At 38.3% G+C, this 61,468-nt stretch overlaps 2 protein-coding genes and 1 pseudogene across 2 annotated transcripts; all 3 read left to right on the top strand.

The window, feature by feature from the left end:
- Positions 1 to 25,293: 25,293 nt before the first annotated feature.
- On the top strand, positions 25,294 to 27,095 carry LOC131967755 (uncharacterized). Its single transcript, XM_059328695.1, has 7 exons — positions 25,294 to 25,785; positions 25,879 to 25,941; positions 26,059 to 26,121; positions 26,390 to 26,458; positions 26,692 to 26,787; positions 26,895 to 26,979; positions 27,055 to 27,095. The coding sequence occupies exons 1-7, from the start codon at positions 25,294 to 25,296 to the stop codon at positions 27,093 to 27,095; spliced, it is 909 nt and encodes a 302-aa protein (XP_059184678.1).
- On the top strand, positions 26,424 to 31,964 carry LOC131967766 (uncharacterized). The gene is made up of 9 exons (XM_059328709.1): positions 26,424 to 26,487; positions 26,692 to 26,787; positions 26,895 to 26,979; positions 27,055 to 27,155; positions 27,299 to 27,471; positions 27,562 to 27,810; positions 27,894 to 28,082; positions 28,170 to 28,301; positions 28,742 to 31,964. Exons 5-9 carry the CDS (start codon positions 27,412 to 27,414, stop codon positions 28,802 to 28,804), a joined length of 693 nt encoding a protein of 230 aa, XP_059184692.1. The 5' UTR covers positions 26,424 to 26,487; positions 26,692 to 26,787; positions 26,895 to 26,979; positions 27,055 to 27,155; positions 27,299 to 27,411; the 3' UTR covers positions 28,805 to 31,964.
- A 10,487-nt stretch (positions 31,965 to 42,451) lies between these two features.
- On the top strand, positions 42,452 to 49,129 carry LOC131967754 (G2/mitotic-specific cyclin-B3-like; annotated as a pseudogene).
- The last annotated feature ends 12,339 nt before the right edge of the window (positions 49,130 to 61,468 follow it).

Below are 61,468 nucleotides of genomic sequence, written 5' to 3'. Positions count from 1 at the left end.
AGACGCATCACATGAGGATGACCGTGAGGAATGAAGGCTGGGAACAATAAACCTGCTGCTGTGAAAAAAGTTTAGACGAACGTTACACTGTAACTGTCAACAAGAAGCAGAGGAGGTCTGAAAGAGAGACAGCGCTCCGTGTGAACGCGAGGAGGAGGAGCGTCAGTCGGATCACTCTGATAAAACACCTTAAACAGAGCGAGTGATGGAGAAGAAGAGACATCCCGCAGGTAGAAAGGAATGAAATGTGGTGATGTCGTAACATCACCTCATGTTATCTGTTTTTAATCATGCCATGGTGGCTGGGTCCCTCTCCCCTGGGTTCCTATTTATTTATTTATTCCGTATATTGCCCTAATACGCCGTCGTAGTAGACGATCCTGGTGATAAATTAATTATTTAATATACCAGAACATGATTGTGTCCGCTGAACACCGGCCAATATTTTATTAGGTTAGATGATGAAGGTAAAATGTAAATTATGTCACTCAGTAATGATCAGCCTCGCGTGGGACTGATGAAAATGACAAACAATGTAAAAGTGTTTCTTGCTGACAGACAGACTCTCAGACTCTCTACTGTTTTTTTTTTTTTTTACTTTAATAATATCCATAATAAATCTGTACGGTGGAAAAAACATCACGAAAAGGAAAAAAAGGAAAAAGGAAAAAAAACTTCTAGAGCGATCTTTCTCTTAATTTATTATAAATGTAGAAATATGTTTGTGGTGTTTTTGTTGTTCAGAGTCACAATAAAACAGATTTGAATTACATGGTGAATCATATAAATAAAATATAAAACTTGTGGTGACACACTTTAGTTTAATCTGTGATCTGTCTTCACTCCGGTATCAAACTACAGCGATGTTGATGTATAACATCAGTCCGATCAGCTGCTGCGTCTATTCAACGAGTCAGGGGGCGGGGCCACCGCTAAAAGACTTCCGCATAGGATTCTCTCGTGTATCCTCGCTTGTGCCTCCTCCGATATGCCTCCTCTATCCTCTATCCTCTATCCTCCGATCACAAATAAGGGCTTTGGGACGGTCTTAAAGATGGCGCCCGCGAAAGAACTTCCGGTTCAAGCGAGGATAGAGGATAGAGGAGGCGAAACTTAAGGGCTTTGGGATGCAGCATTCATCTTTAGCTCTGCAAGACAGCTCCAGGAAATCCTCGATCAGATCCAGAGAGATCAGAGACTGACTGAACACCAACACTTTGTCTTCTACTTCCTCTACTGCCATTCGCAGGATCTCAAAGAGTAGCACCATCTTTTCCAGAGTGCTCCAGAGTGCATTGTTGTTTAGTTAAGAGCCTGCTTCGAACGATAAGCACGTCTGAATGTAGGTGTTTTTGTTCAATTAAAAGCCTAATTATGAAAACCTAGCTATCAGTGGGTGCACGTCTGTTTAGATAGTAGGTACATTGTAGTTTGTTTAGTGAACTCTTTGATGTTAGTGGAGGACTTGATGTGTTGGGGGAATTCATTCCATTCTTTTATAGCTATATAGCAGTTTGGTGCAAAAGCGGTTTTTCTTTTAGGGATGATGCAATTTCCCTGGGTTGCTGTTCTGGTTGCTCTTTCTGTACGTTCCGAGGCGGGCTGGGTGAACTGTTTGAGTGGAGGTGGAGCAGCTCCGTGTAGTATTTTAAATATGAGAGTCAGGTTTGATAGCTTTGTTAGATGGTTAATGTCTAGCAGCTCATACTCTTTTAGGAGTGGACAGATATGATATGATTTGGGCTTTTTTGCTAGTATTTTTATTGCTGGATTGTATACTGATTTTAGGGGTTTGATGGATGTTATGTTTGCTTGTGACCAACTCGTTATACAGTATAGGAAGTGGGATAGGATCATGGCATGATAAAATGTTATTGCTGCCTCCCGTGATAGGGAGTTCCTAATATGTTTGAAGGTGTATAGGCTGTATTTGATATTGTCATTTTCTTAATGTGTTTGCGGAAGTTTAGGTTGGAGTCTAGGATAATGCCGAGGTATTTAGTCTCTTCTGTTACATTAATGGGTTCCCCTCGTACTGTGACCACCGGATGGTGGTGTAGCCTGGCTTTTGAGAAGAAAACTGTTACTGTTTTTGCAACGTTTAGTGCTAGGCGAGAGGAGTCTAACCAGTTGGCTATTTTGTCCATCGTCTTCGTTAGGGTCTCTGCCACAATGGCAGCATCTTTGCCGTGTGCATATACCACAGTGTCGTCAGCGTACATCTGTATACTAGTGTTGTTGCAAACTGAGGGTAGGTCATTAATATAGAGACTGAACAGGAGTGGTCCTAGTATCGACCCCTGCGGGACTCCAGTGCAGATTTCTTTTAGTGTAGACTTTGTACACATTGCTTGCGCATGGCTAGATATGATCTGAACAGTCTATGACACTGGGAGCCAGCTTGAATTGTGTTAGTTTGGCTAAGAGAACATCATGGTTAACCATGTCCAAAGCCTTTCTTAGGTCCAGGAAGACCGCACCTACGACTCCTCCCTGATCGAGACTAATTTTTAAGTGTTCAATTAAATGGCAGCAGGCCGTTTCGGTCGAGTGCGCGGGCCGAAAGCCAAATTGTGCGGCATGCAGGAGGTTTTGTGATTCAAGGTGACGGATTAGTTGTTGTGCTACCACTTTTTCAATTGTTTTGGAAAGTGCCAGGAGGATAGTAATAGGTCGATAATTATTAATGTCGAGTGTACACCCACCCTTGTGGAGTGGGGTAACTATGCCTATCTTTAGGTTGTTGGGGACTACCCCTTCGGAGAGTGACGAGTTTATGAGGTGTCTAATAGGGGTCACAAGGCTATGTTGGTTTCGTTTTAGGAGGACGGTATCTAATCCATATATGTTTTTTTGCTTTTGAGTTTGACAGCGATGATAGGATTTTCATAGTGGCAGCATGATTAATCAGATTAAGAGTGAATGGGGGTAATTGGTGCGGCTCTGCGGCATAATTCAGCTCATCCGGGTTGCCGATACCTATGTTTGTGGTTATATTAGTGAAATGGTTGTTGAAAGCTTCTGCCACTTTTAAATTGTCTGTGACAGCCAGTCCTTCAATATTGACGTGAATAGGTGTCGTAGATGTTGCTTTGCCTGTTAGTTTATCAATGTGTCTCCACAATGACTTGCTGTCACCTTTTGTTTCACGTATGAGTTGAAGGAAATAGTTTGCCTTGGTGTGCCTAAAAAGTCTAGTGGTTTTGTTTCGTAATTGGTTGAAAATTAGTCTATCGGTGTTACTTTTGCTTTTTAGGTATTTCTTTAGCGCAGTGTCCCTTTGTTTCATAATTGTTGATAGTGCATCGTTAAACCAAGGTAGCTTTTTTATTTTGCATTTGGGTGCGCTCTTACGCGCGCGACACATCACAAGTTTAGAGATGGTTGTGAGAACGATGTTGCTGGTCTTGTTGCAGTCTCTGTTTTCGATGTCTGTCCAATTTGCCTTTTTTTATATCCTCATCAATTATTGGCAGTGCACTCTTTGGGACAAACATTTTTTTATGGGTTCTCTGCGTGGTATTTTTATATCGTGTTTTGGGCAGTTTTCTGTTCACTAGTGTTAGATTGTGGTCCGATAGACCAGTAATTAGGTTATATGTTTTTATAATTCGGTCGGGTTTGTTGGTGAAAACGAGGTCAATCACTGTCTGTGTTGACTTAGTAATTCTAGTGGGTTTTTCAATCAATTGTGTGAAACTTAGTTTAGTAGAGGCATTTTTTAGTTTACTTCGTTTTGATTTATCAAGCCAGTTCAGATTGAAATCACCTAAGATTATAGTTTCCTTACCATTAACTGTCCCATCTCATTAAGGTAATTGACTGTAAAATGTGTCCTTTTCATTTGGTGGGCGGTAAAGGGTTAGAATATTAATGTTCATTTCATGTGAGAGTTTGACTTGCACTCCTACACATTCAATCGTGCATTGGGGTAGATTAATTGGTGTGCAGGTATGAATAACATCACACCCCCACCTCTGGAGTTGCGATCTCTTCTGAAGATGTTAAAACCAGGAATGGAGACCAGTTCAGATGATATCACTGGCGTTAACCATGTTTCGGTCAGTCCTAAATAGTCTCGGTTAGATTCAGTTAGAAGAGTTTCGATTTGCTCCTTTTTAGGGAGCAGACTTCTGATGTTGAGGTGTCCACCAAATAAACCTTTGGGCTTATTCTTTTGGTTCCAAATAATTTGGGAATGATTCACTGTTTGAAATATGTTGTGTTGCCTTTGTTTTACTATCGCAGTCGTGCTTGTGTAACTTTCCAGCGTGCGATTGGCTGGGATTCCAACAGGGGGTGCTGCACTCCATTAGTTGATGATTGAAGTGTCTGTGAATTCACTGGTTGGTAGCACCGTTCTCCAGTTGGTGTGTGGAGGAGATTTTTTTCTGGTGCTTCCAGTATGTGGGGCACTTGATATGTTGTTGAAAAAAGTGTCTTAGACCTGTGGGGCAACATTACGCGTTATAGTATAACATGTAGGCAGTGGTGCATTAAACCTCGGCTCTGGTGTAATTACTGGATTGTTAAGTTGCCCAGACCCTACATTGCTAGTAGCGCTGGGGCAACTTTGCCGTGTTTCCAGTCATTGATTTAGATACCGGAGTATATTCCTGGTTAGAGCGATTCTTCCACGACTATTTATGCGTGTGCCCTCGTTCGAGAATAGTGCCGGGCGTTGCCAAAATTAATCAAAATTTTGTACATAGCCGTGTCCATTTTCAAGTGCAAATTTCAATAGCCATTGGTCAGTACCGCAGAGCCGGCTGAACCGCTCCGATCCGGCTCTGGGGTGTGGAAAAGTACTGGAGAGTACGCAGTGGTAGTTATTCGTGGTCAATTGTCTCGTCAGAGTTTTCATATCATTAATAAAAATTGAGCTCTGTTTCAATTTGACGTCGTTGTTGCCAGCATGAATAATTACTGTCCGAATTTCTGGGTATTTTTTGAGAATTGACTGGACATTGTTTTTAATTTCTGTGATTGTGGTTCCTTCGTATAAATACATGATTGTGTCTGGTAAACATATTTTACTTACATTCTCATCACCGATCAAAAGTATTTTCGGGGAACCGGGCACGACTGTGATCGTGTCCGGTAGATTATTACTGGCCGTGTTGATGGGCCGCCGCGGTGTGTCAACTGTCGGATTATTGGGGTCTTTGGTTTGCATGTGGATTTTCCGCGATTTCTCTACACTTCCAGGAGCAATCTGTGTGGTGTGTGCTACAGCTAGCTGTAGCCTCTCATTGTGGGTCCCCGAAGTCCGTCTTGAGTTTGCCTTCTTCGGTCTCTTCGTAGGGGTGGTGGGGGCTCGAAGCGGGGGAAATTCCAAGTCACTTGTTAATCTCAGATTCGGAGTGCTGGATAGCCGTTGTCGATTCGGGGGGGCACTGGGTCCGGCTTGTTGTTCCTCATGTGGGTTCCAAGGGATTGTATCCTCGAGCTGTCCTGGTTTAGGCGTCCGTGGTCCGAAAGCCATGATTGTGTCCTGTCCCACTGATGGGTGGTTCGTCGCAGCTTCAGGCGCACAGTGAGCGACGTTGAGCGACGCTTCAACAGCCCGCAAGAATTCCTCTCCCTCATTAATTTTGCGAAGTGTTGATATCCTCTCTTCCAGTGCAGCAACTTTTTGCAGCAGGTCGAAGCAGCCCTGGCAGGTGTGCAGGGAGGTAGTGAGGGGAGGCATGTTGGCTACTTGGCTAACAAGGCCGCAGTGATCAGCCGGTGGTTAGCAGTTAGCTAGCGGGGTTAGCTAGCTGCGGTGGCGGCTATCGGCGATGGGCCCTTGGGCTGGCGGCAGGGTGTTAGCTGCCAGTGGGGCTAGCTAGCTGCGGTGGTGGCTAGCTGCGGGCTGGTGTTAGCTGCTAGTGGGGCTAGCTAGCTGCAGTGGCGGCTAGCTGTGGTGGCAATGGTTAGGCGTTAAGCCCTTTCAACTGGCTGTCAGCCCCGGGGCGGTCGGCAGACCGCTAACTATTTTTTTTTTTAAAAAGACAAAAGCCACCTCAAAACTTTTTGCGTCTTCATCAAAATGTGCAAAGAAATCTGAAGAAACATGCAGAGTGTCAGTCCAAATGGTAATACTCTGCTTTTACTAATCCCTTATACTGATGTGTTGTTGGGGTGTTTTTTTTTTAGCAAAAAACATAAAAATGTTTCAAGATTAAGTTCAGTTTCCACATCATATTGATGTTGTGCTAAGAAAATATTGTCACAAAATCCTTGTTTGAACACTTTTTTAAACTCGAACTCAAACTTGAATTTAGTGAAACTTTGTCAAGCTACAAGCATCATTCTGCATAGTTAAGGTAAACGTCCCTTAAATATAATGGTCACACAGTTTCTAAATAACCTCAAATAAATCTGACAAATATTAGCACAAAGCCATTATTGGTTGAGTTGTTGACTTTCATCAAGATGGCCTTTATTTCTGTCTCATCCTGGACTGAAACTCTCCTTTCTCAGATTTGATTTCAGCCAAAAGTTTGAAAGACAAATATCACTGAGGAGTGAATACTGAGAATATGTTGAGCAGATTTGTCAGTGCATAGTAAAGCCCTCCAAAAAAAGTTTGGAAACATTATTAGGGCCTCGGGGCAATCGCACTGAGCACTGGTCCCTACAGCAATAGCTGTATGGGACCAGTGTTCAATTTCGTCCCGCTACTAGTCCTACAACTTGAAGAGTTGCAGGACAAATTATATATCAAAACGTGCGGTTTTTTGGGCGTTCCCGGTGGCACACCTGGTAGAGCGCATACCACAGAGGCCCAGTCCTCGTAAGCGGGCGGCCCGGGTTCGAATCCGGCTCGGAGCCCTTTCCCGCATGTCTTCTTCTCTGTCTCTCCCTTTCACTCTCAATATCTATCCTGTTAATAAAGCTACAAAATGCCCCAAAAGATATCTTAAAAAAAAAAAAAACGTGCGGTTTTATCGGGATCGATGTGCTATTACTTTTCTCTACAGAATACGAATTTTTCGCAACCTTTTATTTTGATTTATTTTAAAGAACAACTTAATTTAATTTCTCATTATAGATATTTCATATTTTACATTTCACTTACATTATATACACATCACAAAGGCGACAGTATCTTAATGAATAAGTTAATTTAATTTATATCACATAAAGTGTGGATCAGTGATGAGCTCAGTCAGTGCCAGGTGTGTGTCTCTGATTGGCTGATGTGGAGCAGGTGTCAGGTGTCTCTGATTGGCTGATGTGGAGCAGGTGTGGAGGCCTATATAAGGAGCTGCTTCCAGAGCTCTGTGCTGACTCACTGTCTCACCTTCAGAGGCACTGAGGGCATCTCCTCCATGTTCACACATTTACTATTGTTGTCATAGTGTTGGTGTGTGTCTCTAATGTGTTGGTTGGTTTCTTTTAAGTCAGCAGCTTAACACTGGTGGTTTTGTTTCTTTCCTCCTTATCCAGGCCTTTTTATTGAGAGGACCTGGTTATTTCTTTTCATATTACCTTAAGGTATTTCCCCCTCTCCTGTCCAAGCGCTTGTGATTCTTGTGGTTATTCATCAGTGCAGACTAGATGTGTCCTAAAGTGATCACTGTCCTCCATGCCCCACCTTCCAAAGCTGCTGAGCTGTACAGGGGCAGGCTTTCTCTGCACCAGGAGCTCTTTCTCTTTAAGGCTCCCTGCTGACTCACCTGTCTGTCTCTCACCTGGTCATCAGCTGCAGGAGAACCAGGCTCTTCACTCTCTCTTTGACCCGTCCATGAACCAGCTACACTGCTAGTTCAAACCGTCCCTGTTTCTGGCTCTGGACTCTCTTTTTCAATTTTCATTATTCAACTTGGATAATGAAACAAACTGACACTTTCAGTGACGTGCTTTTAGTGTTTTCACTAAGACAATGAGAAAACAAATATGCATTTTCTTTATGTGACAACGAATTGAAAAGACAAATTAACTTCATACATGGAACGATACTGAACAAACAAACAGAAGGATGGTGAAATAATTGGAATGTAACTGATTTTTTTATGTGGAATGTACTACCTCTTTTAGGTATGTTTTTTTTCTGCTTTTTTAAACCTAGAAAAAATAGCTGGTACATTTTTCTTTCTCTTCTCCCCTCTTTTGTTTGCTTAACTAAAGTCCTCATCCCCTCTAATGGTAATAAGTCTTTAGCAGGCCCTCTTGCCCTTCACTCCTGCTTTTACTGCTTCTTTTTCTAAGTGCTAATTTCTCTCTTCTGGCAATCTGTATAGTGTCTTTTCTGCTTTTACCTTCTCCACCGTCCTCCACTCCATCCTCTGCTCAATGTTTCTGCTGTATGTTTTGTTTTAGCAGCCGTCTCGCTGATAATGCTGCGGCTGTCCTCAATTATCTCCCCGTCATGGCTTCTTCTCCTGTCCTTGTCCTCATCTTGTTTTTTTCACTCACTCTCCATCTCCTCTTCATCAGCTGCCTCCTCTCCACCGGGCTGTTCTCCGTCACCATCATTTCTTCCTCGTTCTCCCTCCGATTCGTCATCAATGTCCACTTCTCTTAACTGCACTGCCAGGCATAGTGCCCTTGCTCGTGACACTTTTAGATTAGATTAGATTCAACTTTATTGTCATTGCACATGTCACAAGTACAAAGCAACAAAATGCAGATTGCATCTAATCAGAAGTGCATTAGGCAGTAATAGTGAATCATATTGCAATATATACAGGAATGAATTGTATAAAAATGCAGTGTGTATGTATGTGTGTGTATGTATGTATGTATGTATGTATGTATGTATGTATGTATGTGTATATATATATATATATCACAGCTGTGGGGAAAAAAGCTGTTCCTGAACCTGGTGGTTCTTGTCCGGAGGCTCCTATAGCGCCTCCCAGAGGGCAGGAGGGTAAACAGTCCATGTGCTGGGTGGCAGGAGTCTTTCCTGATGCTCCTGGCTCTCCTGAGACAGCGCTTGTTGTTGATGTGGCTGACAGCAGGAAGTGCTGCTCTGGTGATGCGCTGGGCGGTTTTCACCACCTTCTGTAGTGCCTTCCGGTCTGAGGCCGAGCAGTTCCCGTAGCAGACTGTAATACAGTTGGTTAGGATGCTCTCGATGGTACAGAGGAAGAAGTTGACCGGAATGTTTGAAAAGTGTTTTTTCTTCAGAGTCCTCAGGAAGAAGAGCCGCTGGTGAGCCTTTCTGACCAGCTGGAGCAGCTGGTCGTCCAGGTGAGATCCTGTGAGATGTGGATCAGGAACTTGAAGCTCCACTGCCGCTCCGTTGATGTTGATAGGAGCGTGTGTGTGTCAACTTTCTTCCTGAAGTACACAGAGACTTCTTTGGTCTTCTGGGTGTTGAGCAGCAGGTTCTTGTTGCAGCGTGATGGAAACTGCATCTTCTGTGCTCCCGTTCTTGCGGTATGCAGATTGGTGGGGGTCCAGTGTGGGGGGAGACAGGATTTCAGATGTGCCAGGACCAGTTGCTCGAAGCAATTTATCACCTCCTTCGACTTCGACACACACAGTTAATGCTTTTACATATTTACATCCTCTGGCTCCAAGCGTTTCATCTTGAGCAGACTTTTTGATCCCATCTCCGACATTGTTTGCACAGCTAGCGTTGGCATTATCGCCTCTGCTAGCACTGTCCACTCCTCCACCTCCACCAGCTCCTGCTCGCCTCGGCTCCATGGCTGGCGAGGCAGCCCAGCCGTCCCGGCTGCTCTCCTTCCCACTTCAGTCGGTTTACAGATCAATTCAGAAATAAAACACTCTTATCCGTACAGAAAACACTCTTAGACCGTGGTAGCGCCTCGCGGCAATCTGCACAAGTACACCGCGAGGCAACCACTGTGCTCCTCCCTTTCCGGGGCGTGATCAGGGTGGTATGGCCGTAAGCCATGACTGAGTGCATTAGCTGCCCTTTTAAAGCTGTCGTTGCTGCTGCTGCCGCTGTCGGAGAAGAGGATTGAAAAAGCTTACAGCACCTGGTATTCCCAGGCGAATGCTCCTCCAAGTCCCTATCCGATGCTCAACCGACCAATGGTTGAGCGCAACAATCATTGAGCGAGGTTTGGAAAACGTCATCTAATTTATTCATGACTGATAAATATTCACGACCTCTTCACTGACGGCCACTATCGCTGAATGTCATAGTCGACTTCCCTTCAATCACGCAAGTTTTATTCTCTTCATCCTCCGCTGCTAGTAGACATTTGTTAGGCATGTAGGAAGCTGTGGCGATTTTGTCATAAGTAATAGCCATGTCAGTTTCTGATTTCCAGACAATCTTTTATCTTTTAACTGTTGACATTTGCGGGATTTGGCTTGTTAATGTGCAACTACGGCTTGTCGGTAAGCTAGATGCGGCTAGCTAGCTAAATCGGCTAACGGGACGTTGACAAAGAGTTGAAAGTGTCTGCACCTGTAGACCTGCAAAATGGCTAATGTTACCTAGCAAGAAGCGGACCTTAATGCTGGAATTTCTTTTAAAGTTTTTTTGATGTGGATATGTGTTAATGTGGGTAAATGTGACTGTTTAGACAACAAAAATAGCTCACAAGACTTTAATTTAAAAGCTGATATTAATGTAAGAGTGAAAATGGGATATATTAATAATACTGTGATAGAAACATTATGTTCTTTCCTGGTGTTTACAGTAAGGTTAAAATAGTTATAATGTTATTGACCTGGGGGGCGCTGTTCAACCGGGCAGTAGTGGTTATGTGGAGAAGAGGGGGAGAAGAAGAGAGTTGTATTGAGACGGGCTTGAAATGTACTGTGCGTTGGAAAAAGGCTGACTAAAAAGTTATGAAACAGACCCGGACTGTGTTGTACTGATTTCTTCCTTCATATCTACCCACGTCGCTTACAATAACAAAATCATAATCACGAAAAACCATGGAAGACGGCTTGATATCAGCTCTTAAATTAAACTCTTGTGAGCTATTTTTTGTTATCATTATATTTGTCCAAACAAATGTACCTTTAGTTGTACCAGACATTAAAATGAACAAGAAAGCAAGGAGAAAACAAGGGTGGTCTAATAATTTGTATATATATGTATATGTTATAGGAGTCTGCTTTGGTGATTGAGTCCATCCTTGCTGAGTTCAGGGGACCAGCAGGCCTGGACATTGATGGAATCCACCTGTTCAAATCAACAGAGGCAGTTGATGCTCACTGGGCAACTGCAAGCAAGCATCTGGGTTAATGTCTTTTCACTTATCATGTGAAAAACCACCGCCGGTTTTTCAACCGCCGCCGGAGGCGTGGAGCCGAGGCGTGCTGGCAACGTAAACCTCATGGCAGAAGGAAACGCGAAGAAGACGCAAGAAGGAAACTCGAAGTACGCTAAAACCTTGACGGTCTGTGTGGAGGTTGAAGGAGCAGAAAAGATGAACGCCATGCAGTTGATGAGAGCGACGGCACAAACTGGTGGGAAGGTGACCGGACGCAGGAGGAAAGCTGAAGGAATATTTGAGTTGACTCTTGCAAATAATGAAGCAAAAAGAAAAATAATGGACGGATTTAAAATAGGACAATGGAGAATAATGGGCAGAGATATCCAGAAGTGATACATCAAGGAGAGTGCTAGAGGAATGCATGAGGGTGAATGGTCTGAACGATGTGTGGAGAGAGAGAAAAGAGAAACATAAAGCATCAAGCCATACACACAGGCCCGTAGCAGGATGCCTGTCCTGTAAGGTAACGCCCACTACCTCTCTATCACCATCACCTCAGCTGATCAGCTGATTGAGTGAGGAGAGTTTCTGGCCGGCGGCGTCTCGTTCTTAGAAAGCTTTTCTTTGTGATACCTGCGTTTTGAGAATAAATCTCTGCGATTGCAGACGGTCCTTAGTTACCTTTGTCTTTGCTTTAATTGTTGCCTCCCTATATTCCCCGAGATTAATTTCTGCTCTGTCAGGGTCGTAACAATCCTAATAGAAAGAGCTTCTCGAGACAGCAAATAGTGAACGGAGTAATTAGACAGAGTAGAATTGATATATTGTTGGTTAAAAAAAAACGATAAGGAAAGTGTAAAATCAATAGAATATATCGAAAATAATATAAGTGATCATAAAAGTATTAAAATAATATGGGGAAAGAAGATAAGTATAGAGTTAATTAAAAATTATATATTGTGGAAAATGGAAGAGGAAGAGTATAAAAATACTTATTTTCTTAATTCCTTTTTTTTAATTCTACCATTCTCCTGTATTAAATATAGTATTGAGAGGGCGAGAAATGAAAAAAGAAAATCAATTAAATAAACAGTTAAATATAGAATTAGGAAAAAGAGGATTACAAAGCGATGTACATAAAATATTGATTATTAAAGAGAGCTTGAAGGAGATAGGAGAAAAAGTGTAGAAGGGCACTAGTGAGGAGCAGAGTGAAGTATATAGTAGAAGGTGAGAAGTGTACTAATTATTTTCTAAACTTAAAAAGAACAAACAGAAGAAAACATACTTAAAAGAAGGTAAAGTATTGAATGAAATGAAAGATATAAAAAATAGGGTGTATGATTATTATTATTGTGAATTATTTAAAGAAGAGGATGAGGAAAGGGAGTTTAAGGAAGCAATGAACAGCATTAAAAATACAATAAGCAATGAAGAGAGGGAAATGTGTGATGAAGTGGTGAAATTGAGGATGCAACTGAAAGCTTAAGCAATAATAAAAGTCCTCAAGGACCACTTTCCTGCATGTTGTAGACGTGTCCCTCCTCCAGCACACCTGATTCACATGATCAGCTCGTTATCAAGGTCTGCAGTGGCTGGATAACGAGCTGATCATGTGATTCAACATGCGAAACAAGGATGCAGATTCAATACTGACACACACACACACACACACACACACACACACACACACACACACACAGTGTTGGCAGTAAAATTAAGGAGTGATAAGATTCAGAATGTGTAAGAACATTGCCAACAATTTGTACTAGTAGAGATGTGATGGACTGTGACTGAGTGATGTAATATATATATATATATATAACAGGACTGTGAACAAGGCTGGACGCATACGATGTGCATACGATCATGTCTTGAACCAAGTTAAGTGTGTCAAGTTTTGTTTTCTGAATTGCTTTTCCTCTGAAAATAAAGAAACTAACCAGAAAACTATGAACAAAAAATCACTCTGTTTCAAAGTCTGAGTCATTTTTTGTAGCATTGTTTTCCTCCTTTTGGAGCGTTTTCTGTTTGTAAATTTTGTAACATAGATAAGAGTGGAATATTTCATAGCCTGTGTGCTTTTCCTCTTCGGAGTGATTTTGTTTTGTTTCAAAATGTTCATAGAATATTTCCTATAAGATCAGAGTAGTTATTTTTTCCTCCTTCGGGAACGATTTTTGTTCTGTGTTTGTTTTGTGTTCTTGGTGTGTCTTCGGACTTCCTAGATGTTCATAGGTTTTATTTATCTGAATAGATTTCTCTTAGGCAGCGGTAATGACAGCCTGTTTATTTATCATTCTGTCTATCTGCATCTGAGTCCTCCTTTTTGCCCAAGCCTGACACGAAGGACAGAGAGAGGAGGAAGGAGAAGGACAGAGAGAGGAGGAAGGAGAAGGACAGAGAGAGGAGGAAGGAGAAGGACAGAGAGAGGAGGAAGGAGAAGGACAGAGAGGAGGAAGGAGAAGGACAGAGAGAGGAGGAAGGAGAAGGACAGAGAGGAGGAAGGAGAAGGACAGAGAGGAGGAAGGAGAAGGACAGAGAGGAGGAAGGAGAAGGACAGAGAGGAGGAAGGAGAAGGACAGAGAGGAGGAAGGAGAAGGACAGAGAGGAGGAAGGAGAAGGACAGAGAGGAGGAAGGAGAAGGACAGAGAGAGGAGGAAGGAGAAGGACAGAGAGAGGAGGAAGGAGAAGGACAGAGAGGAGGAAGGAGAAGGACAGAGAGGAGGAAGGAGAAGGACAGAGAGAGGAGGAAGGAGAAGGACAGAGAGAGGAGGAAGGAGAAGGACAGAGAGAGGAGGAAGGAGAAGGACAGAGAGGAGGAAGGAGAAGGACAGAGAGGAGGAAGGAGAAGGACAGAGAGAGGAGGAAGGAGAAGGACAGAGAGAGGAGGAAGGAGAAGGACAGAGAGGAGGAAGGAGAAGGACAGAGAGAGGAGGAAGGAGAACAGTGAGTGGTCTTCTGCAGGATCTCAGGGTGAAGCAACTAATAAATGAAGAGTTGAAAGAGCAGCTCCATATATACTCAGCTAAGATTAAAATACAAATGTGGAGAAAATGTGATCTTTACTGTATAATACTTTCTCTTCTTTGTTAAGACTTCCTGGTGATTTACTCATTTGCCTGTGCTATTGAATTTCAGATCTTCCAATACACGTCCTGTCAAAACAGAGCCATGAATACACTAAAGACCAAATAAAGTGGAAACAGTTCATGGAACAATGAAAACACATCAGGTGGAGTATTTTATATATTCTATTATCATATTCATTCGTTAAATGTGTCTTTATTTACTCTGTGAATGTAGCATATTCAGTAACAGCCAATGGTTTTCATTTTTGAACAGATTTCCACCAACAATCCAGGCCACACCAAGTGGTGAGTACTGAGCTGGTTCTGTTCAGCTCCAGAGGAGTGAAAGAGCTAACAGTGGCTCTTCAGAGAGACGAGCCAACCAGAAGGCAGGAAGGACCAGCCCTGGACCTGCAGCTACCTGGGACGCTTTCAGAGCTCACAGCCTATCAGCTGGTAGGACAGTGGTGGTCCATTCAACATGACCAAGATGTGTCTCCAGGCATCATCCAGGATGGAGATGCAGCAGGTTCTACCCTGGTGAGAACAGGAAGCCTTTCTTTTGGCCTGTGAAGGATGATGTTGTGTGGTATCAGCCACATGACCTGCTTGGTCTGGTCCCAGAGCCCAGCCAGTCCCACAAAGCCACATGACCTGCTTGGTCTGGTCCCAGAGCCCAGCCAGTCCCACAAAGACACATGACCTGCTTGGTCTGGTCCCAGAGCCCAGCCAGTCCCACAAAGCCACATGACCTGCTTGGTCTGGTCCCAGAGCCCAGCCAGTCCCACAAAGCCACATGAGGCTACCAGAGAATGTGTCTAAGGTTCATGTTGGTAGCACACTATAAACTGGCAAAATGGCTTTATTTTTTAGCACTTCTTTTAATTAACAGCATTTAAATATCACTTTGTAAAAACCTAGACACTTTAGTGTGATCTATGTTTTTTAATGACTTAAATACGATTTTTCTTACTATACAGTATTTCTTACTTGTCTTTTTATAATATTGTTCCGATGATGCGGGTCCCTGACTGTTGTTTAATTTGGGTCACGCCATTGTGCATGAATTAAATGCTACATACTTATTTGAGAGTGCTGAAAACTTTATTTTCTATTTGATCATTTTTGGATTGGCAGAAAGGAGCCAGCTGGCCTGAAGAAGACATTATTACACAAGCAATGCTGTGGTAGTTTACCAAGTGATTCATTTTAATGAAGGTTAAGTGTTCAAAAGGTGTTTTGAAAAAAAAGGAGTATTTTCTTTGGTGTTTTTCTGTTGTTTTTTACAACAAACAAAAGATAGTGTCAATTTTTATGTCATTACCAAAACATGGTGTCATTACCGTCACAATACATTTTTTGATAGAAAATGTTGCTTTTTTGTTAACTTGAGATTTACCTCAATCATTGTGGTAATGTTATTTATTTATTTATTTTTATTTTTTATTGGTGAAATGACGTAACAAACAGGTGACATGAGAGACAAATACACTACACCATGTGGACCACAAGTAGAGACGGTAGACATACAGCGCGAACAACAACAAAGAAAAACATGAATGATGAACGATTTGCACAGAGGCATCACAGGTGTATGTGTGCACGCGTGTGTGTGTGTGTGTGTGTGTGTGTGTGTGTGTGTGTGTGTGTGTGCGTGTGTGTATGTGGATGAGGGGCAGATGCTACGACATATAAATGAGCCATGTTATATATTTTTATATATATGTATCACACAATGAAAATAAATAGGCAAACAAAGCAAGAAGCGCTAACGAGAGAAAACAAATAAACAAGAATAAATAAAACAACTAATTAAATAAATAATAAAAAAAAAAAATAGTAATATTAACCCAATATAAACCAACGCGTCATGACAGTGACAACCACAACAACAACATACGTCGCAGTGGGGGGGCGAGGCCAGGCCAGAGCGTCAGGGGGGGCAGGCCGGGGACCCCCAAAACGGCCCCAAGTCACACAGTCAGGCGTCCCAGCGGGAGGCAGGTAAAACAAAACAAGAGTTCCTATTTTTTTTTTTTTTTTTTTTTGATCGATTGTGCCTTGGGTCGCAGCCGGACCCTGAGGCGGCTGCCGGCCCGTTGCCAATCTTGCTGTGGCCCTTCCTGGTGTGGGCAACTTCCAGACCCATGGGAGGAGGTCTGCCCGCTGAGGAGTGGGTTTATTTGGTTTTATTATTGTTATTATTATTTATTTATTTTTGTTATCTTTGTTTGTTTTTGTTTTGTTTGAAAGACTCCTTCTCGCCTGCCTCCATCCGAGGGCCCGCCATGCCCCAAGGGAACCGATCCGGAGCCCCCACCTTCAACCCAGCCAGTCCCCCCCCCCCCCCCCCCCCCCCTCGGCGCTCGTACCCCGTCGCAACGGCGTCATCGTCATGAGTGTTGTTATAAGAGAATATTAATAATCATAATAATAATAATTAGATAAGTACGATAAGAAGCTATAGTTGTGATGATTGTATAATAGGTAAATAGGTAAGTAATAATAACTATTTATGGTGATGATATGATAATTGAATAGGATAAGGAACTTTACTTATGTTGGTGTATGGTAATAATATTAATAGCATCAACGGAGTTAACTATCATAATCATAATATTTAGCCGTAATCTTATTCGTATTGATAAAATCAATAAATACAATTAACAAAATGAGGATAATAATTATTACAATCATAGTTACAGTAGTAACGAAAATAATGATAATATAGTAATTAAGGTAATTGTAATGGTAATGTAGGGACAGCAAAAAATAAATAAATAAAAACAAATAAATTAAATAAACAAATAAAAGATAAAAAGTAAGATACTTAAATCCGAATAACAAGAAACCAAGGAAGAAAGAAAAACGTATCCATATATATACCTATATACACATTTCCACACTCACATAAATAAATAATAACACCAAATAAGTAAATAAACAAAAACTATATATATATTGATTTATTCTTTTTTTTTCTTTCCCCCTCTTTATATAAGAATGTGCGCGTGGTGCACATTTTATGTGGTAATGTTATTTAAATAAATTTGCATTTTCAGAAAAAAAATATACATTGCAATTCAAATATTCTGATTAGTACGCGATATTTCATTGTTGAGACGTATTAAAAATTTAGAGAGAACATGTCGTTAAAATGTATTTCAATTGTACTTACAAATAAAACCAGTTTTTCAGTTGTTTTTTTTAATTATAAAAATATCAAAATTATCATGAAATACAATCAAAGCTATGCTAAGATATTTGTTCCAGACCAATTGATAAACTTTTTGAAGTAGAAAAAACAGAGATTAAAGAACATAATTTTTTCAAAATTTGGGGACAGAAAAACTCCCTTAATTGAAGAATCACCCATATATATAACAAAATAATATTAATAAGGTATATTTTTAAAATAAAATAGTTTTTATTTAATTGTTTCTTAGAAATATACTTTCAGAAGATCCAAGATCAGCCCCCTGTCATTTTTTTGGAGAGTTTAGGTCACGTGTACATAACGGTCACACTGCACGCTTTTATTTTGAAATTCTTGGGAACAGCGGCAAAGAGCAGCAGTCCGGTAGAAGCAGCAGCTGCATTAGACACTGGTGAGTGGCATATCTATCTCTCTATTATTAAAGTTATTGTATTAAACCATGGTGAGTGGCATATCTATCTCTCTATTATTAAAGTTATTGTATTAAACCATGGTGAGTGGCATATCTATCTCTCTATTATTAAAGTTATTGTATTAAACCATCATTACTGTCCAAGTACTGTGAGGTAAGACACTGGGGAAGTTTCAAAAATGCTTGTTTCAACTCAGGCTCAGCTAATGTGGTGAGTGTTTTAGCTAGCTTTAGCTAATGCTAATAGGCCTAATAAACCTAATTAGTCGAAATGCCGTTACTGTTTTTTATATAGCCCCTCTCTGAAACAAAGGCAGTATGTACAATTTAGAATTAAAAAAAAAAAAGCAGCTGAATTAGCTCAACAGGCCCATGTGGCTACTTTTTGTTGCTGTGGCAGCTAGCTCTTGGGCTAGTTACTGAGGGTAGTGGTGAATTTAATCAGCAACTAAAAAATAAAAAATATATTTATCATGGCGGACCTGGAACTACATTCATTGACAGCGTTTGAGAGAGTGTCACCTTGTCGGCTGGCTGTTTAGTGTGTGTGTCCTTACTTAAGTCCAAATTGGGGATTTTCATCCGCTCACACACCAGTTGATTGGGGACACCATTGCCATTGAGGACGAAAACCACGGTTCCCAATTAGATTTCATTGCAGTTGCATTCAGCATGCTCCAATATGGGTTTCTGTCTGAAAATCTCCATAGTCCCCAAAACTTGTTTTTGTCAGATATTTTGTGTGTGTGTGTGGTCCTGACTCCACTCCCCCCACCAATCTGTGTATGACTCTATGTTCCCCCTAGTGGAAGTGTGTGGAACTGCCCACGACCCCAAAAGTAGGTTACACGATAATAAAATCATAGAAGGGAAATATGAACCTGGAAGCCTACATAGTAAATGATAACTTAGCAAACAATAACTTAACAAAAAATAAAGTCTGACTGTGAAATTAATATTCATAAGGATTTATCTAGTTCTATCCATAGCTAGAAATGTAGCTGGCACTGCAGTAGCATGCATATACCAGTGCTACATGCTACATGCTATCTGCTGAAGTGATGTGGATTTGTCTAGGGCTTTTTTAACTTTAAATAAACTTAACTTGCTTAAAGTTAAGTACAATTGTGAGACACTCAGTCAATTTTGTGACACCTAATTCCTTTTTACAAACTTTCAAGTTGCACTAACTTGAAGACCGTGTTGGCATTATTAGCCAAGTCTATGTGCACTCTAATGCATTGCAAGCTCTTGGAAGCACATAGCTACCATTACTGAGCCTACTTCTCCAAACCCTACTGTAGAAGTTGTCTGTTGTCAACATGAGTCAATGATCACACAGAATGTACATAACTGCATCTAATCCGTGTCTTCAGTAACTGGCAAGTGCAATACAGAACCCAAGGGAAAGTTAACTAGACCTCTGTGCATTCTGACTGGATGAGAGTACACAGTACGGTGGCTCATGACAGTCAAACAGTGAGAGTAAAAACAATGCTGAATGTCGTTCTCTGAAGTGTATCAGTTCCTGTGTATCCAGCTGGTTTATCTTGCTTTAAGAGCATTTATATGCATAACAGTAATGCATTCATGTTCAGGAAATTTTGTCCATGCAAATAGAGCTATTCTTGTTATGTTTAACAGTGATATGGATCTACTGCTGTTAAAGTACTAGACATTTATTGTGGTTTTTATTTTTTTATTATTTCAGACTGCTATTATCAGTGTGTAACAATACTGAATATCAAGCTGGCACAATACAGAATTCAGTACACCATCTTCATCCCCCCTTCATTCTGTCCTGGCCGACACACCATCTTGGGTAGGCACTGGTTCGTGATGGAGGGGTAGTGCAACTAAACAAAACCTCCCCAATATTAAAGTTATTCTAAGTCTTGTTACGCGGTTTCTAAGCTAGTCACGTACAACAAACATCTCCTCACGATCCACTGGCTGTCTGTCCTCTGAATATACTGTGAAAAACCTTGGTCTCTGTGAACAGCCCAGGCTCCAAAACATTGTGGTCCAGGCTGCACCAACCAGCCAATCACTGACAAGAAGGATTGGGAGTTTGCATGCATGCACATGAAGGAGGGTTGGGGGAGTAGAGTAGACGAGAAAAGTTAGCTAGAGGACTGTCTTTTTTGATATGGCTGACACAGGACCAAAAAGGAGACATTCAGATGCTCATCTGGCCAAGAACAGGGAAAAGAAGAAGGAACAAGCCAAGTCTGTATTTAAATGTTCTAACCCTTATGCGCATTCATGTCAGGGAGTACGAGAGGGGGAGAGGTGGAGATGGGGAGGGGCAAGCTAGCTCCATTTTGTTCGATACCATTTTTCAACGTCAACAGAAGTGACATCAACCAACCGTGCTTAGAGTACCTTTAAGCTTCTGACTTTTTTGTGACTGATTTAATTTTTTTTTTGGTCATTTGTTATGCTCTGTTGTGTTTGCCTATTCCTGACATGATGATGAATTAAACTTGATCCATAGAGTTCCCTGCCTGCCATTTCCTGCATTGGTTTCAACCTCCTTGCTCTCAGTGTGACATCTTACCTATGTTAATTTCATTATTATGTTGCTGTTAAAAACATAGCATTGGGGTGTCCTGGTGGCTCACACCGGTAGAGCGCTTACCATGTAGGCTGAGTCCTTGCTGCGGCGGAGCTGGGTTCGAATCCGGCCTGAGCTCCCTTTGCTGCGTGTCTTCCCCTCTATCACCCCCCTTTTTATCTCTGTCGGTATGAACCACCAATGGAACAAACCATGTTGATAGCTTGCTATTGCTAGTTAGTCTACATAGATCTTCTTTAGACCCACGTGCCCCCAAACAACCATTTTAAAATAGTTTAAAAAGGCGTATGCAGCCTTTTGTTGATACAAAAATGATTAGAGTTAATTAACTTACTGACGTTCCTGCTTTATCAAAAATAAACATCATTTTAGGTGTGGATTTTGGTCAGTAGTATTTAGTTTGAGGGAACAAAAACAAAGACAAACACTGTATAATGACTGACAACAACAGAGCCTTGAACTCTGAGTATAGAACTAATAATGTATGTCTAAATGTGAAGAACTTGGTAGCTGCAGTATCTGCAGTATCTTAATGTGAAACAGATCACTAAGGTTTGGAATAAATCATAATAACCTTCTTCACAAAACCAATATCAGGATATATTTCCCCATTATTTAGAGTCACATGGATCCAAATGTTCTGGGATAGAGGTATTATGTTTTCATACCATGCATCCTTCATTTTTGTCTTTCCTAAGCAGACTTAATCTATTCTATTCATCTATTATATGTATTAACTCCATTTTCTGAACAGCAGTAAAAGCTTACGGTATGGTGACAAAGTTGATCTTTTGTTGTCTTTTTTGTTATAATGTAATCTTGATTTAACCAAAGGTGAATGGAAGTGAAACAATTTTTTCTTGACTTCTATATTACAAATCAAGCCGACTGCTTTAATCACTGTTCTAATAAACTACTGATAACATAGGCCCTAATTATCAATATGCTACATGCTATACAGGGTAGGATACAGCACTGCTGGATGAGTTTCAGTATTCTGAAAATTGTAAACAATACTGCATACTGGGTGAGCAGTATTTGTGAGTGTAGTTGAACTTAATACTACTACTACTACTACTACTACTACTACTAATAATAATAATGTTTATTATTATTATTATTATTATATCTTTATAGCTATTTTCTAAAAGGTCTGTACTCTTGTGACTTATACAATAAATAATAGTCACCACTGACTAAAGAGTAAAACACTCATATAATGCACCATTCAATCCACACACGACTACAAAAATAAGATTAACACCGCCTCCAATAAGCAAAACTACATTGTAAAGTCCGCCCCCGCCCCCCCCCCCCCCCCCCCCCTCCCCCACTTCCGAAAGGTAGCACGTGCGTGTCTTCCCGGCAGGTCTGCGCATGTGCCATGGTCAGTGTTACAGACTGCCAGCAGGATGCCACGAGGAGGAACATTTTAAGGTAAGCAAAACGTTTTATTGAAACAACAGGGTTTTGTGCAGTGTGCCAACATCCAGCCGTTTAATGACTGACATCCGTAAAAAAATAAATAAAAAAAAGTGCTGCTTCCTAGTTTCTGTTGAATTGGTGCAGATGACCGGACATTTAAGCTCGAGCGCTAATGGCCGTAACACCTGCTGTTAGCTAACTAATGCTAACTAGTGGGAGCTTGTGGTTTAGCAGTTAGATTACCTGTCACTGCAGCATGCAAGTTAAGGCCAAAGAGTTTTGTCGCCATTTGTATTAAAGATCCTGGTCCTGACAGTTAAAGGTAATGCAGCATGTCATAGCTGCATTAGCTATGCAGGCTAATTGTGAAGTGAGCTAGCAGAGTGAGTCACGGACACAGGTGCACTACTTAGTTTGGAGAGAAAAAAAGCGCACAGATTAGCGCCAGTCTTGGTGAGCCTTATTCTGTGAATGTTATTACAGTTTGTGATTAAAAAAAAATTAATTATACAGTCTTTCGAGGAGGGGATGCGTTATTGAATTTTGAGTAGATTTTGCTGATTGCAGTGATAAGAATGATCCGCTATTTAACGTTATTTGTTGAAGGGTCTTGAACTAAGCTTTTCAATCAGGTGTGGTTTAAACTTTGCTACAAGCCAATGTGTTTAGTGTATTGTAATGAAAACACATTGTTCCAATTATTTAATTGAAATTGTGTTCCAGGACTGTACATTGTCAGATTTTAAAGGGGATCTATAAATAACTTTAATATATCCATCTTGTGTGTATAATATAAATAAGCAATGTGTTTGATAGAAAAGGGTTAATACTTTGCTTGTTTCAACTCAGCTAATGTGGTGAGTGTTTTAGCTAGCTTTAGCTAATGCTAATAGGCCTAATAAACCTAATTAGTCGAAATGCCGTTACTGTTTTTTAATGTATATCTCTCTGAAACAAAGGCAGTATGTACAATTTAGAATTAAAAAAAAAGCAGCTGAATTAGCTCAACAGGCCCATGTGGCTACTTTTTGTTGCTGTGGCAGCTAGCTCTTGGGCTAGTTACTGAGGGTGGTGGTGAATTTAATCAGCAACTAAAAAATAAAAAATATATTTATCATGGCGGACCTGGAACTACATTCACTGACAGCGTTTGAGAGAGTGAGAGACGACGTCAGTGTCACCTTGTCGGCTGGCTGTTAGTGTGTGTGCGTGTGTGTGTGTGTGTGTGAGAGAGTGTGTGTGTGTGTGTGTGTGTGTGTGTGAGTGAGTGAGTGAGTGTGAGTGTGTGTGTGTGTGAGTCAGACGGAACACACCTGAAATAGACACACAGCGCTGATGTCGCGGACATCGTTAAACTTCTCACTCTGAATAAAAACCTAGCGTTGTGTTGTGTGACAGCAGATAGAGGAGCAGGTATTTATTAAAGTTAGAGAGGAGGAGGAGGAGGAGGAGCGAGGAGAGCCGAGGGAGGGAGGTGAGGGAGGGATTAGAGGAGAGAGGCTGCTGATTGAGAAAGGTATAAACTATCTAGTAGTTGACTTCTGGATAGTGGAATAAAGATTACTGTGGTATTATCATACTGTCAGATCTTGATACCATGATATGTTTTACAATACTGCAATAAATATCATGGGCTTGTTATTGAGGTATTGTGATATTTTGATATTGTTCCAACCCTAGTAGAGCACAAAGAGCAGAACAATAGGGGACGATACAGTTAATCTACAGTAACATTGAACGTGTGTGAAGAAATAGAGCATTTTCTCAATCAATATTTTTACGTCGTGTACTGTTGACTTTTAAAAAAAAACAAGACAAATTACAAATGATACAAATGTATGCTTGCAAAATGGTGGCTGGTAAAAACATTGAGTGACTGGTAGAACATCATATTTGTTGAATAATCAAATCGTAGCACCCTGAATCGTAACTGAATCAAATGGTGAGGTGCCTTTAGCCTGGTACACACATTCATCTCATTCAACAGATGTTTTATATGTGTGAGAGCCCACACATGAAGATAAAAACAGCTTTGATTGAACAGTTTGGATCATATTGTGTGTGGTGTGCTCCGATATTCCAGATACACCACACACAAAGATCTGTCTCATGACACACTAGATTCTTGTGCCAGAAAGCACAAGAATCTAAAAAGTAGCATCCATGCAAAAATCCTTTAAAAATAATTATTTAATAGATAAAATGAAAACTTGTACTGGACTGCACTATTTTGAGAATTGCTCATCTAATTTAGTAATAAAACTAAAGTTTAAATCAGTCTATATGTATAAATTATTTCAGATCTGAAGCCTGCATTGTACCATTGAATCCTCAACTAATGTGCATTATTATCATGCATTTTGGCATTTTAATGTGAAAACATGTTTATCATTTTATTTAATGACCTCACAAAGCTATTGTTATGATTATGAGGGAGTATTATGATAAAATGTTTCAAGTACTTCATAAATATTTTTTTTAACGATTATCCATCATATTCTTCATACTTTTGCCAATATGGCCCTGAAGTTGGCCATTGTTTAATTCTAAATGATGTTTAAAAAACATATTCTCTTTAATGTTCATATAGTCTAGTCGTAATTTCTTGAACCCAGAAATGTTGAGTACCCTAAAGTTTTATTGCAGAAATGTCATCTATAGGCCTAATGGATGGAATTTAATTTGGTTTGCTAAAAGTTGCACTTTGGGAAATTTGCATAATTAGCATAATAAGACAATAAAGTAAAGACACCAAAGGTTAAGATGAGAAAAAAAATGTATTGCATGTTTTTTGTATTTTAATGTTTACATATGCAAATGAGGCCATAACTCATCAAATATACGCTCATTTGCATACAGACAAAATCAGATCGTTTGATAAAGTCATGCTCAAAATATTTTTTCCAAGAGTAAACATGTATACTTGGGGTCTGAGTTGAGTCTGAGGTGGTGAAAACCTTTAGGGAACCTGGTCAGGAGGCAGTGTTGACCTATGGACGCACAGATTAAGAGATGAAGTGCCCCATATACAGCATGCACACACACACAAGAACTATATACAAGAACTATATACTATATGCAAAATAACTATATACAGCATGCACTAGTACACAAATGCACAATAGCTAAAATAAACAAGAATTATATACTACTGTTGACTTATGTAGCTCTCTGTCTATTACAAAGTTATAACTGTTGACTTATGTAGCTCTCTGTCTATTACAAAGTTATAACTGTTGACTTATGTAGCTCTCTGTCTATTACAAAGTTATAACTGTTGACTTATGTAGCTCTCTGTCTATTACAAAGTTATAACTGTTGACTTACAACATCACTCTATCTATTACACGTTATGAATGTGAAAAGTGCATTTTGAGTGGAAATGCAGAATTTTAAAGAGGCAGTTCTAAGGTGCAAATCACTGATTTTATTTATTTTTTTCCTTTAAGATGAAGACGAAAAATGAAGGAGAGTGCCCCATCTGCGACCGGGCCTTCAAGGGTGTGGCCAAACACCTGAGAACCTGGCACAAGGTGGAGAATATGCAGGAGAGGGCCATCCTAAACCAGATGGCCACAGGCAGGGTCAACCTGGGCTCAGGACCCTGCCCTGTTCCAGGCTGCCTCTCCAGGTTTTGTCCCCAGCTGGAGAGGCACATCATGAGCCACAGGTCCCACCTCACAGCTGCACGCCTCCAGAGGGTTCTGGAGGCTGCCAAGAGGCGTGCGGCTGTAAAACGACTGAGGGACCTGAGGGCCACCAACCCCAACCCGCCCCTGAAGTCCACCCTGGACGTGGAGGAGGAGGAGAGGGAGGAGGAGGACGGTCCTCCTGGAGAAACTCCTCTCTGCCAGCTGGCTTCCTGCCAGAGCCTCAGGAGGAGAGTTCAGGAGCTGGAGAAGGAGGTGGAGGAGCTCCGGGCCTCCAATGCAGCCCTCCGTGTAAGTGAATTTCAAATACATTGGATACAATGCTGTGATCAAATGTAAGTCATCATAAATTAACACTTTTTCTTCTTGCAATCAAATCCTCAGGCGGCAGCAGGTGAGGGCCCCAGCGGCCTCCAGAGGCCAGTGGCCCCTCAGACAACGCTGCAGGTTAGCGTCTATCAGGGTGGAGCATGTTTTGCTGATATGAAACAAAAACAGCTGGTGTTGTAATCACTATTGATGTGAAACGTGTTCTCTAGTTATCTGTTCACTGTGTGTATCCAGGCAACTGAAAGCTGCAGCAGTGAGGCCGAGGAGGAGGAGGACGCTGCACCTCCTGCTAAAGTGGTTAGATTATACTAGAATTATAAATTATGTTTGGTTTGTTTTTCAGTGCTGACACATTTAATGCAAACATGCTCTATCATTCTCTCTTCATCATCAGGTTATCAGCAGTCCTGAGGAGGAGGAGGAGGAGCAGAGAGAGGAGGAGGAGGAGGAGGAGGAGAGAGAGGAGGAGAAGAAGGTAAGAAGAGAATAATTTCCCCAAAAGTTTGTGTCCCAGGTTTCCGTTCCTCTGTTCTGATGTGATTCTCTGGTCTTCCACACCCATCAGAGTCAGCAGCCCAAGAAGGAGGTGAAGCCACAGCCAGGAGGAGCTTGGCTGTGGCTTTCCAGGCTGAGAGTAAGGAGCAGGAGCAGCCAGACTCAGATGTGAGTCAAATCATTTATATCAGTGTATTACCTGGTAATTATGGCAGATTAACAGACATGTAGCATATCTTTGATTTGGCAGAATAATAAAATGTGATACGAAAGATTTCTTGAAATAATTTTTTGTCAAACCTACTAAAACACTGGTTCAATTCATTTACAAATTAACTGTTACAAGTGTTCCTTCCACATTGTCTGTTGCAGGAGGATGAAGAGGCTTTGAAGAGGGGCCTAGCTGAGATTGTCTCCAATCTCAGTGACGGAGACACCTCCGAGGACGAGGAGGACAGCAGCGAGGACGTGAGTTAGACTAGAGAGCGGAATTGTTGAATGAAGCTAAATTATATTTAATAACCAAGCTAAACAATACATTTTACACGTCTCTCCTGTGCTTTGCTCTGTTATAGGAGGACGCTACTAAGCTGGGACCCATTTTTGGAGGCCGGTCAAAGGCCTCCAAAATGAGGAAGCTGTCCTTCCCTCCCTCCATTGGTAAGAAACAACACATTTCCTGTGTGTGGAGGGTTGTTATGCTATGCTCATCACATCTTTGTTCTATCTGTACAGAGAAATACATGGAGGACTATAGAAGCAGCATCGGCTGGTGACCCGGGAAGCCCTGGCGACCTGCCAGTCCTTGGCCCGGGCCAACATCCCCGAGCTCCTGGGTAAACTCATCCTCATCCTTTGTTTCCCTATCCATCCCTCTGTCTCTCTCTCACACACACACACACACACACACACTGCTCTTTTCATTTACATCATTATGCAGATATAATGTAACCTCTCTATTTTTTCTCTCTCATTTCAGGCAACATTGAGAAAGCCCCTCTCCGGCACCCACCAACGAGATACCGGTTCTTCGGGTACCTCGGGGCCTACATAGCCTCAATATATGGCCACAGGACAGGAGTGCTGACCTGCATGAGGGTGAAGGAGGTGAAGGAGGCCCTGGGGGACGACAGCACGGGGTACCTCATCAATGTAAGCTAAAGTTCAGTGTAAAATATTGATTTGTTTTATGATTAAGGTTAAAACCATTCATTTTTTTTGCTGTTGTCTGTTCTATGTCAGGTCAGGGACCATAAAACACTGAGGAAGTTTGGCCTGGCCCAACTCTACCTTGATGGAGAAGAGTACGGGTGGTGTAAGCGGTGGCTTGACCTCAGGAGGAGGTGCGTGGCCACCAACCCGTACTTCTTCTCCTCCTTTGGGAAGGGCCAGGCCAAGGACATGGTGAGATATGTCCGGAGGGCCTGGGCAGAGATGGGACTGCTGGGGAGCCCTTCCCTCCTGGATGTTAGGAGCGCTGTGGCCACCTACGTGAGTATAACAACCTCCCTACAGAAAATGTCCATCTCGTCAATGTAATCAATACTGATACAATTTTCATCTTCTCTTTGTAGAACTTTGAGTCAAACAAGAAGGAGGACCGGGAGAAAGTGGCCTCCTTCATGTGCCACTCAGTGGCCACCCAGGAGCGCTTTTACGCTCTCCATAAGACGGTGGCCCTGGCTGGGAAAATGCTCCAGCTCTTTGTGATGTCCAGCCTGGAGGAGAAGGAGCTGGCAGCACCCCCGCCATCACCCCCACCAGTAGGTCCAAACCTTGTCATCACAACCACAACACAGTGAATGTTCAATTATTCATGGCCCTATGCATACCTGCTCTTGTTCTTACAGGTGTCTCCAAGGAAGAGCAGCGGCGAAAGCAGCCTAAAAATCACTGCCCGCCGCATTAGAAAGAGGCTCTTGAGCCCGGCCACAACGCCAGAAAGTAAACTGCGTATGAGGGCGAAGGTGGTGCTCTCGAAGGTGTGAGGAGGAGAGGGAGAGATGTTAGTGTAAATAGTTTAGTATGTAGTATTTAAGCATTTTATTTTTATTTATATATTAATGTAAATTGTAGTTGTTTGTGTTTAGAAAAAAAATTAGGATTAGTAGTTTAATTATTTTAATTGTTAATAGTTTAGTATTTAGGGTGTAAATAGTTATTTGTATTGTTTGTATTTAAAAAAAAAATTAGGATTAGTAGTTTAATTATTTTAATTGTTAATGGTTTAGTATTCAGGGTGTAAATAGTTGTTTGTATTGTTTGTAAAAAAAATAAAATAAAAATAGTTAACCTCCACATGGGTAGTGCCTTGACGTGGCGTGGAGGCTTACTGCCTGTGTGATCATAGAGCCTCTGGATATATATTTCAGAGGCTCTAACAGGCAAACCAAAGTACCCCAAAAATATATCTTCTTTACAGGAATCTGGCATGGATAGGAGAGTACCTCTCCTTGGTCTTCCTCAGGCAATGACACACTGGTAGCTGTGGGAAATAGCTGGCATAGATGCGCTCTGCTTGGTGCTCAGAGAAGGAGTGAGCTGCTCCAGTCTCTCTGCCACTTATATAGCCACGAGTCCTGTGCTGATTGGCTGTTAGAAAGACTCCCAAGTAAGTCACATTTGCAACTCACTTATATGTTATCTTTTTTTAGGTTAATCGTATTGTGATTTATTTAGGTCTGATATTTTTTTAAGTTAGTAATATTGTGTTTTAGTTATTTGTTGTTTTTAAGATAGAGGTATTATAATTTATTTGTCAAATTTATTTTTGAGTCAGTGGCATTAATAATTCTCTTATTTATTTAACTTATTTCCACCCTAAAAGCTGAAATTGTCTTTTTAATTAACTTATGATGTCCGAAATGAATTTTTTAATGTGTTTTTCCAAAAATGAATTGTTTTTTAATGTTATGTCAAACATGACTTATTTTAACGTTGTATTGTCCAAAATGAATTATTTTAATGAGTAGATGTAAAAATTGAATCATTTTTAATGTGTTGATGTCTCCCATGAATTGTTTTTTAACCCCATGTCGTCCAAAATGAATTATGTTGACTGGGTTGAATAGACAAATTACTTTTGATTGTAGATTATGACATAAATCTGATAGATAAATACTCGGGACCATATGGATATTATTAAAATATATTTAATAAAGGACCATAACAAATTGTTTTGTTAAATTAATCAACATGCAATTTAAGTTTAATTCGTGAGGCTAACAACCTTGCAATAAAACCAAAATGCATAAAAAAAGTTAAAAATTCATCCAATTTATGCAATTATGATCATTCATGAACATTCTCTAATGTTTGTTTGTTTGCCATGTTGTTATAATGCACATTGAATGAAAAATGTAAAACGGGTACATCAATACAATTACCCTGAAATCAACCACTATGGACTATGGCCATTACAGTTTGTTTTCTCCAAAATAATGATGAGAAATGACTTGTAATTATTTTGAAGTAATGTTTGTTTGACTTGTCAGGGTACAGTTCCAGTTCCTCTGCCTTTCTTTAGCCATCTTCATTATCTGCATTATCTCCGTTTCACAATAAGCTAAAGTGATATTGTGACCTTGAAGTCCCAGTTTGGGAGCTGACTTGACATTTGGGTCTGACTGGAGTTGTTGGTCTGACTGGGGAATCAGGGCCTACAGGAGGCTGTTAAATATTTCCAGTTGCCCTTTCCTGGCCTTACTCCTACCATGAGCCTCTCTCCACTTCTTTCTCTCTCTCACTACCATCTTTTTGTCTTTCTTTCTCCCTTTTTCCATGTCTTTTTTCCACTTCTGTCTCTCTTTTTCTAAGTACTCCTGTCTCCTCTGTTCATCAGCATCTCGCCTGGCACGGTAGAGCTTCTGCTTTTCAGCAGCACTCAATGTTGCTGAAGAACTCTGTCAAAATCAATTTAAAGATAGTCAATTACTCTATTGAAAACAACCTTAAAATGATTTGAAAACAGTTCAGTAAATATTGACTGAATAATTCCACCAATATTGTTGCAACTTGCCTAGACTAATACTAATGATAATATTTAAAACTAGATTTTGTTCAATTATATGTACAAATTAGATTTTACGATTGATAACAGTGATTGTCTCCTCTGAGTGAACTTAAAGAGATTCAACCCTGTTACTGTAGTTCAAGCCTGTTACTCTAATTACAGTAACAGGGTTGCAAATTGGTACTAATGTTGGCTGTTTAGCAGAAAAAAGATGCTAGCTATGGAATGTACTGTTCCTGTAAGGTTGAGAACAAACCTAGTTATTTAAAGGAACAAAGAAAACTGTGAAAATATGAGTAACAGGGTTGCATTGCTTAGAGGGACACACTCGACCAAGGCCAATGAAATATGAAGTGTTTTTACACTTACAAAATACATAAATCAACAAAATAATTTATAAAAAAAAGTAACCTTATTTTAACCACTTTATTTGACATGCATGTTGGCCATCAAGAGGGTGGGACAAGAGAAAAAGGCAATTTTAGGGGGTGTTTAGAGTAATTTTATATTTTAAATAATATTTTGGAACCAGTTTTTGTATAACTCTATTCATATTTTGTCTCATAATTATAATTTTCACCACAAATGCACGTTTTGGATTTTTATGCATGATTTATTTGAAAATTAATGGGTGGGACATAAAATGTCCTCCAATTCTGGAATGACCCACATATTTGCCATTTCCACCTCTTGTATTCAAATATCTATGCATGCTGTGGGGAATTACTAAGAAATGCTTAGACAGTCACGTTGTAAGTAGTCACGTTGTAAGTAAGCATTTCTTAGTAATAGACAGAGAGTTTCATAAGTCAACAGTTATAACTTATGAAACTCTGTCTATTACACAAGTTTTGACTTAAAATGCACTTTTCACATCTTCATTCATAACGTGTAATAGAGTGACGTTGTGAGTGGAAATGCAGAATTTTAAAGAGGCAGTTATCAGTTGCAAATCACTGATTTTATTTATTTTTTGCCCCATCTGCGACCGGGTCTTCAAGGGTGTGGCCAAACACCTGAGAACCTGGCACAAGGTGGAGAATGTGGCGGAGAGGGCCATTTTAAATCAGCTGGCCACAGGCAGGGTCAACCTGGGCTCAGGACCCTGCCCTGTTCCAGGCTGCCTCTCCAGGTTTTGTCCCCAGCTGGAGAGGCACATCATGAGCCACAGGTCCCACCTCACAGCTGCACGCCTCCAGAGGGTTCTGGAGGCTGCCAAGAGGCGTGTGGCTGTAAAACGACTGAGGGACCTGAGGGCCACCAACCCCAACCCGCCCCTGAAGTCCACCCTGGACGTGGAGGAGGAGGAGAGGGAGGAGGAGAAGACTGTTTATATAGTAGTGTAAATATTTGTTTGTTTTTCGGAAGAAAACCCCCCCCAAAAAAGGGATTTTATATACTAGTGTAAATATTTGTTTGAAGTTAGGATTAGGATTTTATAGAGTAGTGTAAATATTTTAATAGTTTAGTATTTAAGTATGTAGTATGTAAGCATTTTATTTATTTTATATAGTAGTGTAAATATTTGTTTGTTTTTCAGAAAAAAAAACCCCAAAATTAGGATTTTATTATATAGTAGTGTAAATATTTGTGTAGTTTAGTATTGATGTAAGCATGTTATTTTTTACATATATTAATGTAAATAGTTTTGTATTTCAAAAAATAAAAAATAAAATAAAAATGAACCTCCACATGGGTACTGCCTTGACGTGGCGTGGAGGCTTACTGCCTTTGTGATCATAGAGCCTCTGGATATATATTTCAGAGGCTCTAACAGGCAAACCAAAGTACCCCAAAAATATATCTTCTTTACAGGAATCTGGCATGGATAGGAGAGTACCTCTCCTTGGTCTTCCTCAGGCAATGACACACTGGTAGCTGTGGGAAATAGCTGGCATAGATGCGCTCTGCTTGGTGCTCAGAGAAGGAGTGAGCTGCTCCAGTCTCTCTGCCACTTATATAGCCACGAGTCCTGTGCTGATTGGCTGTTAGAAAGACTCCCAAGTAAGTCACATTTGCAACTCACTTATATGTTATCTTTTTTTAGGTTAATCGTATTGTGATTTATTTAGGTCTGATATTTTTTTAAGTTAGTAATATTGTGTTTTAGTTATTTGTTGTTTTTAAGATAGAGGTATTATAATTTATTTGTCAAATTTATTTTTGAGTCAGTGGCATTAATAATTCTCTTATTTATTTAACTTATTTCCACCCTAAAAGCTGAAATTGTCTTTTTAATTAACTTATGATGTCCGAAATGAATTTTTTAATGTGTTTTTCCAAAAATGAATTGTTTTTTAATGTTATGTCAAACATGACTTATTTTAACGTTGTATTGTCCAAAATGAATTATTTTAATGAGTAGATGTAAAAATTGAATCATTTTTAATGTGTTGATGTCTCCCATGAATTGTTTTTTAACCCCATGTCGTCCAAAATGAATTATGTTGACTGGGTTGAATAGACAAATTACTTTTGATTGTAGATTATGACATAAATCTGATAGATAAATACTCGGGACCATATGGATATTATTAAAATATATTTAATAAAGGACCATAACAAATTGTTTTGTTAAATTAATCAACATGCAATTTAAGTTTAATTCGTGAGGCTAACAACCTTGCAATAAAACCAAAATGCATAAAAAAAGTTAAAAATTCATCCAATTTATGCAATTATGATCATTCATGAACATTCTCTAATGTTTGTTTGTTTGCCATGTTGTTATAATGCACATTGAATGAAAAATGTAAAACGGGTACATCAATACAATTACCCTGAAATCAACCACTATGGACTATGGCCATTACAGTTTGTTTTCTCCAAAATAATGATGAGAAATGACTTGTAATTATTTTGAAGTAATGTTTGTTTGACTTGTCAGGGTACAGTTCCAGTTCCTCTGCCTTTCTTTAGCCATCTTCATTATCTGCATTATCTCCGTTTCACAATAAGCTAAAGTGATATTGTGACCTTGAAGTCCCAGTTTGGGAGCTGACTTGACATTTGGGTCTGACTGGAGTTGTTGGTCTGACTGGGGAATCAGGGCCTACAGGAGGCTGTTAAATATTTCCAGTTGCCCTTTCCTGGCCTTACTCCTACCATGAGCCTCTCTCCACTTCTTTCTCTCTCTCACTACCATCTTTTTGTCTTTCTTTCTCCCTTTTTCCATGTCTTTTTTCCACTTCTGTCTCTCTTTTTCTAAGTACTCCTGTCTCCTCTGTTCATCAGCATCTCGCCTGGCACGGTAGAGCTTCTGCTTTTCAGCAGCACTCAATGTTGCTGAAGAACTCTGTCAAAATCAATTTAAAGATAGTCAATTACTCTATTGAAAACAACCTTAAAATGATTTGAAAACAGTTCAGTAAATATTGACTGAATAATTCCACCAATATTGTTGCAACTTGCCTAGACTAATACTAATGATAATATTTAAAACTAGATTTTGTTCAATTATATGTACAAATTAGATTTTACGATTGATAACAGTGATTGTCTCCTCTGAGTGAACTTAAAGAGATTCAACCCTGTTACTGTAGTTCAAGCCTGTTACTCTAATTACAGTAACAGGGTTGCAAATTGGTACTAATGTTGGCTGTTTAGCAGAAAAAAGATGCTAGCTATGGAATGTACTGTTCCTGTAAGGTTGAGAACAAACCTAGTTATTTAAAGGAACAAAGAAAACTGTGAAAATATGAGTAACAGGGTTGCATTGCTTAGAGGGACACACTCGACCAAGGCCAATGAAATATGAAGTGTTTTTACACTTACAAAATACATAAATCAACAAAATAATTTATAAAAAAAAGTAACCTTATTTTAACCACTTTATTTGACATGCATGTTGGCCATCAAGAGGGTGGGACAAGAGAAAAAGGCAATTTTAGGGGGTGTTTAGAGTAATTTTATATTTTAAATAATATTTTGGAACCAGTTTTTGTATAACTCTATTCATATTTTGTCTCATAATTATAATTTTCACCACAAATGCACGTTTTGGATTTTTATGCATGATTTATTTGAAAATTAATGGGTGGGACATAAAATGTCCTCCAATTCTGGAATGACCCACATATTTGCCATTTCCACCTCTTGTATTCAAATATCTATGCATGCTGTGGGGAATTACTAAGAAATGCTTAGACAGTCACGTTGTAAGTAGTCACGTTGTAAGTAAGCATTTCTTAGTAATAGACAGAGAGTTTCATAAGTCAACAGTTATAACTTATGAAACTCTGTCTATTACACAAGTTTTGACTTAAAATGCACTTTTCACATCTTCATTCATAACGTGTAATAGAGTGACGTTGTGAGTGGAAATGCAGAATTTTAAAGAGGCAGTTATCAGTTGCAAATCACTGATTTTATTTATTTTTTGCCCCATCTGCGACCGGGTCTTCAAGGGTGTGGCCAAACACCTGAGAACCTGGCACAAGGTGGAGAATGTGGCGGAGAGGGCCATTTTAAATCAGCTGGCCACAGGCAGGGTCAACCTGGGCTCAGGACCCTGCCCTGTTCCAGGCTGCCTCTCCAGGTTTTGTCCCCAGCTGGAGAGGCACATCATGAGCCACAGGTCCCACCTCACAGCTGCACGCCTCCAGAGGGTTCTGGAGGCTGCCAAGAGGCGTGTGGCTGTAAAACGACTGAGGGACCTGAGGGCCACCAACCCCAACCCGCCCCTGAAGTCCACCCTGGACGTGGAGGAGGAGGAGAGGGAGGAGGAGAAGACTGTTTATATAGTAGTGTAAATATTTGTTTGTTTTTCGGAAGAAAACCCCCCCCCAAAAAAGGGATTTTATATACTAGTGTAAATATTTGTTTGAAGTTAGGATTAGGATTTTATAGAGTAGTGTAAATATTTTAATAGTTTAGTATTTAAGTATGTAGTATGTAAGCATTTTATTTATTTTATATAGTAGTGTAAATATTTGTTTGTTTTTCAGAAAAAAAACCCCCAAAATTAGGATTTTATTATATAGTAGTGTAAATATTTGTGTAGTTTAGTATTGATGTAAGCATGTTATTTTTTACATATATTAATGTAAATAGTTTTGTATTTCAAAAAATAAAAAATAAAATAAAAATGAACCTCCACATGGGTAGTGCCTTGACGTGGCGTGGAGGCTTACTGCCTTTGTGATCATAGAGCCTCTGGATATATATTTCAGAGGCTCTAACAGGCAAACCAAAGTACCCCAAAAATATATCTTCTTTACAGGAATCTGGCATGGATAGGAGAGTACCTCTCCTTGGTCTTCCTCAGGCAATGACACACTGGTAGCTGTGGGAAATAGCTGGCATAGATGCGCTCTGCTTGGTGCTCAGAGAAGGAGTGAGCTGCTCCAGTCTCTCTGCCACTTATATAGCCACGAGTCCTGTGCTGATTGGCTGTTAGAAAGACTCCCAAGTAAGTCACATTTGCAACTCACTTATATGTTATCTTTTTTTAGGTTAATCGTATTGTGATTTATTTAGGTCTGATATTTTTTTAAGTTAGTAATATTGTGTTTTAGTTATTTGTTGTTTTTAAGATAGAGGTATTATAATTTATTTGTCAAATTTATTTTTGAGTCAGTGGCATTAATAATTCTCTTATTTATTTAACTTATTTCCACCCTAAAAGCTGAAATTGTCTTTTTAATTAACTTATGATGTCCGAAATGAATTTTTTAATGTGTTTTTTCAAAAATGAATTGTTTTTTAATGTTATGTCAAACATGACTTATTTTAACATTGTATTGTCCAAAATGAATTATTTTAATGAGTAGATGTAAAAATTGAATCATTTTTAATGTGTTGATGTCTCCCATGAATTGTTTTTTAACCCCATGTCGTCCAAAATGAATTATGTTGACTGGGTTGAATAGACAAATTACTTTTGATTGTAGATTATGACATAAATCTGATAGATAAATACTCGGGACCATATGGATATTATTAAAAGATATTTAATAAAGGACCATAACAAATTGTTTTGTTAAATTAATCAACATGCAATTTAAGTTTAATTCGTGAGGCTAACAACCTTGCAATAAAACCAAAATGCATAAAAAAAGTTAAAAATTCATCCAATTTATGCAATAATGATCATTCATGAACATTCTCTAATGTTTGTTTGTTTGCCATGTTGTTATAATGCACATTGAATGAAAAATGTAAAACAGGTACATCAATACAATTACCCTGAAATCAACCACTATGGACTATGGCCATTACAGTTTGTTTTCTCCAAAATAATGATGAGAAATGACTTGTAATTATTTTGAAGTAATGTTTGTTTGACTTGTCAGGGTACAGTTCCAGTTCCTCTGCCTTTCTTTAGCCATCTTCATTATCTGCATTATCTCCGTTTCACAATAAGCTAAAGTGATATTGTGACCTTGAAGTCCCAGTTTGGGAGCTGACTTGACATTTGGGTCTGACTGGAGTTGTTGGTCTGACTGGGGAATCAGGGCCTACAGGAGGCTGTTAAATATTTCCAGTTGCCCTTTCCTGGCCTTACTCCTACCATGAGCCTCTCTCCACTTCTTTCTCTCTCTCACTACCATCTTTTTGTCTTTCTTTCTCCCTTTTTCCATGTCTTTTTTCCACTTCTGTCTCTCTTTTTCTAAGTACTCCTGTCTCCTCTGTTCATCAGCTTCTCGCCTGGCACGGTAGAGCTTCTGCTTTTCAGCAGCACTCAATGTTGCTGAAGAACTCTGTCAAAATCAATTTAAAGATAGTCAATTACTCTATTGAAAACAACCTTAAAATGATTTGAAAACAGTTCAGTAAATATTGACTGAATAATTCCACCAATATTGTTGCAACTTGCCTAGACTAATACTAATGATAATATTTAAAACTAGATTTTGTTCAATTATATGTACAAATTAGATTTTACGATTGATAACAGTGATTGTCTCCTCTGAGTGAACTTAAAGAGATTCAACCCTGTTACTGTAGTTCAAGCCTGTTACTCTAATTACAGTAACAGGGTTGCAAATTGGTACTAATGTTAGCTGTTTAGCAGAAAAAAGATGCTAGCTATGGAATGCACTGTTACTGTAAGGTTGAGAACAAACCTAGTTATTTAAAGGAACAAAGAAAACTTTGAAAATATGAGTAAGAGGGTTGCATTGCTTAGAGGGACACACTCGACCAAGGCCAATGAAATATGAAGTGTTTTTACACTTACAAAATACATAAATCAACAAAATAATGTATAAAAAAAAGCAACCTTATTTTAACCACTTTATTTGACATGCATGTTGGCCATCAAGAGGGTGGGACAAGAGAAAAAGGCAATGTTAGGGGGTGTTTAGAGTAATTTTATATTTTAAATAATATTTTGGAACCAGTTTTTGTATAACTCCATTCATATTTTGTCTCATAATTATAATTTTCACCACAAATGCACGTTTTGGATTTTTATGCATGATTTATTTGAAAATTAATGGGTGGGACATAAAATGTCCTCCAATTCTGGAATGACCCACATATTTGCCATTTCCACCTCTTGTATTCAAATATCTATGCATGCTGTGGGGAATTACTAAGAAATGCTTACTTAGACAGTCACGTTGTAAGTAGTCACGTTGTAAGTAAGCATTTCTTAGTAATAGACAGACAGAGTTTCATAAGTCAACAGTTATAACTTATGAAACTCTGTCTATTACACAAGTTTTGACTTAAAATGCACTTTTCACATCTTCATTCATAACGTGTAATAGAGTGACGTTGTGAGTGGAAATGCAGAATTTTAAAGAGGCAGTTATCAGTTGCAAATCACTGATTTTATTTATTTTTTGCCCCATCTGCGACTGGGCCTTCAAGGGTGTGGCCAAACACCTGAGAACCTGGCACAAGGTGGAGAATGTGGCGGAGAGGGCCATTTTAAATCAGCTGGCCACAGGCAGGGTCAACCTGGGCTCAGGACCCTGCCCTGTTCCAGGCTGCCTCTCCAGGTTTTGTCCCCAGCTGGAGAGGCATATTAGGAGCCACAGGTCCCACCTCACAGCTGCACGCCTCCAGAGGGTTCTGGAGGCTGCCAAGAGGCGTGCGGCTGTAAAACGATTGAGGGACCTGAGGGCCACCAACCCCAACCCGCCCCTGAAGTCCACCCTGGACGTGGAGGAGGAGGAGAGGGAGGAGGAGGACGGTCCTCCTGGAGCAACTCCTCTCTGCCAGCTGGCTTCCTGCCAGAGCCTCAGGAGGAGAGTTCAGGAGCTGGAGAAGGAGGTGGAGGAGCTCCGGGCCTCCAATGCAGCCCTCCGTGTAAGTGAATTTCAAATACATTGGATACAATGCTGTGATCAAATGTAAGTCATCATAAATTAACACTTTTTCTTCTTGCAATCAAATCCTCAGGCGGCAGCAAGTGAGGGCCCCAGCGGCCTCCAGAGACCAGTAGCCCCTCAGACAACGCTGCAGGTTAGCGTCTATCAGGGTGGAGCATGTTTTGCTGATATGAAACAAAAACAGCTGGTGTTGTAATCACTATTGATGTGAAACGTGTTCTCTAGTTATCTGTTCACTGTGTGTATTCAGGCAACTGAAAGCTGCAGCAGCGGCGGCAGCAGCGACAAGGAGGAGGAGAGAAAGGAGGAGGAGAGAGAGGAGGAGGAGGAGGAGAGAGAGGAGGAGAAGACTGTTTATATAGTAGTGTAAATATTTGTTTGTTTTTCGGAAGAAAACCCCCCCCCAAAAAAGGGATTTTATATACTAGTGTAAATATTTGTTTGAAGTTAGGATTAGGATTTTATAGAGTAGTGTAAATATTTTAATAGTTTAGTATTTAAGTATGTAGTATGTAAGCATTTTATTTATTTTATATAGTAGTGTAAATATTTGTTTGTTTTTCGGAAGAAACCCCCCCCCCCAAAAAGGGATTTTATATACTAGTGTAAATATTTGTTTGAAGTTAGGATTAGGATTTTATAGAGTAGTGTAAATATTTTAATAGTTTAGTATTTAAGTATGTAGTATGTAAGCATTTTATTTATTTTATATAGTAGTGTAAATATTTGTTTGTTTTTCAGAAAAAAAAACCCCAAAATTAGGATTTTATTATATAGTAGTGTAAATATTTGTGTAGTTTAGTATTGATGTAAGCATGTTATTTTTTACATATATTAATGTAAATAGTTTTGTATTTCAAAAAATAAAAAATAAAATAAAAATGAACCTCCACATGGGTAGTGCCTTGACGTGGCGTGGAGGCTTACTGCCTTTGTGATCATAGAGCCTCTGGATATATATTTCAGAGGCTCTAACAGGCAAACCAAAGTACCCCAAAAATATATCTTCTTTACAGGAATCTGGCATGGATAGGAGAGTACCTCTCCTTGGTCTTCCTCAGGCAATGACACACTGGTAGCTGTGGGAAATAGCTGGCATAGATGATCTCTGCTTGGTGCTCAGAGAAGGAGTGAGCTGCTCCAGTCTCTCTGACACTTATATAGCCACGAGTCCTGTACTGATTGGCTGTTAGAAAGACTCCCAAGTAAGTCACATTTGCAACTCACTTATATGTTATCTTTTTTTAGGTTAATCATATTGTGATTTATTTAGGTCTGATATGTTTTTAAGTTAGTAATATTGTGTTTTAGTTATTATTTGTTGTTTTTAAGATAGAGGTATTATAATTTATTTGTCAAATTTATTTTTGAGTTAGTGGCATTAATAATTCTCTTATTTATTTAACTTATTTCCACCCTAAAAGCTGAAATTGTCTTTTTAATTAACTTATGATGTCCGAAATGAATTTTTTAATGTGTTTTTCCAAAAATCAATTGTTTTTTAATGTTATGTCAAACATGACTTATTTTAACGTTGCATTGTCCAAAATGAATTATTTTAATGAGTAGATGTAAAAATTGAATCATTTTTAATGTGTTGATGTCTCCCATGAATTGTTTTTTAACCCCATGTCGTCCAAAATGAATTATGTTGACCCCATGATGTCCCAAATTAATTATTTTAATGTGAATATGCCCCAGTTGAATTATGTTTAATGTTAAGATGACCCAAATTAGTTGTTTTTAATTCTCATACTGCCCAAAATGAATTATTTTTACCCTGTGATGTCCCAAATTAATTATTTTGAAGATTATGATGTCCGAAATGTACTGTTTTTAATTGTTGTGCTGTCCGAATTGGTGTATTTTTAATATTTTTATGTCCCCCGTGAATTGTTTTTTAATCCCATGATAAGGGTTACGGTTAGAGCCATTAATTAGCGTTATGGTTGGGGTTAGGGTTAGGTTTAGAACCAGAAATTAGGGTCAGTTATGTTTAGGTTTAGGGTTAGGGTGGAAATAATAAATAGGAAAAATTATTTTCAAGGTCAGCCTAATTGGTATCACATTGTAGTCCAGCTATTCCCATTGCTCCAAAACTGTGGATCAAAAAAATAAAACAACAAATGGCGTTTCCACTTCTTTTTTATTATATTTATTATTATATTATACTCGTATATACAATGAATTCTTTGTTAGACGGGTTTGTACCGTATCCGGTAAGTATTTTTTGAAAAAAAAAAATACATTTCCTTCCTTCCGGTATCCTTTTTCAAGTCTCCGGTAAGTGTAAAACAAACAAACTTTTCCTTTGCAGGTCTCCGGTAAGTATAACAAACACACAAAATCAAGTTTTTAGCTTCCCATATTCAATTCTGGTTTTTAACCTGCTTGTCTGCTGCTGGAATATAAACACACACACACACACACACACCATTTATCTGTTTATCTCAAACACACACATCAAATTTGTTCATATTCCATTTTCCATATGTTCTGTTGTGTTCTTTTTTGTTGTTTTCAAAGTTGCAGTTTGCACAATAAATGTTTACATTGATTAATCGGATGTTGATTTAAAAATTATTTCACACACACACACACACACACACACACACACAACTCTTGGGGGCACCTGGTAGTCACACGGCTCTATAATATAACTGGCAAACATACACAAATGTCATGCATCTGCGTACAATGGGAAAATGGTTGAATCTGGTGGAATACAGTGAAAATGTAAAACATCACTACTTTTCTTCAAAATGAAATGATGACATTACAGAAAACATGATTTTATACTGCAATGGCAGTGAGATCAAAAAATGCAGTTTGAATGGAAGTCTATGAGGCATTTTTGTCCACGAGGGACACCAGAGGGAGTATCTGGCACTACATAAAAAATAATAATGCAATCAAATCAATTTTGTTGCTAATCTTTGACATAACAAAGACTCTAATCACCACCAAAATGCCAGCTCTCTACTATACTAAAAAAATCATTTTTCATGTTTTTTGGAAGAAATTATGGAAAACTTTGAATTTATAAACTGGAATATAAAGGGTTGAAATTCTGAAAATGATGATGAAATTCTAAAATAATGATAGTTTTGAATAAGGCTGAGGTTGTTTAAGAGATTTATGAAAAAAAAATCTGAAAAAAATGTTTTTTTATAGCAGTTTTAGTGTGCATGGACGTTTTTGTCCACGAGGGTGGCGAGAGGTTGTAAGATTATTTTTTAGGCATTTTTATGCTTTATTGACAGTGACAGAGTGAAAGGGGGTGATAGAGGGGAAGACATGCGGCAAAGGGAGCTCAGACCGGATTCGAACCTGGCTCCGCCACAGCAAGGACTCAGCCTACATGGCAAGCGCTCTACCAGTGTGAGCCACCGGGACGCCCGAATGTTTTATTTTCAATATTTATGAATAACAAAGGCTGTATTGTAGCAAAAAAAAGGGAAATATACTTACCTGAGACCTGATAGGGTTCTTTTATACTTTCCGGAAACCTGAAAAAGGAAGATTTTATTTTATTTTATTTTATACTTACCTGAGACCTGAACAAGGACATTTTGGTTTCTGTCATACTTACCGGAGACCTGTAAAGGAAAACTTGATTTGTTTTTTTGATTTTACACTTACCGGAGACCTGAATAAGTACAATTTTGTTTGTTTTATACTTACCGGAGACCTGAAAAGGAAAAGTTTGTTTGTTTTACACTTACCGGAGACCTGAAAAAGGACACCGGAAGGAAGGAAATGTAATTTTTTTTTTTTTTTCAAAAAAGTACTTACCGGATACGGTACAAACAGCCAGTATGACTGGCTATGATGGTGGATGGACGCAGGTGTGGTACGGGAGGAGAGGGGGTCGCCCCCGTTACCAAGGGCCTGCATCAGACCAGCGCTGGTCAACCCGGGGCTGGGAGGGGAGGGGAGGGGAGACCACCTGTCTTCCATGCTGGAGGACAGGTTAGAAGACAGTTTCCTAACCCTAACCCAGCGGACGCACATTTTGGGCGTCTGACTCGCAAGCTACATGCTCTGATCAAAATGGTACATCACCTCCAAAATGTGACTCCAAAGGATAATAAACCGCCGCCTAAGAGTATCTCTAGGATGATTGAGGTCCTGTCAAACATGATTGGGCCTGCATCTCCAACACAAAAAACACAGTCTTTGATAACGGGTAATGCAGAAAATTGGGGATACACTACCCAGCTTATCCTGAAAGAGCATTATGAGGAAAACGTGGAATCATTGTTGGAAGAGATTTCTGAAATTTTGAAACATGATTGGAAAGAGCCCTTCAAAGTGGCGACCAGGTGGGCTAAACGTAACCTGCCACACGTGACCCAAGAGGTCATTGACCACGCGGAGGCTCTGATCATAGCCAGAGTTACGGAAATAACCGGCCTCAAGCTCAGTCCACCGAACAAGCTCGGGGGCCAACAGACTCTGAGGAAGAATCTTCAGATATTGGACAAGGTTTGGTCCAAGTCCAGGTCCAGCGTGAGGACAATGACCGGGCTAACGCCGCCTTGGAATCGGACGAGGAAAGGACCTCCACACCAATTCGTCAGAGAATGAAACAACACATTAACTCTGAACGAAAAGGGACTGATTGGGGTGTCATGGCCTCCAAAAACTCGCCTAACAAAGAATTCATTGTATATACGAGTATATCAATATAAATATAATATTTTAAATAAAAAAGAAGTGGAAACGCCATTAGTTGTTTTATTTTTTTGATCCACAGTTTTGGAGCAATGGGAATAGCTGGACTACAATGTGATACCAATTAGGCTGACCTTGAAAATTATTTTTCCTATTTATTATTTCCACCCTAACCCCTGACCCTAACCCTAAACCTAAACATAACTGACCCTAATTTCTGGTTCTAAACCTAACCCTAACCCTAAACCCCAACCATAACGCTAATTAATGGCTCTAACCGTAACCCTTATCATGGGATTAAAAAACAATTCATGGGGGACATCAAAATATTAAAAATACACCAATTCGGACAGCACAACAATTAAAAACAGTACATTTCGGACATCATAATCTTCAAAATAATTAATTTGGGACATCACAGGGTTAAAATAATTCATTTTGGGCAGTATGAGAATTAAAAACAACTAATTTGGGTCATTTTAACATTAAACATAATTCAACTGGGGCATATTCACATTAAAATAATTAATTTGGGACATCATGGGGTCAACATAATTCATTTTGGACGACATGGAGTTAAAAAACAATTCATGGGAGACATCAACACATTAAAAATAATTACATTTTTACATCTACTCATTAATTCATTTTGGACAATACAACGTTAGAATAAGTCATGTTTGACATAACATTAAAAAACAATTCATTTTTGGAAAAACACATTAAAAAATTCATTTCGGACATCATAAGTTAATTAAAAAGACAATTTCAGCTTTTAGGGTGGAAATAAGTTAAATAAATAAGAGAATTATTAAAAACTCAAAAATAAATTTGACAAATTATAATACCTCTATCTTAAAAACAACAAATAATAACTAAAACACAATATTACTAACTTAAAAAAAATATCAGACCTAAATAAATCACAATATGATTAACCTAAAAAAAGATAACATATAAGTGAGTTGCAAATGCAGTGCTCCTCTCTCTGCTCCTCTCTCTCCTCCTCCTCCTCCTCCTCAGATAGAGCATGTTTGCATTAATTGTGTCAGCACTGAAAAACAAACCAAACATAATTTCTAATTCTAGTATAATCTAACCACTTTTGCAGGAGATGGAGCGTCCTCCTCCTCGGCCTCACTGCTGCTGCTTCTGCAGCTTTCAGTTGCCTGGATACACACAGTGAACAGATACATAGAGAACACGTTTCACCACACTGATAGGCGGCCTACAGAGACCAGTGGCCCCTCGAACAAAGTAAGTAAGCCTTAATAAGCCTTAATTAATGAAAATCTAATTTTCGATTAACCCTGACCCCTCTGAAGGTCCCACAGATCTGAAACTTGGCACACTCATTGCCCCTGACACTCTGAGCTATAAGTCTGAAACTTTAATATGTTTATCAAAGCGTTGATGAGTTATGGAAGATTAGACTTGAAATCAGTAGGCCGCATTTCAAACCTGACTTGATTTAACAATGATTCAAGGTCATTTTTGTCACTTCTGAAGGTCCCACAGATCTGAAACTTGGTACAGTCAATGTCCCTGATGGACATATTACAGTTTCAGCTTCCTAGGTCAATGCTTTGGTGTTTTATGCAGGAAAGTATGGCCTAGAAGTTGACCTTTCACATTGAACGATGAACCCTGACCTCTCTGTGCCAAGTTTCAGAGCTGTGGGATGTTCAGTCAATGCCCCTGACACTCTGAGCTATAAGTCTGAAACTTTAATATGTTTAATTATGAAAAAAAGACACAGAAATTTGGATGAAACTCATGTTTATTGATTGTGGCCCTGAGATAGGCCCAGAAACACATTTTCATGTGATTTGGACAATTTTTGTGGACGTGGCGGGCCTTAATTATGTTGAAAATATGATACCTTTCTCGGGCCGCCCTGGGAAAACTACTGGGCCGATCGGAACCAAATTCACATCACAGACACATCTCGGACCAAGGAGCAACATATTAAAAAATCAGCTTCCTAGGTCTGGTAGAAAGATTTTTACTCTTGCTTGTCCAATCTCTAAAAGGCCTCTCAGTTCCTATGACACACACCCTCTTGAAGGGGGAATTTGGACATTTTTTCTTCAGATTATTGTTTAGGGCCCCGATCCCAGCTGCTGTACAAAATTTGAGGCCCCTGGGGTCAAAGGTGACCGTGTGGCGTACGAAAAGACACTGACCATTTGCCTTATTGGTAATTTCTGTTATTTTTGTCACTTCTGAAGGTCCCACTGGTCTGAAACTTGGTACACTCTGATAAACATATCAACGCTTTGAGCTATTAGTCTGAAACTTTAATGAGTTAATTATGAAAAAAAGACACAGAAATTTGGATTAAAATGAAACTCATGTTTATTGATTGTGGCCCTGAGATAGGCCCAGAAACACATTTTCATGTGATTTGGACAATTTTTGTGGACGTGGCGGGCCTTAATTATGTTGAAAATATGATACTTTTCTCGGGCCACCCTGGGAAAACTACTGGGCCGATCGGAACCAAATTCACATCACAGACATATCTCGGACCAAGGAATAACATATTAAAAAATCAGCTTCCTAGGTCCTGTAGTGTCCAATCTCTCAAGGAGGTCTCAGGTCCTAACACACAGACAGCCAGTTAAAGGGCAATTTCGGACCAGCACCAATGATATGAAATGATAATATTCCGGGGTCCACCCCGCCAAAACTACACGAAAGGATATACATATTAAAGTAAGTCCCTGAAATGGAGTGGCCCCGGAGGCTCTGGGGTGACTTTTAGTGCAAAGTATACCCAAAAATCGATCTCCAGTATGCCCAATTTCCACGTTTCCCTTAGGTCATTAGGACCTTCCTTGTTTTCTCCTGTCCTTGCTGTGGTTGTCCTGCTGGGCAACACCTATGAAATGTGACAAATATTTAACAGGACGTTAAAAACACATGCCCTACTGCTGATTTATTAAGCTTGGCTTATTCTACATATTGACAACAAACTATAACATTGCAAAACCTCACTTCTTTTTTTCACCATTATGTTTATTTATTTTAATCAATTAATGGAAACAACAAAACATCACAACCTGCAACAGACTGAACCAGAGGGGTGTTCCATCAACGTGGCTTAATAAACCGCAGCTTCATTGTAAAAGCCTGGTTAGAATTAAAACCAACTTTCACTTGAGGCTAAATCCGTTGTGTAAATGTCTGGAAATAGCTTGAATGTGATTTTTAAGACATGCAATAAACTGGTTATTTTACTTCATCAAATCAGACACTATTTTGCTATAAATGACCATAATTATGTTTAGTGAGAGCTTCTATATAAGTTAGACAAATTAAGATGAAAAATTGTTTCTAATTAATAAATTATTAATTAATAAATTTATGAAAGTATGAAAAAGTAATGCAATTACAATTTCAAGCCGTTTAAAGCACTTTATTCAAAATAATTTACATTATATTACAAACATAGAAAGTCACGCCAGTTTTCTAAGCACTCTTTCACCTCTTCCAGTGGCATTGTGTTATTATGGGGACAGTATACATCACCATAATACTGCCCATGATCATTTCCGGCAGGTGGCACTGACTGCATCTGTTATGGTCAACTGTGCTTATTAATTTTAACTTAAAATTAAAAAAAATTAAAAAGGCATCTTTAACAAGGCCTCTTCATCAATGTCCCGTCCCCACCCCTCCTCCTCCTCTCCACTCCTTTCTTCGACACCAGCCATCTCTGCACACAGGTCAACCAAAACACAAACATATTAACAGAAAACCAACGTCATTATAGCGTTATTACTATAAACATTCTACTGCACCACCTCACCTTTTATAGCCTCCTCCTTGTCTGCACACACATGGAAAAGAAATACAGATGAAGTCTACAGGAGCCCAATCAATTGCTGTTGTTTGTTAAATGTATCCTTGAGTGAAATAATGAGGATGGCTTTGATATAATACCCTATTAATTTAGTAAGAATAACAGCCACTGAGGAAAAACTGACCAGTGGTTAATTAACCTTCATCACTCATACAAATCCCGAGCTCTATCCAAAGACCTTAGTGGCCTTCAGCACCTCCAGATCCTGCTGCGCAGCCTTTAATTTATTCTTTAGACCCTCCAGCTCCCACTTCAGAAATCTGTTTTTTTGGTCCATGGACCTGTTGGTGCGTGCCTGCTGCACCAACAGGTCCATGGCCCTACCGTGGACCTGGACACTCCTGGCGTACAGGTCCGCCCTCGGGAGCTGGGGGTCATCTATTTATGTTTCTATCCTTAAAACCATCCATCTTCAACAAAAAACACTTACGCTCAGCAGCTGTAGCTGCTTTCTTACTGCCTCCACCTCTGGCTCACTCAATGAGGCAAACTTCAGCGGGCTTGCCATTGTCTGATAATCAGGAAAAACACACAATATTAACACTTTTTCAGGGTTTATATAGCTCCACACTCGACACTGTTAAATTAACATTATTTAAGACTTGAAATAAAGGAGCAGGCTTAATTAACAATTAAGTACAAGTAAATGTTAATGAGAAGATAATCTAGTTTGTGGACAGTTACTTTCTTACCTCCTCCTGGAAGAAAAGCCAGTGGGGCTACTTGGAGGTGCCAAGCAGGTCTCTCTCCTGGTATTTAAGAGTATTGGTCAGTCAGGTTTTATATTGTTACTTTTTACCCTTCTCTTAGAAAAAGTAAAACCCCACACAATTTTTATACCCGCAACACTAACCACACAAAGGTAATACCTCCGCCGTCACCGCTGGCAGCAAGATACTCGTCGATGCACTCATGCAGAGTGTCCTTCACGTTGGCTTGATTCTTCGCAGACACTGAAGTGGCGAACTCTTCAACGAGCTCCGAGGGAACGCCTGTGGAGAAAATACAGCCTGAGGAGGAGGAGAAGGAAGAGGAGGTGCAGAAGGATGCAGCAGCTCCAGTAGATGAGCTGGCAGCTGCTTCGCCCCCTGCTGCCCATGAAGTGCCAGCACACCTTCAGAAACCACAGTCCTCAGAGTTCTCAGAGTCGATGTCAAACTCCTCTGGGTTATGTTACATGTGTCCGGAGATCTTTGACTACCTTAAACGGAGAGAGGACAAGTTTGTCCTGTGTGACTACATGCCCAAGCAGCCCAGCCTCAACCCAGAGATGAGGGCCATCCTGATCGACTGGCTGGTGGAGGTGCAGGAGAACTTTGAGCTGTACCATGAGACCTTGTACCTGCCGTAAAGATGGCCGACCACTTCCTCGCCAAGACTCCCGTCCACAGGGAGATGCTGCAGCTCGTCGGCTCCGCCACCATGCTCATAGCCTCCAAATTTGAGGAGTGCAGTCCGCCGTGCATCGACGACTTCCTCTACATTTGCGACGATGCGTACAAGAGGGAGGAGCTGATCTCGATGGAGGCCACCATCCTGCAGGCGCTGTCCTTCGACATCAACATCTCCATCCCCTACCGCTTCCTCAGACGCTACGCCAAGTGTGTGAACTCGGGGATGGACACGCTGACGCTGGCCCGATACTTGTGTGAGATGAGTCTGATGGAGATGGAGCTGGTGGTGGAGAGAGGCTCGCGGCTCGCCTCAGCCTGCCTGCTGATGGCGCTGCTCACCAAAGACCTCGGGGGATGGCGTCCCATCCTGCAGTTCCACTCTGGAGGAGCTTGGAGCATCTGGTGGAGTTTTCTGACAATGGGCGCCAAATCTGACGTCTGGTAGCCAGACGATAAACTGAAAGCCATCAGGAACAAATACTCACACAAGGTGTTTTTCGAAGTGGCTAATTATTTGTATAAAAGACGACCGGATGATCCTGTGCTATTTTTAAATGGCTGTCATGCGTACTCTTAAAATAAAGATGTTTAAGGTCAGTCGGTGATTGCAATATGTCGACCAAGGGGAAAACTGCTGCGGGAGTTTTTAGGAATCTTATCCAGTGGACAAGATGCCAGCCACAGAGGAAACCCGCTCCGGGGAAACTACCGGTATCCAGGCACAAGGTAGCGTTAAGTTTCGGCCGTTAGTGGGAGAACAAGCTGCATGAAGATGAAGCTATTCCACTGCCTCTATCCTACTAAGCTTGGGAGCTCCGACGTATTCAACCAGAGAGAGACGGGGATTTAAGAACTTCCGCCATTTACGCCAGGGCGAATCAGCGCCGCACATAATAGCTCGTTTGATAAATGAAGGCCATCGTGAGCTTGAGAGCAGACGTGAGATCTGATCATACTCTCCGCTTACATCCAAATTGATAAATGCCGAGCCTTGTGTAGAAATGATCGTGCACCCACTTTACGCTCACTTTGGCCCTCATTTATCAAACGAGCGTACGACAGTGTGTTGTGACACGTGAGCTTGTAGAGCGGCTATTTGGGTCATAAAAATATGTTTTAAGTAAAACTTGTATTTGTATGATCACAAAGTTATCCTAATGCTGTATTTTTGGTTCTGAACTTCGCCAAATCTGATCGGATAATGATTAAAAGTTTTGAACTCTGGCCCAGGGGATTATGTAATAATTATAACAAGCCTACCCATAGGGTGGTGGGCCAGCAATGTTCTGGCCTGTTGCATGTACCCCATCAGGTGATGGATTCAGCTCTGGGACTTTCTCGCCATATTCAGACAGTGGACTCCTATCCACAATAATGGTGTCAGACCCTGATGTTGAGTCTGAGGGCTCGTCACCTTTTAGCATATTTAAAAAGGACTCCTGTTGAGTTGGCCGGCCTTTTGGCGCCTTAGCTTGATCTTCCACTGAAATATATTCAACAGTGGCCCTTTAAAATTTACCATCTGACCACTTTGCTACCACAGGATCTCCTGATATAAGATCTTGCAGCTGCACAGTAGCCTCATCTCTTGCCAAAATGTCTGAATCTCTAAAGATTTTGCCAGTGCAACCATCCTCCCATCTGAGGAACGCAAAACACCCTGAGAGAGAGAGTGCAAAAACGAAAATGTTTAACAATTTCCATTTGGGCTCCACAATTTAGAATGGTATTTTTAGACCTCATCTGGACCATAATGTTATGATTATCCCCATCCCCATCTCTATTTGCAACATAAAGCGTTCAGAGTATTAACTGAATATTTACCAGATTGCTCATTTGGGGGAGGGGAGCTCTGCAGGTCCTTCATCTTCTGCGTGGGAAACCGTATCCTCTTTTTTGCCATCATTTTGTTTTTGTTCATCCTGTTAATGAAAAAATACATTTTGGATCATTAGGTATAATATAAATAGACACCTAAGCCACAGGTCTTTATATTCATTAATAATCAGATGCAGTTAGTTAAGGTTAGCACAAGACACTCTCCATTAAGTTAGCAAACATTACGTTATGTTGCCATTAACAAACTCATGATGACGCAGTAAAAGCGTAAATCATATAGCTTCTGAAATTAAATCACGTTTCTGTGTTTCATATGATTTGCAAGCATTTTCCTGGCAAACACTAAAATAAAAATAAGTTGAGACATAGTGTTGACTGCACAGCTTGGAGTTAGCCATTAGCTGCCACATTTTGTTATTGCAGCTAGCCAACCATACCCAGGGTTCATACACTTTTTTAGCAATGGTTTTCCATAACTTTTCAATGACCTCTCCATAACCTTTCAATAAGACCAAAAAATTAACGCATTTCAGTCGGACCACTGTAGTCGGTGCCTCTAAATCAAACCACAGACACATTTTGATACACCTTGCTATGTTTTAATTGCAACTTGAATTCTTATTAACACACATTCACATGGATTAAAGTAAAAAAATGACTTACTGAAATTTTATTCGCGCTACAGCCAAGTCACGCGCAGTGTGTGAAACTTGACAGCTGCTTAAGAAATACTAATACATAAGAATTCAGCACCAAATGCAGCCATCACATTTAAATGCTCAACCAAAACTATTTTTTTGTCCTTTCAATTTTATTTTAGCAAAGTTTTTCTTTACTCTCTAAAATAATCAAGCATCTACACAACTTTTCATTACATGTTTTTATTTTCCTTATTATTTCAAGTAAACTTTTTATATATTCTGACTGCTGAGAGGACCTTCACAGCTTCTCTTGGTTTCCTGAGTGAGCCACGTGTATGTACTTTGTAGCTAACAAACACAGATTGCAGTTAGCTATGTTGGTTAATTCACGATCACTATGTTTATTATTATAATTAGCCATGCTGCTTTGTTTATGATCAGCTGCTGACGTTGTGCACAGTTAACGGCAGCCACAGCTGCGTCTCCCGTGTTGATCACGGTCAAAGCTGTTGCTAGGCGATTAAGCTACAATACGACGAACTGTCCCTGAAGGCAACAGGCATCAGCGGTTTTACATGAATTTACCTCTAAAACAACTCCGTCTGGTAACGTTCTGTTATTATCTCATAGCGTGGTGAATTTGCAGGTCACAACGTGTCCACCAGAGTTTAATGAGGGAACCAAGAAATCCAATTAGCCTCCTAGCATAGCTCTTAGCAGCTCACGGCTCTGCTCCGCTGTTCTAAAAATAGCCGGCACCGACAATTCAAGGTACCAAAAGTAGGATTATTATATTATTTTTAATAGGCCTATTTTACACATTCTAAAATAACTTCGATAACTTTTCCAGATTTTTCATGACTAACAAACCCTGCGTACCATTTCCACCAGTCTGAATAAAAATGCATTCCGGAGTTTATTGTTGGAAGCCATTAATGTGACCTAATTCCACCTTCCAACAGACCACTCCATCTCACAAGTTAAAGATTTCACCTTGTGTCAAAATGTTTTTTATTCAACTCTTCACAACGTTACGGTCGACAAACTAATGAAACGTTAAATTAAGATTCTTACCTCTTTAAGTCTCCGCGTGGCTGGGGCATCACTTGCATCAGCAGCGGCTGAGGGAGACTTCTGTTTTTTTCCAAACTGGACGGTCACGTCTCTTATGTTCCCGCCGATTCCCGCTTCAGGCGCGAGTGCAAAGGTCTTCTTCTTCTGCTTCTTCTTCTTCATCCAGCAGTACGTTTATTACACCATCAGTTCTATCAGTTTAAAGGGTTATTACACCATCAGTTCTATCAGTTTAAAGGTTTATTACAGCATCAGTTCTATCGGTTTAAAGGTTTATTACAGCATCAGTTCTATCAGTTTAAAGGTTTATTACACCATCAGTTTAAAGGTTTATTACACCATCAGTTCTATCAGTTTAAAGGTTTATTACACCATCAGTTCTATCGGTTTAAAGGTTTATTACAGCATCAGTTCTATCGGTTTAAAGGTTTATTACAGCATCAGTTCTATCGGTTTAAAGGTTTATTACACCATCAGTTCTACCAGTTTAAAAGTTTATTACACCATCAACACTAAACAGTTGAAGGGTGATTACACTTAAACCTTTAATCATTTGTTAGTATTTTATATTTGTTACACAAATGTTTTCTTTATGTTTAATCACCTAAATATGTATTTTGTAACCATTTATATAATTTCCACATGTTGTTTGATCCAACTATTTCAGTTCTTTATTTCTTAATATTCATCAGAGCACAAAATTTGCACTGCATTGAACAAACCCACTACAACATAGAACAGGAAATGTTTGAAAGTTATTTGAACGCAGAATAAAACAACAGAAAATGTGCAGTTTGTTCCCAGTTACGTCATCAGTAAGAGCTGCAGAAAAACCCTTAAAAACGAATGTAATGACCTATTCCTGTCCACTGTGACGGACACAAAGCCTGAGAGTGAGCAGGTAAATGTCAGGACACCTTGCTAAATGTCTTTTTGTTCCACCAGAGGAGGAACTATTATTTTACCCCATAAAGCAGATATTTCAGGGTTCACCAGCCAGTTCTTCCCTCTCCAACATCTCATAAAGAAAGAAAGAAAGAAACATCACAATCATTTTAAACACTAAATGTGCAGATGTTTACATTTTAGGAGCTGGAACAAAAAACAATTTGATAAGTGATCAATATCAACAATAGAAATCAATGATATCTAGATATATTTGAGTGAGTACCAACATATAGTACAAGGATGCTGCCTACTGGGAGAATGTTGCAACTGTAGTTAACTATAGCGTTGTATGTTACTAAGCGTTATGGTAGGAACGTGTTAGACCCGCCTTCAAAATAAAAGAAAACACATAGCTTTCAAAATAAGAGCACATGGATATGTTTGCAGATAGATTTGCTGATCCATTTTTTCTTCACCTTTATGAAACCCGAGTTGAAAAATTATACTATTTACCACAATAAAAACCACAAATATGCTCAATGAACTGTTTTGGAACTTGAAAACATAAACATAGGATGCAAATATGAACATATAAAAAGGTAAAATGTAAATATAATAAAAGTATATACAAAAAAGTCCCATAAAAACATGTTTATATCTTTGGTTTTACATGACTAGGAATGTCAATGTTGGATGTTTTTTTGTTAAAGGTCACGTGATGTGATCAGGACGCCACGACAATAGAGCCCAGAGGGTTAATTAGTGGTCGAGCTGCCTGGAGGAAGTAGAAGAAAAACATTTCAGAGCAGAAGAGTTAATCAGAGACAGTTGGACGGGATGGAGACTTCTCCTGGACAACTGCAGTAATATAGAGACAGATATGGTTCACTTCCTGTCTTTGACCCTGTTTCCTTTGAGCAGTAACATGTGGTCATGTGATCAGCTCTCAGTCTGGCTGAGATCTAGAGATCTGATTCCACTTCCCTGCTCTCTGTGTAAATTAACACGTACATCTCTGTTGGCTAAACACCAAATGTGTTGCTGTCTTTAACCCGAAAAACGCTTGTGATACCAATCTTCTTTAGCCTACAACAGGGGGCTCAAACTGGCGGCCCGCGGGCCAATGGTGGCCCTCCTGACGATATTTTGTGGCCCCCAGCTTGATATGAAAGTTTAATGTGAGTTTTATATGAATGGCACTTTACCGTGTTGTGTGTGGAAGGTCCCTTTAATTACTTTTATTGGTAATTTTGTGTCTTTTTAATAATTGTGTGTCTTTTTAATAATTGTGTCTTTTTTAATAATTTTGTGTCTTTCTTGGTAATTTTGTGTTTTTTTAATTAATTTTGTGTCTTTTTTCATGATTTTGTCTTTTTTAATAATTGTGTGTCTTTTTCAATAAGTTTGTGTCTTTTTTGTAATTTTGTGTCTTTTTTAATAATCGTATGTCTTTGTCAATAAGCTTGTGTCTTTTAAATCATTTTTTGTCTTTTTTAATTATTGTGTGTCTTTTTTAATATTTGTTTGTCTTTTTTATCATTTTGTGGGTTTTTTTTAATTGTCTTTTTTTAATAATTGTGTGTCTTTAAATAATATTGTTTCTTTTTTAATAATTGTGTGTCTTTTTCAATAATTTTGTGTCTTTCTTGGTAATTTTGTGTTTTTTATAATAATTGTGTGTCTTTTTTAATCATTTTGTGGGTTTTTAAAAAAATTGTCTTTTTTTAATAATTGTGTGTCTTTTTTAATAATATTGTTTCTTTTTTAATAATTTTGTGTCTTTGTGTGTCTTTTTCAATAAGTTTGTGTCTTTTTTAATAAATTTGTGTCTTTTTTAATAATTTTGAGTCTTCTTTAATAATCGTGTGTCTTTGTCAATAAGCTTGTGTCTTTTGTAAATAAACTTTTGTCTTTTTTTATCATTTTGTGGGTTTTTAAAAAAAATTGTCTTTTTTTAATAATTGTGTCTTTTTAATAAATTTGTGTCTTTTTTAATAATTTTGTGTCTTTTTTAATAATTGTGTGTCTTTTTCAATAAGTTTGTGTCTTTTTTGTAATTTTGTGTCTTTTTTAATATTTGTTTGTCTTTTTTATAATTTTTTTAATAATTGTGTCTTTTTTAATAATATTGTTTCTTTTTTAATAATTCTGTGTCTTTTTTAATAATTTTGTGTCTTTTTTAATAATCGTGTGTCTTTTTCAATAAGTTTGTGTCTTTTTTGTAATTTTGTGTCTTTTTTAATAATATTGTTTCTTTTTTAATAATTTTTTTTTTTTAATAATTGTGTGTCATTTTAAATAATTTTGTGTTTTTTTTAATAATTGTGTGTCTTTTTCAATAAGTTTGTGTCTTTTTTGTAATTTTGTGTCTTTTAATAATTGTGTCTTTTTTAATAATCGTATGTCTTTGTCAATAAGCTTGTGTCTTTTAAATCATTTTTTGTCTTTTTTAATTATTGTGTGTCTTTTTTAATATTTGTTTGTCTTTTTTATCATTTTGTGCGTTTTTTTTTAATTGTCTTTTTTTAATAATTGTGTGTCTTTAAATAATATTGTTTCTTTTTTAATAATTGTGTGTCTTTTTCAATAATTTTGTGTCTTTCTTGGTAATTTTGTGTTTTTTATAATAATTGTGTGTCTTTTTTAATAATATTGTTTCTTTTTTAATCATTTTGTGTCTTTGTGTGTCTTTTTCAATAAGTTTGTGTCTTTTTTAATAAATTTGTGTCTTTTTTAATAATTTTGAGTCTTTTTTAATAATCGTGTGTCTTTGTCAATAAGCTTGTGTCTTTTTTAAATAATCTTTTGTCTTTTTTAATTATTGTGTGTCTTTTTTAATATTTGTTTGTCTTTTTTAATCATTTTGTGGGTTTTTAAAAAAAATTGTCTTTTTTTAATAATTGTGTCTTTTTTAATAAATTTGTGTCTTTTAATAATTTTGTGTCTTTTTTTAATAATTGTGTGTCTTTTTCAATAAGTTTGTGTCTTTTTTGTAATTTTGTGTCTTTTTTAATAATATTGTGTCTTTTTTAATAATCGTGTGTCTTTTTCAATAAGTTTGTGTCTTTTTTGTAATTTTGTGTCTTTTTTGGTAATTGTGTGTCTTTTTAAATAATAATGTTTCTTTTTTAATAATTGTGTGTCTTTTTTAATAATATTGTTTCTTTTTTAATAATTGTGTGTCTTTTTTAATAATATTGTTTCTTTTTTAATAATTTTTTTTGTCTTTTTTAATAATTGTGTGTCTTTTTTAATAATTGTGTGTCTTTTTTAATATTTGTTTGTCTTTTTCAATAATTTTGTGTCTTTCTTGGTAATTTTGTGTTTTTTATAATAATTGTGTGTCTTTTTTAATCATTTTGTGGGTTTTTTAAAAAATTGTCTTTTTTTAATAATTGTGTGTCTTTTTTAATAATATTGTTTCTTTTTTAATAATTTTGTGTCTTTGTGTGTCTTTTTCAATAAGTTTGTGTCTTTTTTAATAAATTTGTGTCTTTTTTAATAATTTTGAGTCTTTTTTAATAATCGTGTGTCTTTGTCAATAAGCTTGTGTCTTTTTTAAATAATCTTTTGTCTTTTTTAATTATTGTGTGTCTTTTTTAATATTTGTTTGTCTTTTTTAATCATTTAGTGGGTTTTTAAAAAAAATTGTCTTTTTTTAATAATTCTGTGTCTTTTTTGTGTCTTTTTTAATAATCGTGTGTCTTTTTCAATAAGTTTGTGTCTTTTTTGTAATTTTGTGTCTTTTTTAATATTTGTTTGTCTTTTTTATAATTTTGTGGTTTTTTTAAAAAAATTGTCTTTTTTTAATAATTGTGTCTTTTTTAATAATATTGTTTCCTTTTTTAATAATTCTGTGTCTTTTTTAATAATTTTGTGTCTTTTTTAATAATCGTGTGTCTTTTTCAATAAGTTTGTGTCTTTTTTAAATAATGTTTTGTCTTTTTTAATAATTGTGTGTCTTTTTCAATAAGTTTGTGTCTTTTTTGTAATTTTGTGTCTTTTTTGGTAATTGTGTGTCTTTTTAAATAATATTGTTTCTTTTTTAATAATTGTGTGTCTTTTTTAATAATATTGTTTCTTTTTTAATAATTGTGTGTCTTTTTTAATAATATTGTTTCTTTTTTAATAATTTTTTTGTCTTTTTTAATAATTGTGTGTCTTTTTTAATAATTGTGTGTCTTTTTCAATAAGCTTGTGTCTTTTTTAATCATTTTGTGTCTTTTTTAATATTTGTTTGTCTTTTTTATCATTTTGTGGGTATTTTTTTCAGAAGTGTCTTTTTTTAATAATTGTGTCTTTTTTAATAATATTGTTTCTTTTTTAATAATTTTGTGTCTTTTTTAATAATCGTGTGTCTTTGTCAATAAGTTTGTGTCTTTTTTAATTATTGTGTGTCTTTTTTAAATAATTTTTTGTCCTTTTTAATTATTGTGTGTCTTTTTTAATATTTGTTTGTCTTTTTTAATCATTTTGTGGGTTTTTAAAAAAAATTGTCTTTTTTTAATAATTGTGTGTCTTTTTTAATAATATTGTTTTTTTTTAATAATTTTGTGTCTTTTTCAATATGTTTGTGTCTTTTTTGTAATTTTGTGTCTTTTTTAATAATTGTGTGTCTTTTTTAAATAATTTTGTGTCTTTTTTAATAATTGTGTGTCTTTTTAAATAATTTTTTGTCTTTTTTAATAATTGTGTGTCTTTTTAATAATATTGTTTCTTTTTTAATAATTTTGTGTTTTTTATAATAATTGTGTGTCTTTTTAAATAATTTTGTGTCTTTCTTGGTAATTTTGTGTTTTTTATAATAATTGTGTGTCTTTGTCAATAAGCTTGTGTCTTTTTTAAATAATTTTTTGTCTTTGTCAATAAGCTTGTGTCTTTTTTAAATAATTTTTTGTCTTTTTTAATTATTGTGTGTCTTTTTTAATATTTGTTTGTCTTTTTTATCATTTTGTGGGTTTTTAAAAAAAAATTGTCTTTTTTTAATAATTGTGTGTCTTTTTTAATAATATTGTTTCTTTTTTAATAATTTTGTGTCTTTTTCAATAAGTTTGTGTCTTTTTTGTAATTTTGTGTCTTTTTTAATAATTGTGTGTCTTTTTAAATAATTTTGTGTCTTTTTTAATAATTTTGTGTCTTTTTAAATAATTTTGTGTCTTTCTTGGTAATTTTGTGTTTTTTATAATAATTGTGTGTCTTTTTTAATAAATTTGTGTCTTTTTTAATAATTTTGTGTCTTTTTTAATAATCGTGTGTCTTTGTCAATAAGCTTGTGTCTTTTTTAAATCATTTTTTGTCTTTCTTAATTATTGTGTATCTTTTTTAATATTTGTTTGTCTTTTTCAATAAGTTTGTATCTTTTTTTGGTAATTGTGTGTCTTTTTAAATAATTTTGTCTTTTTATTTTTTTTATTAACATTTTTATTATTATACTACATAAGACAGACACAATACAACCACAAACAACCACAGTATAATAGATCAGACATAACAAACCACAACAAACACCACAAGACACGCATACATACACATACACATACACTCATATACAAAATCAAATTACAAATATAAATGGGGGGGGGGGGGGGGGGGGGGGGGGGCAGTACTGTACCATTGCAATTAATTGTTCTTTTCAAAATCATGTTCATTTCATAATCTTTTCCAAGTTAATTTACATGGAAACAAGGTGACAATGTGACAATGGGCTCTAACAGGGCTGCAGAGCATGGGTCCTTCCTCATCTCACATTTGGAATTCTGCGATAATTCCCATAACTTGTTCCCAATTTATTCCAAAATTATCATCATTCATCCAATCGGTCATTCGCTCCATTCCAAGGAGATCAAAAAATTCAAGTAACCATGATTCTTTAGAAAAACAATTTCTCTTACGTGTCTTCCAATTCATCAAAATCATTCTTTTAGCAACCAAAAAGCCTAGGCCTGCTATTTTCCTATCTCTCTTTGACCTGAGTGGTGCAGCCCTGTACCCCAACAAACAAATGAGAGGACAAGGACAGAGTTCCATCTTCAGCATGAGTGACATTGAATGGACCACATCCTCCCAGAAGGATTTAACTGCCGGACAATGCCACAACATGTGGATCAGAGATCCTACCTGACCACACCCATGCCAACAGAGGTCAGAGGAGCTGGGGTCTATTTTTTTCATTCTTGCTGGTGTGATATATGCTCTATGATGAATTTTCATTTGTATGACTCTCAATCTAACCGATTTGGAAATGGCTGCCGGGTCCCTCCATATTCTTTCCCACTCTTTTGAATTTAATGAGACCCCTAAATCCTGTTCCCACTGTAGCTCAGTGTGGGCGTTAGGATTTGAGGAGGAGCATATTAATAATTTATATAGACCCGAGACTACACCTCTGTGCGATACTAAACCTCTCAATTTATTATCTATTTCAACATTGTAATCCAAATATTCTCTTGGAAATTTTGACAATATTGATGTTAATTGTGCATATTTTAAGAAAGCATTGGCATTTAAACTATACCTCTTTCTGAGCTCCTCAAAAGATAAAATCACCCCATTTTCTACAATTTGCGAGATTACCTTAATGTTGTGTTGCTGCCATACAGGGTCTGATAATGGATTCCCTGCTGCTTTGAATGCTATATTTTGCCATAGTGGACATGATGCTAAGGCAGTCTTCGTTATTCCCAGTTTTTTATGAACTTTTTTAATGATGTCACATGACAGACTGATAATACAATTATCTATTTTTGGCGGGACAGGATGGTACCACAATGATGACAATGAAATTAATTTGTTCTTGTCCCTTATAATGCGTTCTTCCAACCACTCCCAACTACCTTGGATTCTGTTATGTTGATATCCCCACATCAAAGGGAATCTGGCATTAAATGCTAAATAATACATATACACATCTGGGATTCCCAGGCCCCCCTTATCTCTTGGCAATGATAGTTTTGTCTTATTTATTCTGGGCTTTTTTCCTTTCCACAAGAAATTGGAGAAAAGTTTGTTGATATTATCAAACCAAGGTTTAGGTATATGTAAAGGAATGGAAGAGATTAGGCAGGATGTTCATCTTGAGCACCTCTGCCCTGCCCCATAAGGACAAAGGCAGGTCAGACCACCTCTTAAGGTCTTCCTTTATGGAATTTACCAAAGGTTGAGCATTTAATTCAAAAATTTTACTGACAGGTGCTCTAATCTTAAGCCCAAATATTTCATCCCTTCTCTTTTCCATATAAACGGAGCGGGTCCCAGATCTGTAATGTGTGTACACTGATTTAAGGGTATAGTTTCACTTTTGCTCCAATTGATTTTATAGCCTGACAAAGTGCCGAATGTTTTTATGATTTCCAATACTTTTGGGATTGAGCATGATGGCTTCGACAGAGTCAACAAAATGTCATCTGCATACATATTAAGTTTGAAGTCATAATCCCCAATTGAAACACCTGTAATATTTTTTTCCATCCTTATTGTACAAGCAAGAGGCTCCAATGCCAGAATAAATAACAGTGGAGATAGAGGACAGCCTTGTCTTGTAGAGCGATATAGTTGAAATGGTGCTGAAATTTTATTGTTACTCTTAACTGCTGACATGGGTTCATGATACAGAGCTCTGATCCACTGTAAGCATCTTGGACCGAAACCATATCTGGACAAAGTGTAAAACAAGTACTGCCACTCAATGCGGTCAAATGCTTTCTCCGCATCCAGTTATACTGCTATCACTGGATGCGGAAGAGAGCTGGCAACTTGCATAATTTGCATGAGTCTCCTCATGTTGTTAGATAATAATCACCCTGGGATGAAACCAACCTGATCCAGGTGGATTAAAGTGGACACAGTTTTTTCTAGTCTTTTTGCTAGTATCTTGGCAAACAATTTATAGTCACTGTTAAGTAAACTTAAAGGTCTGTACTTGTTTACATCTAGGTGGTCTTTCCCAGGTTTGGGCAAGAGTGATATTATAGCTGTCCGCATTGTTTGTGGCATAAATTGATTCTGAATGATGTCATTATATAAAATCACTAACAGTGGTGTGATCTCTTTTGAAAAACATTTAAAGAATTCAGTGGTGTAACCATCGCCTTGCCATTTGACAAACATTTAATATTATTCAAAATTTCAACCGTTGAAATTGGGGCATCCAGTGATTGTTTTTGTTGTTCATCTAGTTTGGGCAAGGGTAGATTTGCAAAATAAAGATCTAGCTCTTGCCGTGTTACTTTACATTCAGATTTGTACAGTGATGAGAAAAATGTTTTAAACGTGTCATTAATAATATCATGGTCCCTTAAAATCTCACCACTGTCATTTCTTAGAGCAGAGATTGAGTGCTTTTGCTCAAGTTTTTTTAATTGGTATGAAAGCATTTTCCCTGCCTTCTCTCCGTTCTCATAGAATTTCCTTCTCAATTTGTACAATGCAAAAGCAGACTCCTCATTCAGTAATACTTGTATCTCCGCCCTTGCCCA

This window comes from Centropristis striata, unplaced genomic scaffold (genome assembly GCF_030273125.1).
Source record: "Centropristis striata isolate RG_2023a ecotype Rhode Island unplaced genomic scaffold, C.striata_1.0 Scaffold_26, whole genome shotgun sequence".
NCBI lineage: Eukaryota > Metazoa > Chordata > Actinopteri > Perciformes > Serranidae > Centropristis > Centropristis striata.
The sequence above is the reverse complement of the archived record's forward strand: the minus strand, read 5'-3'. Positions and strand labels throughout refer to the sequence as shown.

Excerpts from the sequence above, each read along its gene's own strand:
- LOC131967755 (XM_059328695.1), top strand. The coding sequence starts at position 25,294 with ATGAAGACGAAAAATGAAGGAGAGTGCCCCATCTGCGACCGGGCCTTC. Across the intron at positions 26,122-26,389 it reads CTGCACCTCCTGCTAAAGTG|AGTCAGCAGCCCAAGAAGGA; the intron begins GTTAGATTATAC and ends CACACCCATCAG. Across the intron at positions 26,459-26,691 it reads TGTGGCTTTCCAGGCTGAGA|GAGGATGAAGAGGCTTTGAA; the intron begins GTAAGGAGCAGG and ends TGTCTGTTGCAG.
- LOC131967766 (XM_059328709.1), top strand. The coding sequence starts at position 27,412 with ATGAGGGTGAAGGAGGTGAAGGAGGCCCTGGGGGACGACAGCACGGGG. Across the intron at positions 27,472-27,561 it reads GCACGGGGTACCTCATCAAT|GTCAGGGACCATAAAACACT; the intron begins GTAAGCTAAAGT and ends GTTCTATGTCAG. Across the intron at positions 27,811-27,893 it reads GGAGCGCTGTGGCCACCTAC|AACTTTGAGTCAAACAAGAA; the intron begins GTGAGTATAACA and ends TTCTCTTTGTAG.